Source organism: Pleurodeles waltl, chromosome 9 (genome assembly GCF_031143425.1).
Source record: "Pleurodeles waltl isolate 20211129_DDA chromosome 9, aPleWal1.hap1.20221129, whole genome shotgun sequence".
Taxonomy (NCBI): domain Eukaryota; kingdom Metazoa; phylum Chordata; class Amphibia; order Caudata; family Salamandridae; genus Pleurodeles; species Pleurodeles waltl.
In genome coordinates, this window is record NC_090448.1 from 193,072,223 (window position 1) to 193,144,311 (window position 72,089).

Below are 72,089 nucleotides of genomic sequence, written 5' to 3' on the forward strand. Positions count from 1 at the left end.
TACAATAAGGAAATTGATTAAATTAAACTATACTATACATTTGCGGATGCATCATAGACCTACCAGACACAATACACCATGAGGAAAGAGAGGTCATGGAAAGCAACTATGAGAAAAATGTAGCCACAGGTATCCTCTATGGTTAACGCAAAGACAGGAACCAGTCAGGCTAACTGGATGCAGGCTCTGTCAGGAACAAACATGAACAAGGCAAATACACAGTGAGCAGACGCTGACTGGGAATAGCTGGAACAACACTGTGGGAACTAAAAACTGTATTTGTGCTGTGGTCTGCAATGTTACACAATTCTCCAAGGGCTCTGTTACACAACAGATTTGTACACCAATGCACAACTAGGAGATTCAGAAAATGGCAGCTTCTAAGCAGTTCCAGGCAGCAGCAATGGCAGGGCAGGTTCAAATGGCTAGTCTGTTTGGAAGTGCTCACAGGTGTGTGCAGCTTCAGTCTCTCACAAGTCCTGGAGTCGAGAATCAAGTTCAAAGGGCCAACTGGACCTTGCACATGGGAAGCAATGGACAGCTGATTACAGGTCCTACCGATTACCAGGCAGTGCATTATCGGACATGAAGTCCATGCAGACCAATGAACTATGACTATGGCATGCAATACTGAAGAGGGGAGCATGCAGAAGTCAGAATGGGAGTCTCGGTGTGTGTAGATTAAGATTATCAGGGTACAGATAGTCCATTTACAGGGCCCCCTAGAGAAGGGTGTGCAGAGACTGCAAACATGGCAGTGGCAGGACTTATTACCTGGGATGGACTGCGCAGGGCATGTCATGTGAGCAATGCTTGTCATACCTGGGGCATTCCTGCTACTCATTTTCTGCTTAGATGGATTCCTTGTCACACATGCTCCTTGCAAAAATAGCTGTCAAGGGTCTGGTCATACATTCCTATTTCCAATGCAATAGCACATCCGCTGCCTCATGTATGAAACACTTTTTAACCTTATGATTGATGGTGTCTTAGTTGTGTGTCATGTGCTGCAATGAGCCATGGCGGCAACATGGATGTGTGTCACAGCTGTGGTCCTCTGATACTGCCCTTCAAATGTGAACTAGACGGGACATATGTCATTTACACTGTGTGTGATGTTGACTGTACATTCATACCCATCAAATGTGACGTGGCTTTTTCAGTATCCTAATCTATGATTCTGCAATGCTCCATGAGGTTAAACTCTGATTATGATTCCTAGGGATATGTGATGCATAAAAATTACCCAAAGCATGATTGAGTGATGAAGGTAGGTGTTTATTTACATATGATAACAAAGTGGTGATGATGACTATAGTTAGAAGAAGTTTTGTACAATGTGTTGTCTCCGACGCAATCCTGCTGCAGTGTTTGGATGGTCCATCTCATGTTCACGTACAGCATCGTCCTCTTCCTTCTCTTCAGGAATTTGTGGGTCTGGTTCATGTAGAGGAATGTTCCTCCTTACACAAATGTTGTGAAGGATGGCACAGGTCAGAATGATCTTGCAGACCATTTCAGGTGAATATAGGAGGCTGCCTGGGGTGATGTAGAGGCACCGAAATGTGGACATCAGGATGCCAAATGTCCTCTTTACTATGGTGTGTGTCCTCCGATGTGTCTCATTATAGGCATGCTCTGATGCTGTGCTTGGGTTGGCAAATGGGGTCATGATCCATGGCTAGATCCTGTAACCCTGATCAGCTGAAAGAGAAAATGAGTGTAAATAGTTGGAATTTGGTTGCACCTTGATTATTACTTTGCATGGCAGTTGTTATCTTGTATCGTCTGTGACTCATCTGTGTTTGTGTTATTGTGTGGGATCCTAGGCTTCTTGGATGTTCTTTCTGCATTTGGTTGTTTAATAATCAAAACTGGTGTTTGGCTGATTGACCTGATATCAGCTGTATATTTGTAAACTTGCCTCTCATTGTGTATCTCCCATGCATTATGTAATGTGAAAGAAATGTCCATGTGCCTTCACTGGCGGTGACATGATACTTCCCCACACACAATTGATTCCACTGTGGTGGTAACACGGTTGCACCATATGGCCTGCACATTCCATCCAATTCAACACATGTAATAGCATGTGAAAAACAACAGTGAGGCCCTTTGATTTGGCTAGGTGACAATGTACAACACATCTCCATAAGTTGGCAGCACTGAAGTGTTCACAATTGTCAATCCACAAAAATCCCATGTGTGACAAGTTCTATGCAAACCTATTTTTGTGCCCTCACCGAGTCGGCTCATGTGCAAACATGTACCTACACAACTTAACCTGGTCCAGGTAAGCTGGCTAACTTCGTTGTGGGGGTGAAGGTTTAAGTGTCAGAAGGTCCATGTGCCTGTACATCTGTTGTGAATGTGTGTAATTGTGTCAAGCCGTATGTGTAGCAGTGTGCACTTTGCAATATTGTCACATCAATATGTGCTCTTACCACAGTCCACTTCCTTATTGATAGCAGGCAATGTAACCCCAGGAGTAATGTGAGATATTGGTACACATTCAATGATTCCATGTCACCTTCATTAGATTCAGCATCATCATGCTATGTGTCTCATGGTGTTTGACCTGCAGCAAAACACATTACACACCCCTTACACAGTACGTATTGCTTGGAAGGGCATGTGATTGAGTGATATAGATGTGATATTGGAAGATTCATCTTCCAAGTTGTACTGCTAGTTAAGGCCATGCCATTGTCACTGTCTGGTTTTAAATTGGTCCGTATGGCTCTAGAGTGGCATCTGTTGTGATTTGCATCTGTCATTTGTCCATAGGTGTGTATCCCATTGGGTCAGGATATCAAACATTACTAGCAGTGTCACAGCCTCAGGGGGTTATTACAACTTTGGAGGAGGTGTTAATCCGTCCCAAAAGTGACGGTAAAGTGACGGATATACCACCAGCCGTATTACGAGTCCATTATATCCTATGGAACTCATAATACGGCTGGTGGTATATCCGACACATTTGGGACGGATTAACACCTCCTCCAAAGTTGTAATAACCCCCTCAGTGTCTTCCTGGCCACGTGTCAATGTAGTGGTGTATGTGTTGTGTGTCCTACAGGGTTGCTGTGCAGTGTGTATATAACTAGGTTTCTGTACTTACCAACAAGTAGGCCAATTTCCATATTGTCCATCCTGGAAGTGTTGATCGATGGTGCTGTGGCGGAAGATGAATGAATCATGTACACTCCCAGGATACTTTGCCACGATGTCGGTGATCAATCCCTGGTGATCCACAATGGCCTGCACATTGATGGAGTGTGTGTGCTTCCTGTTGCAGTATAGATGCTTTGTTGCAGCAGATGGCACAATCCGTACATGTGTGCAGTCAATGGCACCAAGCACTTGTGGGAAGCCATTGATTTGATAGATGCCCTGTTTGGTCTCCTGCTGCTTCTGCTGTCTCTTGGGGAAGCTGATGTGGTGGGGTGTGAGGTAGATGCTGGCATCCAGTACCTTGGGAAGGAAGGCAGGGAATGAGGGCTGTGAGATCCCGGCAGCCATGGCATCAGTGGTTTGAAAAGAGCCACTTGCCAACATGTGCAGGACAGCTTGCAGCTTGGTCTCAGGTGGAATGATGTGGGGTGTCTGCAAGCTGGGTGCCAACTGTGGCTCAATGTGGTGCAGCAGCTGCTGTATGGCTTGCCAGTTTAGTCTGTACCTCTGGATGATGTCATGTTCCCTGAGGCCATGAAGGGTTGACCTGGTCTGAAATATCCGCTCCTGCCTTCGGCATTTCCTTTGGGGTCCCTGTTGGTGTGGTGGTAGCTGCTGCTGTTCCTCCTGTGCTCTGCGTCTTCATGCATGGTGGATGAATAGCATTTACATGTCTTCCTTTTGGAGCTCTGATGTTGCTACCATGGGTTTTCCTTAAGTACTGGTGTGTTTGCCCCATTTTAATGCCTGCCCTGAACAAGGCGTTCATTTTGGACGCAAATCTGGATGTGCGCCATTTTCCGCCTCCGCCTCCCAGCCATGCGGCATTTTTGCGGGGTTGGATAAATATGGCGAACGGGTGTTTAAGTCATTTTTTGGATGGGAGCGCCTACCTTGCATGTCATTAACGCAAGGCGGTTTCATGCATCCAGAAAATGACGCACACTGAGATATTTTGACGTTAGCGGGGTCTAGCGTCAAAGCATAAATATGGTCTTAGTTTAGTGCCAAATTTCCATTTAAAAAAATGACGCAAATCCGACGCAACCAGAGTACAAATAAGAGAATTTATAAAGGGCATTTACAAGTAGTATCTTTAGGTCTGTACTCGGGTCTAAGACTGGCGCTGGGAGGGACTAGTGGAAGACAAGTTTGCACTATATGCCAAAGATGTCCTCCTCTTACTAGTCAATCCACCTTTCTCAGGACCTCGATCCTTGTAGATACTAACACTATATGAATCTGTGTCTGGACTCCAAATGAAATGGACCCATCGAGGATGATCAGAAGACTGTAAATTGGCATACATGCATTCCCCTAAAAAACTAACCTTCCAATTTTGGGGTGTCATTTTGGGGTGTCTCCTTAGATCCTTCTTGGAGCCTCAGCCCTTCATCACTCATTACTAAAATGAAACAGGACTGTCAGAAATGGAGAAAGAGCTCCCACTCAACCTACTGGGAGAGTGGCACTACTCGAAATGGTGATCCTTCCTAGATTTCAATACACCCTCCAACATTTTCTATTCAACATCCCTAATCACTAGTTTCAGAAACTCAACCCCTTGATTTGCATCTTCTTATATGCAGGCCAGCCAACATGCATAGCACTGGGCAAATGCAGAGAGTCAACATAGGCAGGCAGACATCAAACTATGGCCCTCATTATGACATTGGCAGTTCATTCCACTTACCGCCTTGCTGAAGGCTGCTAACTTACCGCCACGGTGGCGAATATCCGTTCACTATATTATGACACACACACACCCATATGACAAAATACAGCCAGATACACAAATCTGCCAGCCCAAAGGTCAGTGTAAAATTGGCGGTCCCAAAACCCATACCGTTACACCAACAAAACAGCACCCACCACATTATGACCCACCACAGCAGCCATTCAACAGCAGTAAACCTTTGGCGGTACATATCGCCGCGCTCAGAATGGACACCCACAAACAAAACAATACAACATTGGCCTATACCAAATACACACACCTGGGACCCATACACACACCACACCCACACATCCACACCACTATAAGACACACACCCACATTACCCACAACCCCTTACAAACAGCAATTTCCACCAGGAGACTTAGAAGAAGAGCACAATGACAACTAGACACACACACCACTTACACCCATACACCCCTTACGCACTCCACATCACACACCCCACCACATTACTCAACACAGCCTTACCAATACAAATCAAACAACACCCATGGTACCACAAAGGCACCCCTATTTCACTTAGGATGAGTTAAGGGTCATGGTGGAGGAAATTGTCAGGGTAGAGCCACAGTTCTTTGAAGCACAGGTACAACAGATTTCCATTGCAAGGAAGATGGAGCTATGGCAGACAATAGTGGACAGGGTCAATGATGTGGGACAGCACCCAAGAACAAGAGATGACATCAGGAAGAGGTGGAATGACCTACAGCGGAAGGCACGTTCCATAGCAGCAAGACACCAACTTGCCATACTGGCGGTCGAACCCTACCTCCTCCCCCACAGCTCACATCATGGGAGGAGCAGGTACTGGCAATACTGCTTCCTGAGGGACTCACTGGAGTTTCCAGAGGACTGGACACTGGTAAGTCAACATTTACTACTTATTACCCCCAATACCTGCATGTCATCTCACACCCACAGCCCCACTCCCATCACTCCACTCCATCCCACACACTGCACCCACACATCTCACTAATCCCAATGCCAAGCCCTGCATGCCATACCAATGCATGGACACCCCTCTCATCCCTGCATGGACACCCATCACTAAAGCATGCACAGCATAAGAGAACTAACAATCCCACAAAACATCACCATACACAAGCAAAAGCTGGCAGGGGAAGCTATGAAAGTACAAATGTCACACACGTGAAGCATAATACATCATTTACATTCCCACAGGTACCCCAGCCAATGTCAGTGGAGAGGAGGTGCCACCACTATCCAGTCTCCCAAAAGAAGAGGCCCCCAGTTATGACAGCAACTCTGGACTTCAGGATCTGGAGGACCTACCTGGCCCATTAGGGACCACTGGACAGTCGGTCACCCAAGGCCACTCAAAGACCACCACAGAGCCTCCCCCATCAGGAACTACTGCCACAGCACCCACCCAGTGTACCCACACCTCTGTCCCCAGGACACGTCAATCAGCAGTGTGCCAACATGTACAGAGATCCCAGGTCACATCTCACAGCCGAGACAATCAGGGACCTGGGGTCAGTGGCAGTGGGCACATGGTTCAGGAGACAGAGGCACAGGCCAACAGGGACACTGGGAGGACTGCTGTGTGCCGGGGGAGGACGGGACCAGGGTTCCAACTCTCCAGGAGGCACTCTCGGAGATCCTGGAAGCCTACAAACATTCCCAGGAAACGATGGGCCAGATCCTTGACAACGTGCAGGAGAACAGGTGGCTGCAGGAAGGACAGTATCAGGTGAAAAGGGAGGACTTGCAGGCTACAGCACACCAGTGGGCCCCTACCACTAGCCAGTCCATTGACCAGCCCTCCACTTCCACTGCCACTAATGGGCAGGAGGCCCATCACAGGACCTACAGGCCACCAGCATCCCTCCCCTGCAGAAGTTGAACCCCCCCCCACAAACGTTCCCTGTGACCCAGATAGAAGCCAGAAACAATTGCCAAGACCACCACCAGGAAATGAGACTCTCCTGATTGTCCCCCTTGTGTCCCACTCTGTCACCTTGTCCACCTTGAACTGCCATTGCTCCCCTTCCTATGTCCCCCTTGGACACTCCACCTTTGCTACAAACAGACTGGATCAATGCCTTGGACTTTCCTCCATCATCACCCCATTCCATTACACCTTCCCCTCAATATCTTAGTACTTCAATAAACACCCTTGGACAAACTTCGAGTACTGATATTTCATGTATTGCAAATTTGTATTGATTGAAACAGCTGCAACCATTGCAAATGAACTGTACATAGTGAGAGTATAGAATGAATGACCTGTTGCTGTTTCCAATTTATTGGATTAATTAACCCAAAAGAACTAATTAACCTAGAGCATCATCTACCACTGTCTGACTTCTTAAATTTTTTAATCAGTTTTACTGCCTGGAGTTTCAGTGCCTGATTTTATATAGAGATGTGCCACACAACAGCTTTTACGTTATCATTATTCTACTGTTCAGGGTTATGTACAGGGTAAGATCCAGAGACTATTCCGAGCACCTCTTTCACCCCTCCTATTTATGTAATCTTTCTCAGGCAGCTACTGGACCCCTACTTTTTTTTACTATTGTTCCTTTTATTGTGTACTGGTCTATGGTTTTTATCTTTCTGTACGTATGTATATATTTTTTAAATCTTTTAAATGGCCCAAATTTGGACCGAATAAACTATTGATTGATTGATTGACCTGTTGCTGGCTGTTGTGATCACATCAGGACATTGTTGTTATATCACCAACATCTGTAAAATGACAATCCATAGGTAACAATAAGTAGGGGAAACAAGTGGATAATGTCAGCATGCCAATGCCACACAGAATACAATAGTCATAGAAATGTGAAGTTGCACTGTCTTATCTTTGTGTTATTGGAAGTACTGATGGATCACTAATGTTCTGTTGTCCACATCCTCATCCTCTGCCTCCTCATCCTCACTGTCCTCAGGGCCCACTGCTACCACAGGGCTATATCCAGTTTCCTCCTCCTACAGAAAAGGAACATGGCATCTGGGGGCTTGTTTGTGCAGCATGCAGCATGCCACTACTATCTGGCAGACCTTCTTGTATGAGTAGCAGATGGAGGCACCTGAACGTGGCCTTCAGGAGGCCGAAGGTTCTCTCAATTATCCTTCTGTTTCCCCCATGTTCCTCAGTACAACGTTTTTCTGCCCTTGTCCTGGCATGCCTCAATGGGGTCAGCAGCCACAATAGGTTTGGGTAACCAGAGTCACCTGCAAATATTGAGGGACAACATCTAGCCACACACTATCCTATTTGGCCAACAGCATAGGCATACCCCAACATACACTGGGTGGGGACCAGGGCTCTCCTATAAGCCACAACCTGTGCCTCTGTAGTTGGCCCATCACATTTGGGATACTGCAATTCCTCAGGACAGAGGCATCATGCACCGACCCAGAATACTTAGCATTGACGTGGGAGATGTACTGACCTCCCAGGCACACCAACCGCACATTCATCGAGTAGAAACTCTTATGATTCTTGTACACCTGTTCATTTTGCCAGGGGGAACAAATGCAATATGTGTACCTTCAATTGCCCCAATTATATTGAGGATATGTCCCATTGCATAAAACCCAGCCTTCACAGTGGCAAATCTTCTACCTGGGGGAAAGCAATGTAGCTGCACGTATTTTATCAGGGCAGACAAGACTCTTGCCAGCAATAATGAGAACAATGGTTGCAACATTTCTGCTGCCAAGCCCACTGTCACTTGGAAAGAACCACTTGCCAGGAAATAGAGCAATGATAGAACTTGCACAAGAGGGGGGATCCAGTGGGATAACGGAAAGCTGATATCAGGCCAGGCTCCAACTGGGCACACAGATTTGTGATTGTGGCCCTGTCCAGTCTGAAGGTGAGGATTATGTGCATGTCCTCCAGTGTAGCTGAGTCCACCAGGGGTCTGTACATAGGGGTATTTCTCTGTCTCCTATTCATCCACAGGGGTAGGTATCTAAGGGACACAAGAGTGAGTAGGCTGTCACAACTTGAACAACTATACCACAACAACAGACCACAACGTGCAATCATGTTTTGGGACAGTGGAATTTAAAAGTATGTGCTTTTTATCCTCTGACGCAGCAATTATCATCAGGCCTGTTCACCCCCCTGAAATGGTGACCTCTTGTCCTGTGTGGATGGACAGGTGGAAGTGAGGTAATTCCGCCAACTTTGTGCGCCATGGTGGTAGGTGGTTATGAACCGCCATGCAATTCTTCATTGGATAATATTGGGCCCTATGGGGTACAATGCCCAGTGGGAATGCACACTATACACCGCTGCAAACGTGACCACCATTTTATTCCTCAATCATCACTTGTTTCCTGACCTTCCACAGGAGAAGACCTACTCTACATGTGCTGCTGTGACCTGTGTCTGGAACCAACCACGGCCCGTGTGAGTGGGGAAAGGGCCCCAGCCTTCACTGGAGTTGGAGTGACTGGTGGATGGGGTCCAACCCCAGTACGGACAGCTGTATGGGCCTCCAGACCAACAGGTGAGTACATTGTGGGCACGATGCATGTGGCATGAATGCATGGAGTTCTGTGAGAAGGCATCGTGTAAGGGTGGGTGGGGGTGGGTGGATTTTCTCTTGGCGGTGTACATGTTGTGAGCTGGCCTATGTATTTTGCAATGTTGATAGGATTGGGTATGGTGGGCCATGTGTGTGACAGGCTGGACTGTTCGTTTAATGGAGTTCTCCTGAATGTATTACCTCTGCAGGTCAGCGCCCATCAAAAAAAGGGATTATGGCGTGCCTTCGCCAAGGAAGTGCGAACCCTGGGGGTCTATGGCAGGTGGAGCACCCACAGTCACAAATAGTGGGAGCACCTGAGATGCTGAGCATGGAAGACCGCGGAGGCCCAGCTGGGGATGGCTTCCCAAAGAGGAAGGGGTACCCGTCGGACCCTGACCCCCCTGATGTCCCGCATTGTGGTGGTTGCCCACCCTGAGCTGGATGGGCGCTTGAGGGCATCACAGCAGCCACAAGGGGGTGAGTACAGTAGGTATCATTACAACTTATGGCTGGTGGGGCGGTATCCGGGTGGTGGTTGTGTGTTAGTTGGTGCCCCTAAGACCAGGCCAGACATTGCAGCATGGGTCCTCTGAAGGGCAATGGTTGCATGGCAAATACAGGTAACCTAGCTTGTTAGTATTCACTTCTAGACAGGGCTGTGTGAGTCCCAAGTGTGCTGCAGTTGGCGGTGTGTGCTCCTCCTCATGTCTTGGTGACTAGCCATATCACTGTAGTGTACTGGATAGTGCGGAGATCTGTTCCCTGTATGTGAGGGTGCTGTGTACGCCAACAGTAGTGTTGGTACAGTCATTCATCCAGTGTATCCTTTGTCTCCCACCCCCTTTCCTGTTTTGTCATCCTCTCCTTATGTGCATTAGCACCATCTGGCAGAGGAGCAGAGGCACCGGTGACAAAGGGAGCTGCATCCGACAGGACCCTGGAGGCAGAGTACACTGACCCCGAGGGAACCAGTGGGACGGAGGGCGAGGGTAGCACCACAACAGAGACTGGAGGGGACAACACAGACTCTGATACCTGCTCCGATGGGAGCTTCCTCGTGGTGGCGGACACTTCTGTGACCACCTCAACTGCAGGTACAGCCACCACCACCGTACCAGCAACCCCCTCCCAGTAGCCCCTTAAAGAGTTGCCTGGGCCCGCTCAACCAGGAGGGAGGGCATCTTCTTTGCCCCAGGCACCTCTGGCCCTGCCCCAGCGTGCCCTGCTGCCCTGAGTGAGGAGGCTGTTGACCTCTCTGTAGGGCAGTCAACCATTGTGAATGCCATCCAGGGGCTGGAATCCCAGATGGAGCAATGCAATGCATTCCTGGAGGGCATTCATGGTGGATTGGTGGCCCAACAAAGATCAAGTCAGGCTCTGGCCTCTTCTCTGATGGCAGCCATTGTCCCTGTTTCTACTGTCCCCCCTCCAACTTCCACTTCCCAATCCCATTCTCCTCAACCCCAACCCATCTCAAGTACACAAACAGACGAGCATGCACACAAGACAACACCCAAGAGTGTCACAGTTCATCCCACAGGCACTCAAACAAACACTATACCGTTGCAGACATGACAACATCAACTGCCTCCACTGTGTCCCCCCTCCTCCTCCTTCTCAACATCCCTCCCAGTTACGTCCACACTAACACCTGCATGCACTACATCAATATCCACTGCCAGCATCACCATACCAAGCAGAACACACACCTCACTGTCAGACACCTCCACAACATCTGTGCATGTGTCCCATGTGTCCTCTCCCACCGTGTCTGTCCCCCCTCCCCTAAAGGACACAAACACAAGCACTCAGACTCCCAACAGCCATCCACCTCATATCAGCATACAGCCCATGCACCTGCACCCAAATCCAGCAGACATAACCCTCAAACAACCACTCCCTCATCCTCCACTCCCAGTACTCCTCCCTCCTCCCGCCCCAACATCTTCTCCTTTCCCAAACTGACCTCTTCCCTATCCCTACCCCGCATCCTGCATGTATGGGCTAGGTACCAAGGACAAAGCCCAGTACCTCAGCCAAACAGTCCACGGGACAGTGGTTGCACCACCTACTCATGGTGGTAAGGATACAAGACCTACAACACTGAAAGGAAAGGAGCCAGCACCACCAGGGATGAAAGGGAAAAGTCCTGCACCAGCTGTGAGGAAGGGGAAAGAGCCTGCACGATCTGTGAAGAAGATGAAGGAGCTTGCACCAGCTGTGAGGAAGGGGAAGGAGCCTACACCAGCTGTGAGGAAGGGGAAGGAGCCAGCACCACCAGGCAGAGAGGGGAAGAGCCCATCCGCCCCTGCCAGGAAGTGTAAGGGATCCCCGACCCATGACAAGGAAGACAGGAGGCACTTTATACCAGCAAAAGCTGTCAGGCTAATACTGCCACCACCACCACCAGCTGTCATGGGGCTCCCACCACCAGCTGTGGATGTGCAGCCATCAGTGAGTGCAGCGGCTGCCCAGGAACCTCTCCCAACCACCACCACCATGCAGCCATCAGTGAGTGCAGGGGCTGCCCAGGAGCCTCCCCCAACCACCTCCACCATGCAGCCATCATCGCCAGCAGATGCTATGTAGCCCACCCTCTAGGGGCTACTGTGGGGGTTGCCCCCTTCAGAACAAGTGGGCAAGACACCCACTTGAGAGACTGTGGCCTTGCACTCCCAGCACAAAGCAATGGGCATGTTGCACCCTCCAGAACCAGTGGGCACGACACCCTTTTGACAGACTGTGGCCTTGAACTCCCCCAGACAAAGCAATGGGCATGTTGCCCTCTCCAGAACCAGTGGGCAAGACACCCACTTTAGATACTGTGGCCTTGCACTCCCTGGGACAAAGCAATGGGCATGTTGCACCCTCCAGAACCAGTGGGCAAGACACCCACTTGAGAGACTGTGGTCTTGCATTCCCCAGGACAAAGCAATGGGCATATTGCCGCCTCCAGAACCAGTGGGCTAGTTCCCGCATCCGGATGAGGTGCCCCCCCCTCCCACTGAGGTGCATGCCTATTTGCAAACTGATGCCCCTGGAGTGTTCTATCCGGATGTGCTCAGGATTCGAGTTGAGCCCTGGACTGTGCCCTGTGTGGTACTGGGTTTTTCAGAACCGGTACTGATCTGGTAACCCAGCGGTGCCAGGGTACACCCAAAGACCTCGGGTACTTTCCTGATTCAGACTACAGAAACTCAGAGTCTTCTAGGTGAAGTCAAAGATCGAATTTATTGGCTGCAACCAATTGACAAGTGTCCTAGAAGTACAACAGCACGATTTGTATGTTCTCAGGAGACTGTGTTTCAATGCAAAGTCAGGTTTCCTTATATACAGTTTTTTAAGCTTCAGGCAAACATTCTTGACATTTTGGTTGGTCATTCACATGTTTTTACTACAAAGGAAAAAACAGTGTCATGATGAAACCTTATATTTCATGTCATCCAACCCATAATAAATTACCCGGCAAGGCCTAGTATTTTACATCAGATAAGTGTGGACCCCCAATAAAAACGGGCACCTCCCCCTCGTAAAGTAAGAAGAAGAAAAGAGCAGGTGCAGGTGTGAGCAAGATTAGGCAGGGTGTGTGAGCGATAATAAGGGTTTTATGGCATGGTGTGCCTTGATGCTATCTGATTCGGCCACTGGGAGAGGGACTGACCAAACAGGTTTGGCCTGAGGCAATGGTTCCAGCTTGCCCAGGCCAGAGAGAAGTCAATCAAGGTGTACGTGTCCTTGGAATCAAATCTGACTGTATTATAAGCCTATGTGAGGGCAACTTTTAAAAATGGCTGCTGTGTATAAAATGGGAGCCACGAGTGCAGGACGAAAATGGCGATTTCGAGGTGAAAACGCTGCTGGAATTGAGCGAAAATGCTCATGCTTAGTGTACTAGTCATTATCGGTCTTTTGATACTAAAATCGTACTGCTGTGGCAAAGTAAATTACATGGGTCCAGAATTTTTAGAACCACAAACCCTCCTTTTGCCCTTACATAGGCAATACACCTATTCTCATGCTAATCTGAGTCCAGGTCTATGTTTATAAGGCCATGGAGATGTTGCTGGAGCAAAATTCTAGTACTTGGTAACTCTCTCTGGACAGGTCTCCTCGAATATGAAGTAGCACAAAAAGGCCACATATGGCAGGACAAAATAAGGAATACCTCTATCTGCAGTAGGTGGCATAAGATCACACACCCAACAATTAGTGATGTTCACTACTAACTAGTGTTGATGCAGAAGCTGTACAAAAGAATTGCTTACGAATTCTGATCTTCTAACCTGCTCATGTTCAGGAAAAGGGTGAAAAGATTGCAAAGAAACAATAGTAGGAAAAGACATAGGTTGGGAAGTGGGTGGAGAAGTCAATTGAGTAGAGAAAAACAATACTACCCATAAATGACAACGTCATGTTTAAAAGACACTAGAAAACACGTTATTAAGAACATATAGACAACGGGAAAAAGTAGTGACCACTATGAAATAATAATTTTTCACAACCCTAACCAAAAAGCAAATCCTAAAATTATCTAGTAACATTTTTAGGGCTCCTCTGCATTTCAGTAATTTTTGTATGTTCAGGTGGAACAGTGGTGACTCTCATCAATGCTCTAAGGTGAAAAGGGGGTACTCTTTCCACAGAAAATGGACTTTATTCTGCTTTTACTAAACAGAATAGTACTTTAAAACAATGCCAGCAAAACAATCAGTCTCCTAACACCTAGTCTATACAATCACACGGAAACCTCTTGTGAAACCAACTATGCCCAGAGTCCGTTCAAAAAGCCTCTCTGGCAGGCTTCTATTGTCCATCAAATTTTCTTTTGTTGTTTTCTTTCGCATGGGCCTCTCAATTCAGGCCTCTTCGTGAGAAAATACTGCTTAGTTGGAGTGCCCTCCTGGCAAACACCCACAGCTCACTCGAAAGTCTCAATGTCTTAAAGCAATGCACCAGTGTCTCTCCTCTGTGGCAGATACTACAAACAATGTGCTCTTCATTGATCAAGGGCACAAATCATCTCGTGCAGACCCAAGCACCATTAATTGGGAAATAGCTCAAGCTCAGCAGCACTTTCAGACTCCAACACTCATTATTTAGTGTCAGAGGACGCTCAAGCTGCTCTTTCATGGGCACCAAAATATAGTGCCTTTTTCCAAACTTGAAATCTCCGGTGCACTGCCCTTCTTCCGTTGGAGCAAAGAAAAGGGGGGGTGTGGCCAAAACTCAGGCCAAGGGGCTCAAGGGATTGCACACTGTCAGAGGTTACCAGCACATGACAGGTAGAGAAATGAAACCTCAAAACAGCTCTGCCATCAACAACAGGAATCCTTCTCTTTAGCTCTTTTACACTGAAACTTTGGTTTTGTGATGTCCAACGCCGTCTGATGGAGCAAGTATGATACCATGCGCTGGCGATCGCTGTCCAGCTTTGCTACTTTCTGGGTGCTGAGACTGTAGGGCCAAGACGTCCGTCTTTCATCTGTAGCTGTCACTGATGGGAATTAGGCTTAAATCAATGTCCTGCAGGTTATTATGACTTGATACCTGCAGAATCTAGTGACGTAGGAAGTGTGCCACAGCTGTTAGTTTCCTTCAATTTAGTACAAAAACAGTTCATGGTTTTTAACAAGGGGACTGCAAGCAGGTGGTCTGCAATCTTCAAAGGAGTAGCCATACACCATGGGCATAAAATACAAAGACAAAGGCAGAAGGGCAAAACAGGGTCTCTAGCATCTTTAATTGGGTTCTCTCCATTATTCTCTGCCATCTATAGCTACATGAGAATTCTATCTGAATGGATTTCCTTACACAGTGGCATTGTCTAATGGGGTAAACACATATTTGCCTCAATGATTAAGTCTAGGTGTTCCTCCTTACCTTAGAACATCTCAATAGAGAAATCACATGATACCGATTATCAGGGACATGTAGAAACCTTCCTTTAAAAACTGTGCATCAGGTGCACTATGCAATACACAGGCTAATAGTCAAATGTGCAAACAAAAAGACAAGAACTAGAGGGTCCTGATATTTGCATGATTAGGACACATCTGATCCCACCAAAAATTAAAGTAGCAGGAACAGAAGGGAACCGAAAACCAAATTAAAATAGACATTGAAAATTCGTCATGTTCAAAAAGGTAAACATAAGATATCTCCTATTGAGATGGAAAACTTGTCTTACTATAATATTGAGTCAGTTAACCAGTCTATCGCTACCCTGACAGTCAGGCTGGAAAACATTGAAGCAGGCCTAAGGCAAATTCTTGAAAACCAGTCTGGTCATACCAAAGGGAATTATACATAACATGGGGGTCCCTGGTATATCACTGCAGTCTGGAAATGTGAACCTGAACAATACATCAATAATAATAAAAGGGCTGACTGGTGAAAGGAATTCGAAAAAGAGAAATGGGACTAGGACATAGCTAAAATCTCAATAACTAAGCATGATGCGACATTGGTCAGGGGAAGTAACAAAAGAAAAAATCTATAGGAAGAACAAAAAAAAATTATTTGGGTGATAGTCAGGCATGTGACACAACACCGAGAGTACGGGTGATACACAAAGGCCAAAGTTACACAAACTTTAACTCTACCGTTGGTGACTACAACATATACGGTACTCCTAGCTAATGTTTCAGTTCCTTCTTCAGGAAAAAATGAAAACCTGGTTTTCTTTTAAGGAACAAAAGCCATATGCTACTTAGGGAACACAACATCGTTCACTAATGTAATATAGAAATTAGGCCACCTTGAGTCACAGATCTATAATTTCATCCTTAGGTCCAATCAAGGATACATAAATGTAGGGCTGCCTGTTCCTTTAAGGGAAGGGGCAGTAACGTGACTAACTGCAGGTGACACACTTTGATCCTGTATATCTCTTTTTATTTTCCTTCAATACCATTATAGCCAAATAGACATTCACTGGTGAAGTGTTGTCTTTTATGTTCACAGCATGAAATATCATTATCTGTGGAATTTAGTAACCAGAACAAGTTCAACCAACTGTTGCGTAGCGATGGGCATCGTCATGACCATCCCCTCACAACACAGGGGAGCTTGTAATAGTATCAAAAGCAGCAACAAACATGCAAAAAACAAATAAAAAATCATAAAAACGAACAAAACGTCAAGCCATCAGATATACTTGCTGTGTATCAAGCACAAAAAGCATAGACAAAACAATAGCATGTGTGAATAAGCGGTGGCACACAACACCATGTCATGTACTTTATGCACTGTAAACCTGCAGCCCAAAACCCAATATTTGGGCCTGTTTAATTTGTCAGGTTTAAAATCCTTACCCTCCTTTTGACAGTAGATCACCAGGCAATGGAAATCTGCTGTCAAATATAACTTTACTGTTTCTCGTCTAACATACAGGACCAGCAAGAACCATTCATGATAGGACCAAATACATGAAAATAAATTTCCATTACTTAACTGTTACCCTCTTGTCAGTTACTTCGCAACATCAAGCCACCTTAGTTTTATCTTTCTAAAAGTAAAAATTGTTACACTGACACTCCATATTAATTTGGCACCTACAATTTCCACTGTAAAAAAAAATCATCTCTATTTCCAGATTATTAAACTACATTTACTGTGAATAATTCACACACCTTAATACCACACATACCAGTTGTTAGAATAAATGCTTGTTGCAATCCCATGCAATGGTACATATTTCATCAACCTCGAATGAATGAACGTCTCAGTAGGCCCAGCTGAAGTTAGAACCTTCAACCTTGATATTAAAACAAGCCTTTGTACTGGCACATTGACTCATTGAATCATAAGAAGGCACAACCTGCAAATATATATCAAACCTAAATGTATGCATTTACTGAAGCCTGAGACACTTTAAAAAGTACTCTGAATGAAAGAAAATGCAGTTTAAACAGTGCTTTTGCCCAAAATCGACTTTGATATTTTAGGCATTAAAAAATCAATACCCTACAATTTTCTTGCATAATATGCATTACCAGAATGTCTATTACACAATCCATGAGTCAGCCATTGAAAATATTAACTTGTACTTTATAGAAATGAGCTTGTTTGCTCCTGCGCCAAGGGAAAATTGCACATACAAATGTCATTTTAGAGGTGCAACATAACTTGAATTAAATTTTAATGTTAGGAGGTCATAGTATAGGTATTAAGCTTTATAAATATTAAAAAACGATTTTGAAAGGCACTTATTTTTTTAAATAATTTTTCCATAATTAATAATGTTCTTTAAAAATAAAATAAAAACCCAATTATTTTTTTTTGTGATAATTCCACATATAAAAGCAAGCTGCATCCCTTGCCTATTATTTGGGATACATTAACTCACAAGCCTAAGCGCATAAGCCTAACTTGAAATGCGTCACATTTTTGCGCCACTTTCATTTAAAAGGAAGGTTATGCAAAATTCCACCCATGTTTAACTGGGAAAGTGCTGGCTGAGTTGAAAATAGATAATTTCGTTTTTTTTTTGGGGGGGGGGCCCTATTTATATCTATTGAATGTGTTTTCTAATTTATTAAGCATTTAACGGCAGTTTTGTATATGTGCACAGTTGCTCATTCTATAAATTAAAGAGCAACATATAGCTATGTTAGCACATCACATGGTTCATTTCTGGATTTTTTCTAAGTTTCTACTTAATATTAATTAACCAACATTTTACTTAACAAACTGTAAACATCAAGAAGACCCACAAACACACATTGAGCTCATTTCAGATATAAACAGAAAACACTCAGTACACATAATACAGCGTGCTTTAGCCATTTTTCATAAATAGCGCCGTCGCAATTTACTTACAGAACCGTTTGCAGATCCTAGTTGTAAGTCATATTTACAAGAAAAAAAAAGAAAACTTTTCTCAATTATTTCCAAGAATAGCGGACCCATACTTTATTAAACGTGATGGGGCCCACTCCGTGCTTCACATATAGTTCATAGGTTGGAGTTCCAATCGGAGGAACCGGACATGAGTCCTCCAACCGGGAGTCCCTTTTACAACCAAGACAAAACAAATTTCCAAGTCTGCTAAGACCAGGCATCTTCGCTCACTAGTCTAGCTTCAAACTTCAAAGGATTATCGTTTACGATAGTCTCGTGAATACACGAGTCCTTCGGCTTTGGTACTTGCAAGTTCCAAATCAAAGTGATCCCAAAGGGATACCAAACCAAATGTCCAACTAAGGACCAAACCATGTGTCCAACTAAGGACCAAACCAAGTGTCCAACTAAGGACCAAACCAAGTGTCCAACTAAGGACTGGGAGACGCTCCACTTATACTTAACTGAAAATATCAATGACTTCACCAGAAGACTCGTCTTATCGTTTCGCTCTACCAAAAATCAAGGGTCCAAATCAGGGCGATAGCCAGGGCAGCAGTCCTTCATAGCCGTCGGGAAGCGGGGAACCTCGCAACAAAGACTTTCGGACCACGTCGACATGCAGGGGTCGATGAAGTGGCGGCCTTCCTCCAGAATTTTCACACAAAGCTCCCCACGGACCTCAGGCTTGGACCGGTACCGCTGGTATCGCCCCACGTTTGGGCGCCAACTGTGGTACTGGGTTTTTCAGAACCGGTACTGATCCGGTAACCCAGCGGTGCCAGGGTACACCCAAAGACCTCGGGTACTTTCCTGATTCAGACTACAGAAACTCAGAGTCTTCTAGGTGAAGTCAAAGATCGAATTTATTGGCTGCAACCAATTGACAAGTGTCCTAGAAGTACAACAGCACAATTTGTATGTTCTCAGGAGACTGTGTTTCAATGCAAAGTCAGGTTTCCTTATATACAGTTTTTTAAGCTTCAGGCAAACATTCTTGACATTTTGGTTGGTCATTCACATGTTTTTACTACAAAGGAAAAAACAGTGTCATGATGAAACCTTATATTTCATGTCATCCAACCCATAATAAATTACCCGGCAAGGCCTAGTATTTTACATCAGATAAGTGTGGACCCCCAATAAAAACGGGCACCTCCCCCTCGTAAAGTAAGAAGAAGAAAAGAGCAGGTGCAGGTGTGAGCAAGATTAGGCAGGGTGTGTGAGCGATAATAAGGGTTTTATGGCATGGTGTGCCTTGATGCTATCTGATTCGGCCACTGGGAGAGGGACTGACCAAACAGGTTTGGCCTGAGGCAATGGTTCCAGCTTGCCCAGGCCAGAGAGAAGTCAATCAAGGTGTACGTGTCCTTGGAATCAAATCTGACTGTATTATAAGCCTATGTGAGGGCAACTTTTAAAAATGGCTGCTGTGTATAAAATGGGAGCCACGAGTGCAGGACGAAAATGGCGATTTTGAGGTGAAAACGCTGCTGGAATTGAGCGAAAATGCTCATGCTTAGTGTACTAGTCATTATCGGTCTTTTGATACTAAAATCGTACTGCTGTGGCAAAGTAAATTACATGGGTCCAGAATTTTTAGAACCACACCTGTGGCTATGTGGGCCCTTTGAAATTTGGACTGGGCATTGTCCCTTTTTTGTACATGTGTACATATCTGTTTCATTTGCCAAATCAACATTAATTTTGATGTTGATCTGATTACAAGCACTTTAGTCACTTCCTGTTGTCCTTGCATTATTCTGCCATTTTTCGGGGACAATTTGTTTTTGTATTGCACCTGGTTGGGTGTATGTCGTGTGTATGTCGGGTGTGCGTGGTGTGTATGTGTATCACTTTTGTATTCTTCCAACTATCCCTTATGTGCTAGGCATCTGTACTCACCGTCGTCGTCTTCGTCAGTGTTGGTGTTCCGGATTGATCATAACATAGAAGATCATCAGAAAAACTTGCAGTTCGGGTTCCATGGTGGCGTGGTTCTTCCCGGTGTCTCCAATGGTGAGTCCTTTCACTTCTGAGCTCTGTTTCTGCCAGGCTTCTGTTGGTGTTGGTACCACCCCAAAAAAGGTGGCGGTTTCCTGTGTCAAAATATGGTGGGCGGTACTTTGTCTTCCGCCTGCCTGTTGCCAGCTACCGCCGTGGTGGCTGTTGTTTCCACCCTGGTGGTTGGTGTGGTACATTGGCTGTCTATGGGAGATATCACCACCATGGTCATAATTTGGCGGTAATTACCACCAGCCTGTTGGCTGTATTACTGCCACTTTATCACCCACCGCCAGGGTCATAATGAGGGCCTATTTGACTAGGCAACCCAGTTGATTGTAATCAATGAGTGGTTGACCAGGGGATGGGATGACCCGATTTACCGATTGGAGCTCTCTCCCGTATGACTAGACCCAAAATCTGTTGTTTTTGATCCCATTCCCATCCCTTTCTAGATGAGTATACATTGGGCTTTACGATCTGGTGGGCAACCCTGCACTTTATGAGGTGGGACAATACATTCTCACAGCCTACCCCACCATAGGAGCATTACCAATTCTGAGAGGGCCCCCTGCAAAGTACATGGAAGGGCCACCCTCCAAACTCACTCTGGAGCTCTCGGGCCATGTTACTGTGCTGAGGGGGCTCCCTGGAGCTCAACTCCCCCAACACACCATGGGGTCGGCAGAGGCCTATGTTACACCCATGGGGCTAAATCACAATGCTGAAGTTGAGAGTTGTAAGAAATTGGATAGGATGGGATAAAAATTGAATCACAATATTAGTGGACATCTAGCAAGGAGAACATACATGCTCCTTGGTTGACCTAGGACATCAGTTCTCCCTGTTCAACAAACAATCTTACAAACACTTGCAACTCCTTCATGCCTTGTCGTACCACTTATGTGACTCTTCCTCTCTGTCTCAAAGCCAAACTTTTCATGGGCCACTTGGGAAAGGAGCAATATCCCATAAATACCACACCTTATTAATCAATGCCCCAGAAGTGTTTGTAACTCTTACACAAAAATGGGAGGAATTCACTGCCCCCCTTGAAGTCATAGTTTGGCAAGACACCTGTATGACCCCTAAGAAATAGCCATCTCTCTGAAAATGCAGCTGATCCAACTGATCTACTTACACATTACCTTTTTATGCTCAAGCACCTGCAGCACCTGTAGCAAGCACCAGGTAGGAACCCACCTGCTTCTGCTGTAATCAGGTGAATGTAAATGTCCTTGATATGGTGTGATCCTACCCCCAGATAGGGGGCTTCTGGTGAGGAATTGAACAGATGGTATCCCAGATCCTGTGCAGGTTGGTGGTCTTGACCCCTAGGGTGGGTCTCCTTGGCATACTGGTGGTTCCTGCTGTGACTCATCCAATCAAATAGAACTGTGCCTGTATCTTAGTATGAACTTTCACATAAAATAAAAGATTATTAGTTAGTGATATTTTTGTTTGGGTGAAGAGAGATGGCTGAAAAGATGTTTCCTTGACCGAGCACGAGGATAATTAAAACATGATGGACTGGATGGGAAATGGGCATACATATGACCACCAATTAAAAAAAAAAAAAATACAATTCTTTATTGACCTTTGAGAAAAAAATGAATTACATGCACTGCAAATATGTCACAGTTCACCACAATACAGTTAACACCACCAATAATGGTCAGTCTTAACCAGGAACATCAAAATACAAGCATGCAGAAACAGATGCTCTGACTGGTCCTTCCCACTCTCCCCCTGCTATAAGGTCAATGCCAGCCTAGATGGGCCTTTCAGGTGGCCATGCTTCCCATGACCCAGTAGGCACCTACTGAGGGGCTAATGAGCCTCCCATCCATGAGGTTTGCCCTTCAGGGGTGCAAGGAAGGTAAACACTAGTCCCTCTAATTGCCCGGTCCTGGGGAGAGATATGGGGCCCTCTCACTTCCACCCCACTGGGAACAGTTGTGGAGCATATTCTCATGTGGAGATGGTGGTGTGGAGATGGAAGGAGCGAGGGAGGATCATTACATGCATTTAAATGGAGTTGTAGGGGGTCTCATTAAGAAAGGGCATGTAATGGGCAGTGTAGCAACCCTTGTCTATCCTGAAACAAACATCTGGTGAGCATCCCAGTTTCTTGCAGCTACTCTTTGCTCATTGTTGGGTTTGTAAAGTGTTCCCAGATGGCCTCAAAGAAGGCTGTCAGATAGTTTACTCACTAAATAACCTGTTCACATTGCAGAACCCTAGCAGTCTCAGTCATCCGTTCCGGAAGAGTGGGGCAGATGGTGTCCTCCAGCGGCACAGTATGCACACCTTGGCCATAGCCAGCACTGTCACCGTAGATCATTGAGATTTTGTATTAGGGACCATGCAGCCCTCAGTATTCTGAAAGATAGCAGGATAGATCATGGTCTTAATCTGAAGATTTGGTGCTGTCCATAGTGAAGACTAATAAAAAGTTAGAGCAGTGCAATCCCACATGATTTCTAGTATGTCACTGAGTACTGCAGCACAGTGCCAGCAAGAATCAGAAGCAGAGAGGTCTGCCCCATAGACTCTCTGAGAAGTCCAGTACCCAGTTCTGAAAAGACCTAAAATAGGCAAACTTCAGTTTGACCTCACAGAGCTTGATACCATGAGTGTTCAGGAGGTCAGCCCAAGCCTTCAGGGTGTTCTCATGAAGTAAGCAGGGTTTTCAATTTGCTCTGGAGCATATCTGAATTGCTTTATAATGTGAAAGGAGAATGGCAATGTTAACCAAGGGTCAGTTCCCAGGATAACACTTGTGGCTGCCAGAGTGTCCAGGAGGATAGTTCATAGTCTGTGGCAGAATAAGACACAGTTTGTGAAGAACACAGGGAATTCTGTCACACAGGAAGAACTCCCTTTCAATGACATCCTAGGAAGGAGGATCTTGGGAAATAGGGAGCCAGTAGACTAACTGCGAGAGATGATGCTCTATGTAGTAGGAAGCTAGGTGAATCAATCACACACTCCTGATTCAGTTCACACCTACAGTTTATTTATTTTCAGTCATGGACAATTGGAACACTAGATGAACATTTTAATGAACGTATCTATTTGTGCTAGCAGCGTTTTGGAAACATTGATGGGAAGCATCCCACAGGCATAACTGAATTGCGATAATCATTTTGACAGCCTGAACCAGTTTGCAGAGAGATAGCTGAAGTGTGAACCACCTGCCAAAATTAGCCAGGGTTTTGGTTAGGAGGGGCATTAAGTTATCCTCCACCATATTGGGAAGGCCCTTATTAAGAAGGATCCCTAGGTACTTCATGCCATTTGGCATCCATCAGAAGGAAAGGTTTCTAGGAAGCCACAAGTGGTAGTGCATGATGTAGACATCTCCTTGCACTTGGTTCATATCATGATGTAGCCAGGGAACTGGGAGGAAAAATTCAATAAGGCAATACGAGTAAGTAAAGAGAAAGTCAAGTCAGTGTGAATCATGAGGATTGTTTTCACCATTGAGAAATGGACTGTTATCCACTGTAATGAGGGGAAGAGAGCCTGATGACCAACACCAGGGATTCCAGAACTGAAAGAAAGAGTAGTGGGGAAAGATTATAGCCATGCCTTGTCTCCTCTCCATGCCTAGCATTCATTTTAAAAGGCAGCATCACAATGTGTGTATCCACTCTAGGCTATGTTATAACTGATCAAGTAAACATTTACTGCTTTGACTTTGTGAGCTTTGATGTGATGTTAAAATGATTGACTGGCCCAATGTTTATTCAGAATGATTATACCCCCACCACCAACTGTGCCTCAGACTGTGAATTCCAACATCTCAACAATACCTAAAATAGTTGCCCTGACTCCTTCCTCCAAGCTCGCCACAATTTGTGAGACCAGCTGACAATGTCAAACCAACATCTATGCATCTAAACATCAATTAACATATTGCCCTAGACAAATTCGGAAGCAGTGGGGAGTGTGGTAGTGCTTTCACAGCTCCCTGGTCATTCATACTCCTTAGCCATTTGTAGGACCCAAACCCTCAGCGGTCAACCCCTCAGTCGCAGAGAGCATCAAGCATATCTGTGTCCACCCGCAGGTGCTTCCTCCCAGGGCCAGACACTTAGAGCTATGTCATTGGCTAGGCAGGGCATAAGTTCTGGCCCCCTGGTCTCTCTATCCTGTGAATATAGGACCTGTTTGTACCAGTCTCAGTGTCCGAGCTGTGTTCTAATAACAGGGTGGTGAAGGAATTTCTGCTGTGACTCATACATCGCTCAGCACCTGTGCCCTTCCATTGTCTGCTTGTTCGCTGGTTGGTCGAAATGTGGGTTTGCAGTTGCATTGTTTCCTTGAATTCTGTGTCTCCCATTGCCTTTAGATTGGTCATCGCTGTTGTTGATTGTCCCTCCATTCATGAGTATCCAGGTCCAGGCTCCACCACGTGTTTGAAAGAAGTGCATTGTCTCAAACTCCACCACTTGCAGTCTGGCTGGAAAGAGTGGGACATCTTTGAGGCCCATCTGTCATAACTGCTGCTTGACTGCTGTGTAGGAACTGCACCATTGTTGCATCTCCCCTGTGTAGTCTAGGTAGGCAGTTACTGCGGTTCCCTCTCAGTGCCATGGTCCTTTGGCCTTGGATGCTTGCAAGATTGTGGGCCTGATTTAGATCTTGGCAGACTACCATCGTCCCCCCATGGCAGTGGTTCCATGTACTCCATTAAGCTCACAGAGTTCCAAATGCTGTATTTAGATGTAGAGTGGCTGAGCTTCTAACTGCCAGTGCTGTGGATTCCTATTCTGGCTAACATTACTCCATTTACATCAGGAAGATGGGTTAATGCCAACCACATTTAGATTTCACAGTTGTACTGGAGTTGTTCTGGAGGTGACGGAGGGGATCCTGAACATTTTCCCATGCCTGTGGCTATGGAATGAATGTCAGCAGCACATACCTGAGGTACTGTGGCCACGTGGCCACCTGCATTCCACAAAACATTCCATGCACACCATGAACCTTTGCCATTCCACCACAACACAACACTTACAAGCAGGAAAACAACACAATGCAATACATCCCAATACACAATATACACACACTATTGACACTGCACCCACATACATGACAACCACACCAACCAACACAATGACTCAATCATCTACACCAGCACACTTGCACTGACAAATAAGCACACCTTCAACACAAACCGGAAACAAACAGCTGCACTCACCTGAACATTACACCATTAAAATATCACACAGCCAAACAGACACCAGACCACACACAACTGCCAAGCATGCAGGCACAACATCACCCACTCCAGCTCCCTTTATCTAACCAGCCACTCTACTCACACCCCCACCCTTACTTAACCTCAAGCCTATTTACTGAATTATGAGAGCCATATAGGCGGTCATTCTGACCGCGGTGGGCGGCGGTCGCCGCCCGCCATGCGGTTACTGCCGAATGACCGCCCGCGGTCAAAAGACCGCGGCGGCCATTCCAACTTTCCTGCTGGGCCGGCGGGCGACCGCCAAAAGGCCGCCCGCCGTCCCAGCGGGAAAGCCCCTGCAACGAGGAAGCCGGCTCCGAATGGAGCTGGCGGAGTTGCAGGGGTGCGACGGGTGCAGTGGCACCCGTCGCGATTTTCACTGTCTGCTAAGCAGACAGTGAAAATCTGTATGGGGCCCTGTGAGGGGGCCCACAACACCCGTTCCCGCCATCCTGGTTCTGGCGGTGACAACCGCCAGAAACAGGCTGGCGGGAAGGGGGTCGGAATCCCCGTGGCGAGGATTCCATGGGCCAGGGAAAAACCGGCGGGAAACCGCCGGTTCCCCTTTTCTGACCGCGGCTTTACCGCCGCGGTCAGAATAGCCCAGGAAGCACCGCCAGCCTGTTGGCGGTGCTTCCGCTGCCCTCCGCCCTGGCGGTCATGGACCGCCAGGGTCGGAATGACCCCCATAGTCTTTTTATTTAATTAATACTGCTTCTTTGACATGCAAAATCTTCTACATAAAATTTAAAGCCGTTTCATGAACACACTTGGCATATCCAATTTTCCCTTTTACTGCATAGCATATAGCAAAGAGAAGATATAACTGTACAGCAAAAATTACTTGTAGCTGATGGTCTCAACATTCCATTACTTCTTAGAGCGGGACAAATTCTATATTCTGGAACACAGCCCCATGACAACATCCTCACCACAAATGTCTTGATTATAATATGGTTCCTAATTTTACCAAGCTATTTTGACTTTATTACACATGGTACCAATTTCATAAAGATGAGAAAAAAGTGGATACATAATGAAAAGTTTCCACAAGCTGCTGACAGCAGCCTTTGGTTTAGTTGTATTGCCAAAACCTCTAAATTGCTAAACTCAGGCCCTATTTACGTATTATAGAGTGACATAATTCATATCAAATGTGGTGGATATCCTGTCCTCCATATTACTAGTATCTATTATCTAATTGAACTTGTAATATGGCAGCCATAATAATTGTCACAATTTGCTGCAGTATTCCATCCGCCAGACTCTAAATAAGTCCCTTAATTGTTTCTTAAATCTGGAAGTAGAAAGTAATGAGTACTGTATTTGTGAGATGTGCTTCTTTCTTCCAAACCTATACCTATACCTATCATTGAGGAAATTGAGTATATGTAATTAAAGGCATCTGAAATCTTACAGCCTGGCTCTCCCTTTAACCAAGTACATGTTGATCTCTCCTATGCACCTACTCGAAGGGAACACTTTAATTCATTTCACATTCTTCATTATTACCTAACATATACCAATTCATTAACACTATTTTTCACTTAAGCTTCTTGAAATTTCACTAAGCATTTCAATCTTTCTGGAAAAAAGATATTTTACAGCACAAAATTAAAGTGATTTTATTCATATTCGCTAGCAAATCATCCTTTATTCTCTAACTAGTATTATGTGATCTACTCTTATATTGTCCTTCCCTAAATCAGTCATGCTTTGTAACATTATATAGTGATATTGGGCCAGATTTTATGATCTATGAAAGGAATTTGCAGTGCAATTTTAAGGAATCACACAAATAGCGATTCCGTAAATTTGTGACTCCAATTAGGGAATCGCAAATAGGGAATATAGCCCTCACCCCCATCACTCCAACTCCTCACATATGTCCCACTATCACAAAAAACACATCCCAACACCAAGCCCTGCATGCAACAACAAAGCATGGACACCCATCTCCAATGCATGTCCACTACACATACCCACACAGACCCCTAAACAGTTATCACACAAGGTCCTACACAGGTATGGAAGCACTGGGGTACAGGGTCACCCACCCATTGCTCACCATGGCACACACAGATGCAATAATCATGCCTTTACACCCCTGCAGGGCCCCTACCCAACGTCACTGGACAGGAGGATCCAGACATGTCCACTCCACCCACAGAAGAGGCCCACAGTGATGACAGCAGCTCTGTCCAACTGGATCTAGATGACCAGCCCGGCCCATCTGGGACCTCGGGACAGTCGGTTCCCCTGACACAGGTCACCACAGAGCCTCCCCCCTCAGGAAACACCAGCACAGCACCCAGCGTGCCCATCCTTCTGTCCCCAGGACACGTCAAGCAGCAGTGTGTCCACCACTACAGGGAACCCAGGCTAACCCACCACCCCAAGAACAGCAGGGACCTGGGGGCAGTGGTAGTGGGCACACGGTTCAGGGGACAGAGGCCCAGGAAAACCAGGGAACAGGGAGGTCTGCTGTGCGACAGGGGGAGGTCAGGCCCAGGGAATCCACTCTCCACAAGGCCCTCTCCAACATTATGGGAGCCTACCATCATTCCCAGGAGACGATGGCAACGTTATTGGCCAAGTTTCAGGAGACCCAGCGGCTGCAGGAGGAACAGTATTTGGGGTTCAGGGAGGAACTCAAATCCATCAATATCACCCTGGGCAACATTGTAGCGGTGCTGTAGGACCTTGTGAACACCAGGAGGGACACTGTGGCACAACAAGGGGCCCCTGACACTAGCCTGGACAATGAACTGCCCACCACCTCCGCTGGCGCTAGTGGACAGGAGGCAACACCACAGGACCACAACACCAGCACCCCACCCCCTGCAGATGGAGAACCACCCCGTAAGCGGTGCCTGAGATCCAGGACAAAGACAACGAACAATGCCAAGACCCCCGCCAAAAAATGAGACCACCCTGAATGTCATCCTTCTGTCCCTCTTTGTCACCCTGTCCATCCTTAAACTGCCCTAGCTCCACTTCCTATGCCCCTTTGGACAATGCACCTGTGAGACAAATAGACTAGACTCTGCCATGGACATTCCTCCACCATCACCTCTGACCATATTACAACCCCCTCCAATATTGAGCACTTAAATAAACACCCTTAAATCACAAAACAATCTAGAGTCAGTCTGTGCTTTCACAATTGTGTATTTGCAATAACTGAGGGAAATAGCAATGTCCATTGTATTGTCAACATACCTATGTCACACAGCTCTAGTCCATGAGGTAACATAGCAGAGGTCACACAGTGGGACCCACATCTGTGAAATCAAAAGGCAAAGTGACAAACAAGGGTCCATACACTGGGTGAAAGTGACAGACAGATGAGAGGTCGAACAATTTTATCAGATGTAGGAGGCAGTGATGTCTTCTCACCTGTGTCTCACTGGAAGTATTGATGGATCACAGTGTTTCTGTTGTCTATGTCCTCTTCTTCTGCCTCCTCTTCTTCACTGTCCACAGGCTCCACAGCTGCCACAACACCTCCTTCAGGACCATCCTCCTGCAGAAATGGCACCTGTCATCACAAAGCCAAGTTGTGCAGCATACAGCAGGCCACAATGATCTGGCACACCTTCTTTGGTGAGTAGTATAGGGAACCACCAGTCATATGGAGGCACCTGAACATGGCCTTCAGGAGGCCGAAGGTCCTCTCTATAACCCTCCTAGTTCCCCATGTGCCTCATTGTAGCGTTCCTCTGCCCTTTACCTGGGATTCCTCACTGGGGTCAGTAGCCATGATAGGTTGGGGTAGCCAGAGTCACCTGCAAATGTCGAGGGACAACTGTTAAACACAAACTAACCCTTAGGGACAACCCCAGACCCAGACAACTATTCACACTGTTTAGGGTCCATTTCCTCACCTAATAGCCACACACAGTGCCTCTGGAGTTGCCCCATCACATAAGGGAAGCTGCTATTCCTCAGAAGCGTCATGCACTGAGCCAGGAAACTTGGCGTTCACATGGGAGATGTACTGGTTGGCCAAACACACCATCTGCACATTGAGTAAATGGTAGCTTTTCCGGTTTCTGTACACCTTTTCACTCCTGCGGGGGGGACCAATGCCACATGTGTCCCATCAATGGCACCTATGATGTTGGGGATATGTCCCAGGGCATAGAAGTCACCTTTCACTGTAGGCAAATCCTGCACCTGAGGGAAAAGGATGTAGCTGCGCATATGTTTTAGCAGGGCAGACAACACTCTGGACAATATGTTAGAGAACATTGGCTGGGACATGCCTGATGCAATGGCCACTGTTGTTTGAAAGGACCCACTTGCCAGGAAATGGAGTACTGACAGGACCTGAACTAGAGGGGGGATTCCTGTGGGATGGCGGATAGCTGACATCAGGTCTGGCTCCAACTGGGCACACAGTTCCTGGATTGTGGCACGATCAAGTCTGTAGGTGACTATTTGTGAGAAAGTAGCCTCTTTCTAGCCTTGTTACCCCCACTTTTGGCCTGTTTGTGAGTGTATGTCAGGGTGTTTTCACTGTCTCACTGGGATCCTGCTAGCCAGGGCCCAGTGCTCTTAGTGAAAACCCTATGTTTTCAGTATGTTTGTTATGTGTCACTGGGACCCTGCTAGTCAGGACCCCAGTGCTCATAAGTTTGTGACCTATATGTATGTGTTCCCTGTGTGATGCCTAACTGTCTCACTGAGGCTCTGCTAACCAGAACCTCAGTGGTTATGCTCTCTCAGTACAAATTGTCACTAACAGGCTAGTGACCAATTTTACCAATTTACATTGGCATACTGGAACACCCTTATAATTCCCTAGTATATGGTACTGAGGTACCCAGGGTATTGGGGTTCCAGGAGATCCCTATGGGATGCAGCATTTCTTTTGCCACCCATAGAGAGCTCTGACAATTCTTACACAGGCCTGCCACTGCATCCTGAGTGAAATAACGTCCATGTTATTTCACAGCCATTTACCACTGCACTTAAGTAACTTATAAGTCACCTATATGTCTAACCTTTACCTGGTAAAGGTTGGGTGCTAAGTTACTTAGTGTGTGGGCACCCTGGCACTAGCAAAGGTGCTCCCACATTGTTCAGGGCAAATTCCCCAGACTTTGTGAGTGCGGGACACCATTACACTCGTGCACTACACATAGGTCACTACCTATGTGTGGCTTCGACATGGTAACTCCGAACATGGCCATGTAACATGTCTAAGATCATGGAATTGCCCCCCCAATGCCATCCTGGTATTGGGGAGACAATCCCATGATTCCTCGGGTCTCTAGCACAGACCCGGGTACTGCCAAACTGCCTTTCCTGGGGTTTCACTTCAGCTGCTGGTGCTGCCAAATCCTCAGACAGGTTTCTGCCCTCCTGGGGTCCAGCCAGGCTTGGCCCAGGAAGGCAGAACAAAGGACTTCCTCAGAGAGAGGGTGTTACACCCTCTCCCTTTGGAAAAAGGTGTTAAGGCAGGGGAGGAGTAGCCTCCCCCAGCCTCTGGAAATGCTTTCATGGGCACAGATGGTGCCCATTTCTGCATAAGCCAGTCTACACCGGTTCAGGGATCCCTCAGCCCTGCTCTGGGGCGAAACTGGACAAAGGAAAGGGGAGTGACCACTCCCCTGACCTTCACCTCCCCTAGGAGGTGCCCAGAGCTCCTCCAGTGTGCTCCAGACCTCTGCCATCTTGGCAACAGATGTGCTGCTGGCACACTGGACTACTCTGAGTGGCCAGGGCCAGCCGGTGAGGTCAGAGACTCCTTCTGATAGGCTCCTCCAGGTGTTGCTAGCCAATCCTCTCTCCTAAGTAGCCAATCCTCCTTTTCTGGCTATTTATGGTCTCTGCTTTGGGGAATTCTATAGATAACGAATGCAAGAGCTCATCAGAGTTCCTCTGCATCTCTCTCTTCACCTTCTGCCAAGGAATCGACTGCTGACCGCGCTGGAAGCCTGCAAAACTACAACAAAGTAGCAAAGACGACTACTGCGACCTTGTAACGCTGATCCTGCCGCCTTCTCGACTGTTTTCCTGGTGGTGCATGCTGTGGGGGTAGTCTGCCTCCTCTCTGCACTAGAAGCTCCGAAGAAATCTCCTGTGGGTCGACGGAATCTTCCCCCTGCAAACGCAGGCACCAAAGAACTGCATCACCGGTCCTCTGGGTCTCCTCTCAGCACGACGAGCGAGGTCCCTTGAACTCAGCAACTCTGTCCAAGTGACTCCCACAGTCCAGTGACTCTTCAGTCTTTGGTGGAGGTAAGTCCTTGCCTCCCCACGCTAGACTGCATTGCTGGGAGCTGCGTGTTTTGCAACTACTCCGGCTCCTGTGCACTCTTCCAGGATTTCCTTTGTGCACAGCTAAGTCCCGGTGCCCGGCACTCTAACCTGCAGTGCACGACCGCCTGAGTTGTCCTCCGGCGTCATGGGACCCTCTTTTGTGAGCTCCGGTTCACTCCACTTCGTAGTGCCTGTTCCAGCACTTCTGCGGGTGCTGCTTGCTTCTGAGAGGGTTCCTTGTCTTGCTGGGTGCCCCCTCTGTTCCCTCACGCAATTGGCGACATCCTGGTCCCTCCTGGGCCACAGCAGCATCCAAAAACCCTAACCGTGACCCTTGCAGCTAGCAAGGCTTGTTTGCGGTCTTTCTGCACGGAAACACTTCTGCACGACTCTTCACGACGTGGGACATCCATCCTCCAAAGGGGAAGTTTCTAGCCCTTGTCGTTCTTGCAGAATCCACAGCTTCTACCATCCAGTGGCAGCTTCTTTGCACCCACAGCTGGCATTTCCTGGGCATCTGCCCACTCCCGACTTGATCGTGACTCTTGGACTTGGTCCCCTTGTTCTACAGGTACTCTCGTCAGGAAATCCATCGTTGTTGCATTGCTGGTGTTGTTGTTTCTGGCAGAATTCCCCTATCACGACTTCTGTGCTCTCTGGGGAACTTAGGTGCACTTTGCACCCACTTTTCAGGGTCTTGGGGTGGGCTATTTTTCTAACCCTCACGGTTTTCTCACAGTCCCAGCGACCCTCTACGAGCTCACATAGGTTTGGGGTCCATTCGTGGTTCGCATTCCACTTCTAGAGTATATGGTTTGTGTTGCCCTCTATCCCTATATTGCATTCTATTGTGACTATACATTGTTTGCACTGTTTTCTATTGCTATTACTGCATATTTTGGTATTGTGTACATATATCTTGTGTATATTTGCTATCCTCATACTGAGGGTACTCACTGAGATACTTTGGCATATTGTCATAAAAATAAAGTACCTTTATTTTTAGTATATCTGTGTATTGTGTTTTCTTATGATATTGTGCATATGACACTAGTGGTACTGTAGGAGCTTCACTCGTCTCCTAGTTCAGCCTAAGCTGCTCTGCTAAGCTACCTTTTCTATCAGCCTAAGCTGCTAGACACCTCTTCTACACTAATAAGGGATAACTGGACCTGGTACAAAGTGTAAGTACCCCTTGGTACCCACTACAAGCCAGGCCAGCCTCCTACACTATTACATGTCGCTCTTCCATTGTCGACAGGTCCACCAGCGGTCTGTACACCGGAGGATGCTGCCATCTCCTTACCTGCCCCAGCAGACATGCTCTATGGATGAGAACAGTGATCAGAGGGTCAGTTAACACTGAGGTACGAAATAAACAACTTTATTGCACACATTTGTCAATCCGCTATGTGCCTGTCTTAGTGTGTATGCAAGGCCTATATATGTGTGACGCATTTAAAATTAATGCCATGTGGCCCCTGAAATGGCGGCTGCCTGACCTGTAATGTGGGACAAGGGGTATGAGGTAACTGCGCTGGCATTGTACACCTTCGCGGTCGGTGGTCAAAGACTGCGGCGCAATTCTGCATTGGTTAACAATGAACCCTATGGGTCCCAGGAGCCAATGACAACGTACGCTGGCGGTGACGGTACGCACCGCCGTGAATATGACCGCCATTTTCTCTCTGTTCACTCACTTGATAACTGATCTTCGACAGGAGAGGACCTACACTGCAAGTGCTGCTGTGACCTCAGTCTGGAAGCGACAATGGCTCAAGTGTCTGGGGAAAGGGCCCCTGCCTTCACATCGGAGGAGTTGGAGAAACTAGTGGATGGGGTCCTCCCCCAGTACATGCTACTCTACGGTCCTCCAGACAAACAGGTGAGTACACTGTGAGCATGCTGTATGGGCAATGCCTGTTTGGAGTGGTGTGGATGGGAGATGGGGGGGAATGAGGCGTACATGAAACAATGGTGAGTTGATGTGCATCAGGGCAAGGGTGGGAACATGGGCCAATGACTGTGACGGTCCGGACTTTTTCCTTTTCCCCTGCACTATTCCTGTAGGTCAGCGCCCACCACAAGAAGGATATTTGGCGCGCCATCGCCAAGGACGTCCCGGCCCTGTGGGTCCACCACAGACGGAGCACCCACTGCCGGAAAAGATGGGAGGACATTTGCCGCTGGAGTAAGAAGATGGCGGAGTCCCAGCTGGGGATGGCGTGGGAGGGGTGCCCGTCACACCATGACCCCCCTGATGTTCCGGATCCTGGCGGTGGTGTATCCGGAGTTGGATGGGCGCTTCAGGGCATCACAGCAGCCACAAGGGGGTGAGTACACTCACATCCATCTGATTCAGCGTGCATTGGAGGTGTCTTGGTGGGGGAGGTGGGCTGTGGGTTCCCCTAGGCTAGAGCGAGTCTTGTAGGCAAGGACCCTTTGTGAGGCAGACTCAGTGGCACCCCATCCCCACCAGTGGTAAGAGCCATCTACACCTAGTCAGGCTCCTGTGACTTGCATGTGTGCAGCAATCGGGCATAGGCCTTGTACCCCATGTCTCTGTGATCAATTAGGGAACTCAAAGTGCATGGCGTAGTGCAGAGGGCTGCTGTGTCTCTAGTGTCCGCCAACGGTAGCAGTATTGCATGCACTGAACATGTCTTTCTACTTTCTTTCCCCCCCTCTTTGTGGTCTCCCTGTTCTTGTGTGCATTAGCATCATCAGGCGGAGGAGCTGTGCCACCGGAGCAGGAGGGAGCTACAACCCACATGGCCCTGGAGGGCAAGACTACGGACTCAGAATTCACCAGTGGGAAGGAGGGTGAGGGGAGCTCCACAGCAGGGACAGGAGCTGAGACCAGCGACACCGACTCCTCCTCCGATGGGAGCTCCCTTGCGGTGGCAGGCCCCTCTGTGCCCCCCGCATCTACAGGTACAGCCGCCACCCCCCCTACCAGCACCGCCATCCCAGCAGCCCCTCAGCGTGTGCCCCGTGGCCGCTAACCCAGGAGGGTGGGCATCTCCTTTGCCCCAGGCACCTCAGTCCCTGCCCCAGTCAGCGCTGCTGCCCTCAGTGAGGAGGCCATTGACCTCCTCAGATCCCTCACTGTTGGGCAGTCTACCATTCTGATTGCCATTCAGGGTGTAAAGAGGCAGTTGCAACAGACAAATGCATACCTGGAGGGCATTCATTCTGGCCAGGCAGCCCAACAGCGAGCATTTCAGACTCTGGCCACAGCACTGATGGCAGCCATTGTCCCTGTGTCCAACCTCCCCACTCCAACTTCCTCCACCCAGACCCAATTCCCAGTACCTGACCCAATCCCAAGCACACCAGGGTAGCTCTGGCAAACATAAGCACCACACATCCCACAGGCACTCACACAAGCATCATACCCATGCACACATACCAACATCCACTGCCTCCACTGTGTCCCCCTCCTCCACGTCTCCCTCCTCCCTCCCTGTCACGTCTCCACTCACACCTGCATGCACTACATCTTCAGCCACTACCTCCATCACCAGCACGCCCATCACCACACACCGCTCACTTGCACTCACCACCCCCACTACCATTCACACATCCCCTGTGTCCTCTCCCAGTGTATCTGTGAGCCCTCCTCCCAAACTACACAAACGCAGTCAGACACCCACCCAACAGCCATCCACCTCACGACAGCCTCCAGCCCATGCACCTTCACCCAAAGTCAGCAAACAAACACCTCCTACAACCACTACCTCTTCCTCCACTACAAAACCCCTACCATCTACACGTACCAGTGTGTCTAAAAAAACTTTTCCTGTCAAACCTTGACCTCTTCCCTTCACCTCCCCCACGCCTTCCATTCCCTAGGGCCCGCCTTTCCAGGTCCCAACACAGCACCTCAGCCACAACATCACTGGGAACAGGGGTGCCAGCAGTAACCGGCTTTTGGAGTGCACCTAGCAGCAGGGCAGCCAGTGTCACAAGGAGCGAGGCCAAGTGTCAGAGTCACCAGATCCTCGGTGTCTGTGCAAGTTCCCAACACTTCCACCACTGAACAGCTCCAAGACTCTGATAGATAAATCACAGAGACCGAGAGAGTTCAAGAGGGGAAGAGGGGATTAGGAAGGGAACAGCTGGGAAGGAGACCTGTAGTAAGAAAAAGGTTAGAACACACAATATGAAAATTATATCTCCTGAAATCAATACTAGACTGTGATTCTAAGCCTAGTCACTCTGAAAACATGAACAATCTAAGAGTTAAGTTTAAAATGACTAAGTTTCAAGATGGCCGGATACCTGTAAGGGAATCAAGATGAATTAAATGAAAACTTTCTTATTCAAGTATGTTCCTTTACATGAGAATCAGAAAAAAACATTCTGACTAAATTTTAAACCAGTCATATAAATCCTGTTTTGAGAATGTATACTAGGACCATACAATATTGCATCTAGAAACTCTGGCCTTCTGTGTACTCTTAAAATGTTTCAACACAAATGGCGCATATTGCATATATATATATATATATATATATATATATATATATATATATATATATATATAGTAAACACCATAAAAGGATTGTGCACCATGAATAACACAATATGGATTCAGGAAACAAATCACATAACTTGTTAACTCGAATATTACATAGTAAATATCTTAGAATAGTGTCATACAATAAACAACATGAAATAAACTTGAGAAGAGAATCATGCATCTTGCCGATTCGAGTGTCACCATGGAAAATACCAAGAAATGGTGGCATGCAATGAATATCAAAGTCAAATCATCATTAATCAAATCAGGTGTCTTGCCGATTCGTAAAACACGATGTAAATGTCTAGAAATAACAGCTCACAATAAATAACAACATCAAAGTACAATGAAACGAATGGCGCTTCTTTTGCCGATTCTTAAGCCACCATGTAAATGTCAAGAAATGGTAGTGCGCAATGAACAACAAAGTTAAATCCTCATGAAACGAGTTGCGCGTCTTGCCAATTCGTAAAACATCATGAAAATGTCAAGAAATAGTAGCGCGCAATGGACAACAATGTTTAAACACCATAAAACGAATCACACGTCTTGCCGATTCTTAAGCCACCATGCCAATGTCAAGAAATGGTAGCACGCAATGAATAACAAAGTCAAACCTTTATGAAACAAATTGCGCGTCTTGCCTATTTGTAAACTACCATATAAATGTCAAGAAATGGTAGCGCGCAAGCAATCTGTTACTCATTTAAGAATTAAACCAAGAAACTGAAAATTCTCAATAACGGTGTCGGAACAGTCCAACCACTGTCTTACCGCCTGGAACAATGATCACCAATGAAGGATGAAGGGCAGAAGATTGGAAGATCCAAATAGGGCGCTGGGACAGGAGCTCAGGAAGAAGCTGCTGCTCTGCACCGGGACCTCTGAATAGTGAGCACTGGAAGTTGGGCTGTCTCTCTTTTATAGAGTCTTGGCCCAGCCCAGAACCACGCCCAGGCATGTCGCAGGGAAAGTCTCTAGAAGGCCCTGGAAAGGGGCCACACCCTAACACACTCTGAAAACCTGCAGCAATACATTGCAAAGGAACAGTATTTGTAAGCATATTAAAAATAAGTTTTCAGGATTGAACTCTGCAATGCAAAAGGTTAAACCACAACATATCAGCACAATGCATAAATTACGTTGTTTTGAGAGTGCTGGGTTTTTCATTTTTGTCGCCAATAGAGCGCATACTGGTCTGGTGTTGACACCGAGGACATTCCCCCACCTCTAAAACAAAAGAAGTTGCCCACAGCCCGGAGGGAGAAGGCCAAAACACCTGCCACCAAGGGCTCAGCCAGGACAACAGTTGGGAGTGGCAAGACAGCTGCTCCACCATCCAAGGTGGGGAAGGGCCAGAGAAAGAAAGGGAAGTCGCTGCCAACTTGCACAGCGGACAAGACCGCCACCGGCACCGCCACATGCACCGCCGCTCAGGACACCGCCGCCATCAGCAAGCTCAGTGAGGCCGCCACCAGCACCGCCGCTCAGGACACTATTGCCAGCAGCACGCTCAGTGAGTCCCCCACCAGCACTGCTGCCCAATGAGCGCTGCAAGCACCGCCGCTACTGAGCCGCCCGCCAGCACCGCCAGCGGCCACGCCACATCCTGTGCCAGTGGCACCACCGCAAACATGGCTGCCATCCCCAGTGGTTATTCGTGCGAAGCTCGTGGTCAGTTCCAGGGGCCTGGACAGCTTCCATGTTGCCCCACCGTCAGTGGAGTGTCAGATCCACTACCTCTGTCCTTGGCAGGATGAAGCACTCTGGGAACAAAGCCCCCTCCAGAACCAGTGGAGTGTCAGATCCACTACCTCTGTCCTTGGCAGGATAAAGCACTCTGGGCACAAAGCCCCCTCCAGAACCAGTGGAGTATCACATCCACTACCTCAGTCCTTGGCAGGATGAAGCACTCTGGGCACAAAGCCCCCTCCAGAACCAGTGGAGAAAGGCATCCACTACCTCTGTCCTTGGCAGGATGAAGCACTCTGGGCACAAAGACCCCTCCAGAACCAGTGGAGAATGTCATCCACTTTAGAGACTGTGGCTTTGCACTCCCCAGGATAAAGCAGTGGGCAAACCACCCACTGGAGAGACTTGAAAGACTGTGGCTTTGCACTCCCCAGGATAAAGCAGTGGGCAACCACCCACTGGAGAAACTTGTGAGACTTTGGCTTTGCAATCCCCAAGATAAAGCACTGGGCGAACCACCCACTGGAGAGACTTGTGAGACTGTGGCTTTGCACTCCCCAGGATAAAGCAGTGGGCAAACCACCCACTGGAGAGACTTGGGAGACTGTGGCTTTGCACTCCCCAGGATACCTCAATGGGCATGGAGCCCCCTTGTGCAGCTGGCGTCGTGCACTCATCCGGCTGATGTGCCTCCCCTTTCCTTGCCCTCTCATAATGGTGTGGGCGTTACATTGTCTTCCGCCTGTCTGTTGGTGGTGACCGCCATGCTGTTTGTTTGTACCGCTGTGGCGGTCGGAGTGTTAAAGTGGCTGTCTATGTTGGCGGTTTCCGCCGCGGTCATAATTCCATATTTTTTACCGCTGGCCTGTTGGCAGTCTTACCGCCGCTTTAACACCGACCGCCAGGGTTGTAATGAGGGCCATAGAGTCCTAAAGCCAACAAAATCAGCCAGGAGAAATTGTGGAGAATGATGCTTAAAATCTGACATTTCTCATAATGCTTCTCACTATGCTTTTCCTTCTGTTTTAACCCATTTACAACTTTCCTTGTCCTGCATTTTTTGATGTGTTAATAACAATTCTTGGCTAAATTTATTTATTAAAAATTGATCCTTCATTTAATGTAGGAAAATGTCCCTGTTTGCGTTGTCACCTCCTCGGTTTGCTAGCTTATATTGCTGTTTTTTTGTGGATTCTGTTCACAGGGACACTACTGTCAAGTTCCTGGTGTATGTGCTCAGACCACTAGAAAAATGATGAAGGTGGAGCTATGCCACCCTTGCAGATGGTGGCTCCCTTGCAAAGCTCCTGAGGCTGCAGCTCTGAATGGCATTTCTCCTAAGGCTGCAGAGGCTTTTCAGGCTGAATATCTCCCTGCATGAATTGTGACTGTCCTCCTTCCCCAGCGGCAGTGAGAGTCACCAAGGAATGTCCCCACTCAGTCATCTAGCCTCAATACCTGGCTGCATTGTGTATCCCAGTGCTTGTGGACCTCCCAACATCACCTGGCCCTCTTCCTTTTTACTGTCCCTGGTAGTGCTTGTGCTGCTGGCAGTTTTCCTCTAGAGAGCCGCCACCTGGGTGACCCAGTAGCAACTCGCTGAGGGGCTACTGGGAGGGCGGTGCTGGTACATGGGGTGATGGTTGTACCTGCAGCTGGGGTGGTCACAGAGAAGTCTGCCACCACCACAGAGCTTCAATCTGAGGAGGAATCAGAGTCTGTGTTGTCACTTCCTGTCTCCACCGTGGTGCTCCCCTTGCCCTCTGTCCCACTGGTTCCCTTGGCGTCAGTGGACTCTGCCTCCTGGGTCCTGTGGGATGCAGCTCCCTCTGTTGCCGGTGCCCCTGCTCCTCTGCCAGATGATGACAATGCACACATGGACAGGATGACAGAAGGAGAAAGGTGGGGAGGAAGAGAAAGGGACCACTGGGTCAATTACATTACCAACACCACAGTTGGCGTACACAGCACCGTCACACACAGGGATCAGGACTGAGCACCATGCATTGCACAGGCATTAAATTGGCTAGATGCCACAGCAAGATGACGGCCAAACACCACCAACTGCACACCTCCTGAAACCCACTATTCCCTGACTGACATGGAATGCAAACGGGCTAGGTTACCTGCATTTGCCATACACCCATTACCCTTGAGCTGGATCAATCTGCAATGTCTGTCCTGGCATTGAGGGGCAAACACTAACTCACACCCACCGCCTGGATCCGATGCCACCTACCAATTATTGTAGTAATGCCCACTCTACTCACCCCCTTGTGGCTACTGTGTTGCCCTCGAGTGCCCTTCCAGCTCTGGGTAGGCCACCTCCAGTATTGCTGCGATCAGGGTGGTCATGTTTCGATGGGCACCTCTTCCTCATTGGGAGGCCATCCCCAGCAGGGCCTCCGTGGTCTACCGTACCCAGCGTCTCAGGTCCTCCCACCGTTTCCTGCAGTGGGTACTCCGCCTGCTGTAGACCCCCATGGTCCGCAAGTCCTTGGTGATGGCACGCCACAATCCCTTCTTTTGATGAGCGCTGACCTGCAGAGGTAATACAGACAGGAGGACAGCATTACACATACGATCCAGCCTGTCACATATATGGCCACAAACCCTGTTTTCAAATCCATTGGCACACTCATCACCCGGCGTACACCATGTACACTACCACTAGACATCCCCCCCACATATGAAACGATGCCTGCACACACATCTCCATGCAACCCTCCCACATGCATCGTGACCAAGGTGTACTCTCCTGTTGGTCTGCAGGCCCATACAGCTGTCCATAATGGGGCGGGACCCCATCCACCAAGCACTCCAACTCCATCGAAGTGAAGGCCGGGGCCCTTTCCCCGGTACACAGGCCATGGTAGGTCCCAGATACAGGTCACAGCAGCATACGCAGTGTAGGTGTTGTCCTGTGGAAAGTCAGGAATCAAGTGAGTTTATAGGCAGAAAATAGCAGTGACGTCCACAGCGGTGTACGCCATCACCACTGCTGCTGATCCCCATTGGCCATTGTACTCCATAGAACCCCATATTAGTCAATGAGTAATTGCACGGTGGTGCAAGACCGCCTTCCGCAACAATGCCCAATGTCGGCAGAGTTACTTCACTTCCACCAGTCCCTAGATACAGGACAGGCAGTCGCCATTTCATGGTGGTAGACTACATACAGATCTTCCATAACTACGTCATTGCCAAAAATTGCTCATACATTGCCATTCCCATTGTCCCATCACATTAATGCTGTATGCGCACTGAGGTGGTGGTTCCATTATTCAAATTGTGACACTCTTGTGTCCCTTAGATACCTACCCCTGCGGATGAATAGGAGGAGGAGACAAATCACCGTGCACAGACCCCTTGTGGACTTGGCTACACTGGAAGACAGGCACAGAACACTAACCTATAGACTGGACAGAGCCACAATCACAAAGTTGTGTGCCCAAATGGAGCCTGATCCTGGGTTGGTGCATAACGCCTTCGTTCTGAGGAATAGCAGCATCCCAAATGTGATGGTCCAACTACAGAGGCACAGGGTATGGTTAATAGGTGAGCCAGAGTCCCTACCCACTGTATGTCAGTGTATGCCTTCAAGTGTTATCCCCATAGCATTGTGTAAGGCAAAATGTTGTCCCTCAATACTTGCAGGTGACTCTGGCTACCCAAACCTATTGTGGTTCCTGACCTCTGTGAGGAAGCCAGTTCTCATGAGAAGCTTCAGTTATGAGCACATTTAAACAATACAATAGAAATTCACAGGTTAACTCTACGACAGCCATTATATTACACGCTAATGAGGGATGCCAGGACAGGGACTGAGAACCGTTATAATGATGCATATGGGCAAACTAGGAGAATAATTGAAAGGACCTAGGGCCTCCTGAAGGCCAGGTTCAGATGCCTACCTTCATGCTGCATGTTGCACAACCTGGCCCTCAGATGACATGTGCCTTTTCTGTAGGAGGAGGGGACTGGAGATGACCCTGTGGCAGCAGTGGACCCTGAGGACAGTGAGAATGAGGTGGCAGAGGATGAGGATGAGGACAACAGTACTTCAGTTATACGTCAATACTTCCAATGCACACAGGTGAGACAGTGAAACTGACCAATACTCTGACTATTGATGTTTTCTGTGTGACTGTAGCATGAAGGCCTTCACTTCCTTTGCATCTCAACTTACTGTCACCTATGGCTTGTCCTTTTACATATGTTGGTGATATGACAACAGTGTCCTGATGTGCTTACTACAGACAGCTACAGGTCATTATTTGTATGCTATCACAGTGTTTAGATCATTTGAACTAGATGTGAGTGTTCTCATAAATGCATATTTTCAACACATAAAATGGTGTCACTCAAGTTGTGATCAAGGGTGTTTATTGTGGTCCAAATAATTGACTGAAAAGTGCAATGGAATAGGGTGATGGTAGAGGAAAGTCCAGGGTATTGTTCCAGTCTGTTTGTAGCACAGGTCCAGTGTCCAAGGGGGCCATAGGCAGGGGAGCAAAGGTAGTTCAAAGTGGACAAGGTGACAATCAGGAGAGTCTCATTTCCTGGCGGTGGTCTTGGCAGGTGTCTCTGGCTTCTGTCTAGGTCACAGGGAACATTTGCGGGGTGGTTCACATTCTGCAGGGGGAGGGGTGCTGGTGGCCTCCTGCCCACTAGCTGCAGCGGAAGTGGAGGGCTGGTCAATAGATTGGCTAGTGGTAGGGGCCTGCTGGTGTGCTGTTGATTCCCTCATGATGTTGGCTATGTCAGCCAGCACCCCTGGTATGGAGATCATGGTGGTGTTGAGAGCCTGCAAGTCCTCCCTGATCTCCTGATGGTGTTTCTCCTGCAGCCGCTTGTTCTCCTGTATGTTGTGAAGGATCTGGCCCTTCTTGTCCTGGGATTGTTGGTAAGCCCCCAGGACATTAGTGAGTGCATCCCAGAGAGTTGGATCCATGTGCCGGTCCTCCCCCTGGCTCACAGCAGTCCTCCCAGTGTCCCTGTTGCCCTGTGCCTGTGTCCCCTGATTGTATGCCCACTGCCATTGGGCCCAGGTCCCTGATTGTCTTGAGGGCAAGGTGTGGACTGGGGTCACTGTACAGGTGGGCACACTGCTGATACACTTCTGTCCCGGGGACAAAAGTGTGGGGACGCTGGGTGGGTGCTGTGGTGTTGGATACTGATGGGGGAGGCTCTGTGGTTGACTGGTAGTGGTATGGGGTGATCAACTGACCAGTGGTCCCTGATGGGCCAGGTATTCATCCAGATCCAGAAGTCCAGAGTTAGTGTCATCACTTGGGGCACCTTCTGTTGGGAGACTGATTTGTTGTGGCACCTCCTTTCCGCTGAGATTGGCTGGAGCACCTGTGGGGATGTAAGTGATGTATTATGCTTCATGTCTGTGACATATTGTACATCCCTGGCTTCCCCTCTATTGTTGCTGTTGCCCTGCCACCTTTGTTCGTGTATGGTGATTTATTGTGGGATTGTTAGTTCCCCTATGCTGTCCATGCTTATGTGATGGGTGTCCATGCAAGGCTGGGAGGGCGGTCCATGCATTGGTATAGCATGGAGGGCTTGGCATTTGGGTTAATCGTATGTGTAGGTGTGGTGTGTGGGATGGAGTGGAGTGATGGGAGTAAGGGGGGAGGGAGTGAGATGGCATGCAGGTATGGGGGGAAGTAGTTAATGTTGACTCACCAGTGTCCAGTCTTCCTTCAACTTCAGTGAGTCCCTTAGTATGCAGTATTGCCAAGACTTGCTCCTCACATGCTTTGATCTGTTGCGGAGGAGGTGGGGGTCCACCACCAGTCCTCTGAATGGCGAGCTGGTGCCTTGCTGCCACAGAATGTACCTTCCCTCGTAGGTCGTACCACCTCTTCCTGATGTCGTCCCTTGTTCTTGGATGCGGTCCCATGGCGTTCACCCTGTCCACGATTCTTCACCATAGCTCCATCTTCCTGGCAATGGATATTTGCTGTACCTGTGCTCCAAACAGCTGTGGCTCTTACCTGACTATTTCCTCCACCGTGACCCCAACTCCTTGTCTGTGAAATGGGGGTGCCTTTGTGGGGACATGAGTGTTGTGTGGTGTGTGTAAGTGTGTGGTTATTGAGTACTGTGGTTGGGTGTGTGAAGTGGGGTGTGTGAGGGATGTATGGGTGTATGTTGTGTGTGTTTCTAGTTGTCGCAGTGGTCTTGGTGTCTGATGGCAATAATTTGTATTCAGAAAGGGTTGTGGGTAATGTGGGTGTATGTTTTATAGTGCTGTGGGTGTGTGGGTGTGGTGTGTGTATCAGTGTCAGGTGTGTGTTTTTGCTATTGGCCACATTCTGTAGTTTAGTATTTAGGTGTCCATTTTGAGCACGCCTGTGTGTACCGCCAATGGTTTACTGCCATTGAATATCCGCTGTGGTGATTCATGGGTCATGATGTCTTGGCCGTTGTTTTGTAGTTAACGGTATGGGCGTTCGGACTGCCTTTTTAGTACTGACCTTTGAGATGGCAGATTTGTGTATGTGGCAGTATTATGTCGGATTGGTGTGTGTGTGTCATAATTTGGCGAACGGATGTTCGCCTCTGTGGCAGTATGTTGGCGGCCATCACCGCGGCAGTGAGCGGGATTTACCTACAATGGCATAACGAGGGCCTCAGTATCCAATCAAAGTTTTACGGCCCAATTAAAGTTGCGAACCATAAATAAAATTAAGTGTGACTCAATATTAATCACACTGTATTCATTGCAAGTAGTAACCAGATCTACAACTGGCATTCACTGATTTGCCAACCCCAAATTCCTTTGTGCATGTGATTCATAGAGAATTAGCCCATGGTCCTTTGGTTTAAGCATCTACAGGCCAAGAAATGTTATCTGCGATCTTCATTTAGGGATCATGCAGTCTGTTCTGTTTCATCATCCTTTGAATTCTGATTTTCTATGGACGTTTTCTATGTGATATCTCTTGAATGCTTTTTAAAGCAAGAAATGGTTGGTTGATAAAGCGGCCTTATGTGTGTGTATATTTTGATTTTATGGTTTATTTGTATATGGACACAAAACATTTCGACAGGTCAAACCTGCTGAAATTTAACATCAGAAAGGCATACGATATTTATCCTACCATGTGGATTTTAGTGAGCTAAACACCAAAATCTACGTTTTATTCCCACAAACTCGTAATAGGTGTTATTTGTTATACAGAATAAATTAGTACCCCATCGTATTGTTATTTAAAATATGCAATAAATTTAACCCAAACTCGTAATAAGGTCACTAGTGTTTTGTTTGTGTAATGTATTTTTGCCTCTAGGTTTTACAGGTCCTTTCACAGAAGATGTGTGAACTTATCAGGATCCTGCAGCAGTAAAATCTGTACAATTCCAAAGTTAATAGATATACAGAAATGCAACTATAATTTTACAGTGCTACTGCACTTATAATTCTCTCACGTAGAAGGACTCTGATGGGAAGCATCATGATGTGCAGTTCTCTTTATGAATTTCCTTCAATCATATGTGTAAGCATTATCCAAATGCCACTGAAAATAGGTTGCAAAGAATCACAAACACATAGCTGTCAGATTCTCTTGTTTGTTTTTTTCATTTTGATTCAAACATAAGTTTTGAGTAGGAAAATAGTTGTGAGTAAAGACACTAATGCGATCCTCCTTATTTAGGAGCTAGTGAAAGTTCACACTAGATGTAAAGAAGTTCCTTTTCGGGAAAGGAAAGTAAGCTTTTTCCAAAGTTTTACCTGTTGTAGGTGTTCCACAGCAGACACAGTGATCAGAGTCGGCTGATGTTTCACAGAGGAAGAATTGGAATCATTGAAGGTTATTGAAGACTGTCTGTTGAAAATAAGTTTGAAAGACAGACAATAGGATCCACATGGTGGAGTACTGGCTGAATTCACTGAAAATGTGGTTATACAGACGGCTAATATCCTGCTGAGACCCGCATTTTGAGTGTACAGGATCAACACATCAAAAAGACTCTAGGGGTATCTGTGGAAATACCTTTGACAAAAGATCTAGGACTTGGAATTGGACTTTGATGTGGAACATTTGTAATGAAACGCATAGGTTTATAATTGCAACTGCTAGCACAGGTGTTTTAATAAAAATTATTAATGAGTGTTTATGTATTTTGATGAGTTTGTTTAAGTAGAAAATAAAATAACGTAGAAAAATAATGCACACATTTGAAAATGTGATCACGAAGAAGGACAGCCAATGTTAATGAAATGTACTAATCAATGATTTAATATTATGAAATGTTGAACCTATGTTAGACTAATGAAGTAATATGTCATATTAAGGGCTATGCCGTAAGCTTTAGCTTTATTAATTGTAGGCCTTAACTTAGGGAGTATCTTGGCCTACTTTCCAGGCCTCATGTAAAAGCTGTATTTCTTAGCGTTTAATATAATGGCTGTCGTAGAGTTAACCTGTGAATTTCCATTGTATTGTTTAAATGTGCATATAACTGAAGCTTCTCATGAGAACGGGCTGCTAGAAGATGATGTTTCCTCTAATGCAACATTTTATATGTAATGTGCGTGAAACTGACTTTGCCAGGACAAGAACAATGAGGATACTGACTAGAGTAGAAGCTGCAACAATATTGTTACTGAGACACCTGATGATTAGGAGATTGCAAGACAAACCAATCAACAACATGTGAATGGCGTAATATTAGAATTCATAGATTTGGGATTTTAGTTTTATTGGACAAAGTGTGAACATACGATTAACTGACCACTAGGGATTTGGGGGATAGTTTAAACTGTTTTGACTTAACAGGATCACACTGAGAGAAGACAGACCATTGTCCATTTTCTTGCTAGCCAAAAGGCTTATTTTTGCCCATATTGCGTCTTGACATGAGACCTGCTCAACTTTAATGCTTAGAGACTTTACGTTTTCTGAACTTTGATGCTGAATCCTGATGCCCTGATGATTGATTGCTGTACTGAGGGCAAAGACTGACTCTGCTTGCTAATCCACATTGAGGATAGGTATAATATAACAGACTGTTGATATTGATATGCACATTTGCTTTTTCTTTCTAGGTACCAACTGTGCTCTTTTGATAGAGCCATAGTTAGATACTTTTCCAAATTTATGCTACCAAATTGTTCTGCATGAAGCCCAACATGCTGATGCTAATCTGATGATAGTTAAGGATACTAACTAATGAATTCTAATAACAGAGACTAACATTTGATGAATTTCTCTGCTAAACTTCATGTATATAATTACAATGACACATTAGACTTTGCTATTGATTTGCACCATAACCTTAGAATGTGTTGTTTTTCAAGCTTTGATTAGATTACGTTTCTTCCACCGCTTTGGACAGCCAGTATTGTTTCTGTATGCATTTCATTTGATTTTGATATACATCTACATGACTTTAGCATTGTTAATATAGGGAAATACATATTCTAACTTTCACTAAAAGGTGTGGTCATTTATGACTGAAAGGCCATGGTGTGTGACAATTACTGACTCCATTGATTATTGATGTTATTGATTAGTAATGATTATTCATTATTGTGTATTGATTATTGATTATATACTGGAGCTATGGTAAGAACATCTTAATTGCGAGTCAAAAGGTTCATCGACCTACTCGCGTCCCCTTGCAAGTTTACTTTTTAAGGTCAGACGCGCTAACATATCTGAGTATAAAATATTCACATTTGTCACTTTTGGGCAATGTTCAACTTGCACAAATATTGATCTACTATAGTATTATGATAATGCAATAATACAATATATTGCATTTTATATTCCATTTCCTTGTGTGCATCTTTTGCTTTTAGTCAAATTGCTAGATGAATCTAGACTGGATGTATATATGTGATATACCACTGCTGAACCAACGTCTCCCCTTAGATGTGCATCCGACGTACTTGCGGATTGCGGTCAGAATAAGAATAAAAGGATACGTTTTAGCGCTCCGGGCATCCAGATACAACTTTACTGAGTGAGAAATATAATTAGTCAGATTATACATGGCAGCATGCCGAACTTATTCCAAGGATTATTATAAACTGGTGTTCTGGGGTTGACATTCTTGTAAGGAAGTCCCGATGAAGTCAAGGGGTATTCCCCACACGGAACACGTGTTGACTGGGACAGGAATGTGAGTAATCTGAGGATACAAGATCTTTCAAGAGGAATAAACATTATTTTGATTGACCTCATGGAAGGAGGACTCATAATAATTTATTTATGACCTTTAGAGGGTTACTAACTTGTGATGTGTGCTGTTGCAACTTATAAGATTGGATAACAGGATTTGTTATTATTGGGGCTTTGGGATGAAGTCCTAGCAAGAGGCACCGTCTGGATAAGCTCGACAGATAATTGAGGGGGAGCGCCAATTACTCCTTATATAATCACCCCAAGATAGTTGTTAGCCTTCTGTCAGTGTCCTGGGTCACGTGACTGTGAAAGAGCTTTGTGTATTCCTAACAGCCTGTGAAACAAAGGGAACTAGGTGTAGGCAGGATGGGCTATTTCCAGGATAGTCTGGGCAGGGCTGTATCCATCCTACTTCCATTTCAAAGGACGTTGCCTTGAGCACACACAAAGGAAACTGACACTAGTCATTTGTCACACCATACTTGTCAGAGCCTTGACAGGGGAAAGGAAGAGCTTTCAAGAATTAGGTGTCAAGGTAGAATAGGGAATCCCCCTACTTCACAGGCTGTCACCAGGAATAAATAGTAGACTTCCAGAGACACTCGTCATTACACACCTGGACCTGTGGACATTATAGAAGAATGACTGACTTGTTCCCCAGAGGACTGTCCTTCTGCTTGAGGCCTGCCTTTTTCCTCAAAGGACTGCCCTGCTGCTTGAATCCTGCCTTGTTCCCCAGAGGACTTACCTGTTGCTTGAGGCCAGCCCTGCTCTGTGAGACACTAACTAGACCTGCTGCATTAATCCTAAGATCATCTGGGTGACCCCAAATTCAGCTGGGTAGCATCCTGTTCTGAGCAACAGGAAGCAACAAGGTCCAGAGGCCTTCCTGCCACTGACCTGCTACATTGGGCTTGCCTGGACCTGCAACTGAGTCTGCCTGGGCCATCTGGCCTTTTCTAGAGTGAATCCCTGAACCCTAAGAGGTGCCACACCATGTCATGGATTCTTGGCGACCATCGGAGAGCACTCCTCCTTGCTTAATCGAATGTGCCATTAAATCTGCCTTGAAGTGATTTGGAGCCCTGTGAAGCCTTACTGCACAGTTGAAGCTTCATCATAACTGATGCAGAGAGAAACAAAGCCTTGCAAAGGCTGACTGCACAGCTGAAAGCTTTAAAAGCTTTGTCAGAATGGATGCTGAGTGACGGAGACCCATGCAAAGCAAGCAGTGCAATGCAAAAGCCAGGCAAAGTCTTGCCACAGAGCTGCAAGCTTCATCCAAACTGATGCTGAGTGATACAAAGCTCCGCACAACCTTGCCACACAGCTTTATCAGAACCAATGCTGGACGATACAAAGCAACACTGCACAAAGGAAATCAAGTACAGATTTCAGTGAGCCAAACTTGATCCTGTTCCTGATCTGTGCTACATCACCATCAGCCTGAACCTGTGACTTTGTGAACACAACCGGATAACCCCAGTTTGTGCTTCCTCCTTTTTCAAGATGTTTTTAATTAAATCTTCAAAATTCAGAGTCTCCACTTCTACCAATTGGATTTTAATTGTTTTGGTGTTCTTTTATTTCTTAAAGGCTACTCTAATGTTCAAAATTGGTTTGGGATTTTTCATGTTTTTTTCTTTTCACCTCATTGCTGTTTGTGTGCTGCATAAATGCTTTGCACCTTACCATTGTGCTAAGTTACCAGAGGGTTAAGGGCAGGTTAATTTAGTGACTTTTGTGTTTCACCATAACAAGTAGTGTGGTTGTTGCCTGAGTAGGGTTTTCATCCCCCTCAACCAATACCACCATTTTGTATTGTGGGGAACTGGTCATGCTAGACTGGGACAATGGTAAGCTATAAGGCTGATCATGGTGCAGCATGGCTCAGACACAAGGACCAGGTTATTCCTCATCAAAGAGTTACATTCGGACTTAAAATCATTTATGGGGAAAATGTTGCTGTTGATAAGTCAGCAGGGCAAGCTAGATCTGAAGCAGGGCTTGATGATGATGGGTTGCAGAAGTGTGGGTCACCAGGGTGGTCATCCAAAAGGGGGTGAAATCTCCAAGTGGGTGAAGTCCAAAGTCTGTGCCCAGAAAGCTCTGACATCAATCGAATGCTGCCTTGAGTTGGTCCTCACAAAGCCCTCTATGTTCAGACATTGAATCGTTTCGGGATTTTGGATTTACTTCAGCTGGGCAAGCCAGCAGGCTGAGACCAACCGCTGATTCAATGCTGAAGGCTGTGGTCTTGTCTTTGTCAGTTCTCCAGGTAGAAAGATGGCAAACTTTTCTATCTTGTGCAGTTTGAGCAGGAAGAACTCAAGTGTTCCACGACCTCAGTAACAACATGTGGAGGTCTAGACAAGTGACTAGAAGGGTCCAGGGAAGGTCCAGTTGAAACTGGTCAGCTGGGCTCTTTCAGGAAACTAGGCTTGTTGCAGATGTTGTGTCCCTGTTGAATAACCTAAGATCAGCACACTGAATAGGCCTGGGCGCAGAAATCTGTTTCACCGGTGGAGTTTACAGAATCCAGGCACTTCACACTACACAGAGCAGAGCGGAGTTTGGGAATTCTGCAATCCAGCGTGGAGCAGAGTTCAGTCACACACTCAGAATTGGGTTTTGACATTAATTTGTAAACCCACAATACTCCCCAACCGCTAGCCTGCATGTGCGAGACTTGATGCTCTATCGCACGGTTTCTGACTGCGGGCACAAGACTTTGCATTCACTCGTGTTGCTTCCGGCCAAGACGGCAGCAGAAACAGTCCACCTGCAAGTGCAAATGCACCTGGAATAGCAACTGGAATAGATTTTCTACTCTAGATACATATAAAAGTAGTTTATAAGTGGCTTTTAAGTGGATTTTCCTCTTCAAAATACATTTCAAGTTGTTTTTCTTGATTGAGAAGCCTTTTTTTCAAACAGTAAGTGCTCCAGGAATTCCAACTTCCTGTTCTTGCCCAGCAGACTCCTCCCAGTGCCTTGTCCATCTCCTTGTCACTTTTCATTTGGATTTGAAGGTGGAAGCATCACTCTCATTGTTTCCTGGATCTACCAGAACTTAAGGAATTCGTTTTTGTGAAATCACACAAGTAAGTTAAAAAACTATTAAATAAGGGTGTTGATGGTTTGTTTGGGCATGCACCAGTATTTCCTTGTACTTTAATTTGGTTTTACAATTGTTATTGTAGTGGGTGGGCTGGAGTTTAAGTATGGGCCTGGTTATTTATTTTGCATTTCAATGATGTTTCATCTTTTGTAAAGGAAAATTGTTGCACAGTTCAGTACCTTTTCTACGTTTGTAACATTTGGGCTATTATTTTGCTATGTGGCCTAGATATTCAAAGGGCCATCATGCCAGTAGGCCCAGTACTAGTAGTCATGGGAGCATGAAATAACTGTTTCACTGATATGTTTTTAAAACTTAATTTAGGGCAGGGATGGCATTGGATTACATTACAAATATTGGCTGTTTTTTGCATTTCATTTTTTTTTGCAAAAAGTGTACATGTTATGTGATAATATTTGATATCATAGGAGGATGTGTGTACTGTTGGTCATACAATTTTATGTCTGAGATAATTTTTGTCTGTTGGTCTGAATTTTTTATGTCTGAGTTACATTTTGTCTTTTGCATTGCCAAATACATTTAGCAGTTTTCTTCAGTGTTGCCACAATGCCTCTTTATGACCAGTGTGTGTGTGTTTGTGTGTGTGTATATGTCATAGTCCAACATTTGTCACTGTTTTCCATGCTATGGTACCATGAGCCATTTTGTGTAGACTATGGCCCGTATTTATACTTTTTGACGCTAAACTGCGCTAACGCAGTTTAGCGTCAAAAAGTTTAGCGCCGGCTAACGCCATTCTGAAGCGCAATGCGGGCGCCGTATTTATTGAATGGCGTTAGCCGGCGCTAGCAGACCGGCGCTGCCTGGTGTGCGTGGAAAAAAACCACGTACACCAGGCAGCGCCGGCGTTGGGGAAAATGGCGTTAGGGCGTCTTAAAAATGGTGCAAGTCAGGTTGACGCTAAAAAATCGCCTCCACCCGATTTGCGCCATTTTTAACGACGCCCAGACGCCATTTACATGACTCCTGTCTTAGTAAAGCCAGGAGTCATGCCCCCTTGCCCAATGGCCATGCCCAGGGGACTTATGTCCCCTGGGCATGGTCATTGGGCATTGAGGCATGTAGGGGGGCACAAATCAGGCCCCCCTATGCCAAAAAAAAATATAAAAAAAATAAAAATTTATACTTACCTGAACTTACCTGAATGTCCCTGGAATGGGTCCCTCCATCCTTGGGTGTCCTCCTGGGGTGGGCAAGGGTGGCAGGGGTGGTCCCTGGGGGCATGGGAGGGCAGCTGTGGGCTCATTTTGAGCCCACAGGTCCCTTAACGCCTGCCCTGTCCCAGGCGTTAAAAAGAGGCGCAAATGCGGGGTTTTTTGCCCCGCCTACTCCCGGGCGTGATTTTTGCCCGGGAGTATAAATACGACGCATTTGTGTCGCAGTAATTTTTTGGGACGGGAACGCCTACCTTGCATCTCATTAACGCAAGGAAGGCGTTCACGCAAAAAAATGACGCTCTTTCCTGATACTTTGGCGCTAGACGCGTCTAACGCCAAAGTATAAATATGGCGTTAGTTTTGCGCCGAATTTGCGTCGAAAAAAACGACGCTAATTCGGCGCAAACGGAGTATAAATATGCCCCTATGTCCATAAGCTTGCATGTGTTCTTTGTTTTTCATGCTCTCTTGTTCTCAGTTGCTTTTTGACCATGTGGCTGGCATCCTGCCAGTGTGCCTTTGCTATTTGGCTGGCAGCCATTTTTTGTATGCAGCCAGTGTTCCTTTGCCAGAGGCTTGCATGTGTTCTTTCTTTGTTCCCCATGCCTCCTTCCTCATTATTGTTTGACCATGTGGCTGGCAGCCATTTTGTGCATGCAGCCAGTGTTCCTTTACCATAGGCTTGCATGTATTCTTTCTTTGTTTCCCATACCTCCTTATTCCTTGTTGTTGTTGTTTGGCCTTGTGGCCGGTGGTCAATTTACCCATCCAGCCAGTGTCCCTTTGCCATAGACCTGCATGTGTTCATTCTTTGCCATTCCTCCTTTCTCCTTCTTGTTGTTTGAACATGTGGCTGGCAGACATTTTGTGCATGTAGCCAGTGTTTCTTTGCCATAGACTTTCATGTGTGCTTTCTTTGTTCTATTCTGAAAAACCCAACAAAGGGGGGACCAGGAGCACTTCAAGGTCCAGCATACATGCTCCTATGAACAATATATCTACAACCAAGGCATGCAGTTTCTTCCAGGCCAATATTAGTCGATGGCGATGAAAGAAATGTGAAAAAAGGGACAAAGAAAACAGGTCAGAACAGGATCCCAATAGTAAAAGAGGAAACTGTTCCTTTAGGAAGAAAAGCCCTCACACACCCAGATAGGTGTGATGCTTCATCATAGGGCCTGCTCCTCATCGAGCCGACACTGTAATGCTTGACGGCCACCCACAAGGAGGTCCTTTGGCGGAGATATTTTTACCAAAGCTGTATGTGAAGGGTAGGTGTGAGTACGGAGTATAGTGTAGATTGGTGTGTCTTTATGATGTGCAGCTAGGTGAATGTCTAAAATGGTTAAGTAGTCGTATAAATGTAATTTCATTCAATGAGTCTACTTGTCAGGTTACAAACATACTGGCTATCATAATATGCAATGGTCATAGATAAATATGTGGGAAAACAAGGTCAACATGTTCCTTGCCTCAATTTAGTCGGTATTGATCAAGTGGAAATTCGTCAGTACCAATATAGCCCTAATCTACACAATGGTTGGAAACTTAAAGGTATCCTGTTAACCTATTTATAGTATGATGGTACCTATACAAAGGTCTTTGTGAAGGACCAGCCGACCTCTAACAGTCAAAACAAAGATCACTTAGGCCACCTACTTATCATTGAAGCAATCGTATGGGTACAACAGGTGTCTCAAACATACAGCATGGTGCTACCAATTATAAGTGTCTCTAGTACCATGAATGCAAAAGAACACTCAGCACGTATGAAAAGTGACACACACAGGAGCGACAACATAAAGATTTCAAACACTATGGGGCATATTTGCAAGGAGTTTGTGCCACCATTGTTCCATATTTTGTGGTTTTTCCAAAGTGGTGCTAGACCTATCTAGCTCCATTTTCCCTAAGTGTGCATAATTGTTTAGGAGCACCGCTTCACCCTGCACCATCTATGTATAATGATATACAGGGTAGGTGTTCCCTCCTAAAGAATAACATTAGCCCACTAGTGTGGTATTTATAGGTCTCAGGCAAAAAGATGCACACTAAAGAAAAATAATGCTAGCTCTGACTAGCATCAAAATGTAAATGCTTGGTCAGACCAGGCATTAAAATGATGCGTAGGCACAGGCACATATAAGGAAAACACACACAAAGCACTCTGGCAACCCACAGGACAACATGGACCTGCAATTGCTCTAGCTAGGTACACAGAGATGACGTCAATGCCACGCACCAGCAGCACCACCACATCACCCACCATCACCAAAATGGCAACCACATAGGCAGCGCAGGAGAAGAGAGTGAATACATCGCCAATGGACATCCATCCTTGGCCTCAAAGAAGAGATCATCAAATATTACCGTTTGAAGTGGTAGTCCATTGTCCAGCTGCCTGCCATCTGTACTGGATGACATCATCTGCCTCACTCCCCACCACATTGTCTTCTCCAACACCCAGCAACTATAGCAGAAGACAAAAGAAGGATTTCATGCAATTGCTGGGTTTCCACATGTGATGGGTGTCATGGATAGCACGCATGAGCAACTTGTACCTCCAGGTGCAATAGAACATCTTTATCCGAACAGAAAGCACACACCATAAATGTGCAGGCCATTGTGGTGCATCTGGAGCCCTTTAAAAATGTCCCGGCAAAATATCCTGGCAGCGTGCATGATGCTCATATCTTCCGGCACTCCATTATCAACCAAGGCTTACAAGATGGACAATATGGCAATGACCTACACCTAGGTAAGCCAGCCAACACTATCTAACACATACAACAAATAAGAAATGGAGCAAACAATAAACACACCATACTCCGCACCCATGGATAGTGACTCATGGATGACTGATGATCAACACATATACAACATGCATCAGACCAAAAATCCAATGCACATCACACTCATATAGGGTCCTATGTACAAGACCCTAGCACCACTAGAGTGTCACTTTTACTGATGTTCTGGTGAAGCAATGCCTGCGCTGCATTTACATTTCCAAAGTGGTGTTAAGCGACTTTTTGTGTCAAAGCGCTGCCTTGCAAATTGGTCTCATTCACACACATTACTTGGTGTGGAATGGGCATGCAATGGTTGTTGCTGTGGGTGTGGCACCACAACATGCATTGGATTTTGGCACAGCCCCACATTTACAGAAAACTGTAAACCTGAGGCAGCACAAAAAACAATGCTACCCTAGGGATGGCGTTACAATGGTGCAATGATGAGAAATACTTGAATTTTTAATTGTTTTTGCTTTTCCTTTGTGTGATGCATTCTGCAGCACACATAGAAACAGCAAATAACCATCATTGATTGGTTATGTATAGGAAGGGACACCTTCCTGCACATAATCAATCACCTCCACAACACAGGCATATGTGCACCACAGTGCGTTGGAGCTTAGTAGCTGACTCAGTGGCAGCCCAGGGGGTAAGGATAGAAATTCACAGTATTTATTAGATATGGCACATTGCTGGCCTTTCTCAGTGGTGCAGAGAGGAACAGCAAGACAATTCCTGCCACAGAAGCTTGTAAATTAGGCATTTTCATTGTAATATATCTTAAGCTTCTATGCCACACTTTGCATGATGTCTACGCATACACATGTGTGCCAGTCAGGAAATGTAGATAACAGCTCTGTGTGCAAGGGAGGTGTACCAAATCTATGTCCATAGGAAGGGGTGTTCACATGCAACACACAGGGCACAACACAACCCGTCTCATGGCACACACAACACAAACTAGGTAAAAACTCACATGACAAGGCTTATCAGCAGGTCACATGCTACTGGACACATGTACAATAATCTGCAACATCACACACATTCTGCATCAGTGAACTGTCATGCCACACAAATCACACAATCACCATGCCCTTGACTGGCAAATGCACCACCACACACAACTACAATAATGCATGCAAACAGGAAACCAGATGCAACTCTGTTTCTATACTTCATAGACAAATACTGCACCAGATGGAAAGAAACACAAGGTCAAGTCTGACACTGTCTCTACTTTTCCATTGCAGCTGACTAGGGGTATAGCATCCAGACATGGGTGATGACACATATGTAAACCCACAGAGCAACGCAGAGATGACATAGAATCTGACACAAATCTGTACCTGGAATGGTGTTGGGAAGCCACTCGGCATCCTGAAGTCCTGTTTTAGATGCCTCGATTTATCAGAGGAGGCTCCTATATTTACCAACCTTTCTTTGCAAAATTATCTTAGTGTGTGACATATTGCACAAGGAGGAGAATGATGCCACACTTCAGGACGGGGAAACACAAAATAATGTTGCTAGAGCACAAGACGTGCACGTATTGTGCAGAACATCTTTGCATGAATATTTTAAATAATATTTCACATTGCAACAATTTGTAAATAGATAACTTAATCACACAAGTGTCTTGAAGTATCTGTCACATTCAAATGCAACAGCAACTCATACACATCTAGAAAAACAAGACTAGGCAACAACAGTGTGAAAAACAAGTAGGAATACACTCAGGAAGACAAACCAACTACACACAAAGCACTGATCAAGGAATGTGCGAGTGTACTGTATGCATTGCCATTTTAACACACATTTTACACAGCAACACACATATCACACAGATCTGTCTGTTTGAAATTTTACAGCATCCAAATTGAAACTCCATGTGATGAATGTTATCCATATGTCAGGCATTGGTAGGACCAGAGTAGTCAGTACTTACAACAGTAGGTCAGTGTCAGCTATGTGACAAGTGAATGTCTTCATACCACAGTCACAGGTGACAACTCATAACATAACCCTCAATGGCACTCACATGTATGAAAAATAGTGTGTGACATGCAGACGACACTGCACCGGTATATCTAGGCCTGTCTTACTCAAATCAGTTGTCATCTTGCCTTGCATGTCAAACAATGTCATAGCATGTCTCATACCTTTGGAAACTCCATTTGTCAATCAGGACACAGACATATTTCTACAAGCATGTTGTATGCATAGCTGTCAGGACTATTCATACAATCTACCTACACTCATTGTGCAAAGAATGTTGGCAACAGCTGTGTGTGAGTGCCCACGTAAAACACACACATATTGAAGTACACATGAGACACTTGTGTACTAAACTGGTACAGCCACTTTGTGAAGGTGGCTCACAGACTACATAAGTGCTGTGGCTGGAATCCGGAGATGTGTGGGAGTCAATCACTCATCCTGCATGCAATGGCTATGCTACAACAAATATTGCTCGCCCTGTAGAAACTTCAAAATTCATTGGCAAATATCACATAGACAAAATATAGTGACATGCATGGACTGGACAGTGAGAGTGAGGAAGATGTGGAGCAAGTACCAATTGTCAAAACAGTGCCAACACTGTGGGACTTGATACCTACAATACACAATCTGGCCTCAACATGTGGGAATATCTACAAATTCTTTAAAAAAATCACTCCACAAAACAACATTGCAGATATGTAAGACAACACACATAAGCATACATTGTGTAGGCTACCTAACATTCCAGTCACACTGTCAGCAAGTCCCCCTATGCTCTTGCCCAGCACAAACAAGTATGAGTGATCCCATGTGAACTGACACTATCTCTAACCTGGGTCTGCAGGCATGTCCCTGTCCCACTATTTACCAATGGAGTGCCAATGCAATAATGGCATATCTACCATCCCACTTCATAGACGCATGTAAATCCGTAGTAGGTAACACGGCAAGGCTGACATCAACAACCCATAAGTCCCTAGTAGATAATAGGACAAGGCTGACATCAACAACCTGTAAGTCCCTAGTAGATTACAGGGAAAGGCTGATATTCATCAACCTGGAAGGCCCTGGTAGATAATAGGGGAAGGCAGGCATAAATCACCTATAAGTCCCTATTACATAATAGGGCAAGGCTGAATTCAACAACCTGCAAGTCCCTAGTAGATTATAGGGCAGGGATTTGGACATTTGGATGCCTGCTCTTGAATGTGCACTGTGTGCACTGATGTGTATCATGCCATCCTTAGCTAACAACAGCCCTGCCATGCACTGTCTGCTAAAATAGAAATCTGTGCAAAACTGTGGTGAGGATTTGGTCGGTCAAAGTGTATGTTGAAATAACATTGCCACAGAATGCAACATTAATGTCCTCCCTAGGTGCCCCAGGCTCTGTGTGGCCCACAATTGTGAGCATGGACAAATGCTAAGATGCATCATAGCGCCTGGTGTTTGGGGAAACCACATCCTAGCACTTACAAACAATAGTAATGTATCCTCATTGGGTAACATGTTAGTCACTGATATGACAAATATATTGTTCTGAAAGAGCACTATGACTCATGAATGGATCATGAAGATTGTTAAACTGATATCCGAGACATTCCATTGCAGTAGGCAGAAGAAATCCCACATGGAGAACACAAATCAACCAAATGCATGGCATGACAAACACATCCATGGCAAAGTCTGTTCAGCATATCCCAGCACTTGCCTGCACAGGTAACTGTAAGTTATCCATGTTGCATGACAGCCTGATGTCCGCTCTTTTGGACACACATTAGAATGTTGCACAAATGCACTGTCATAGGGGTGGGTAAGCTGGTCACAATCCAGGGAAAGTCAACAGCATCCCAGGATATACACCTAGCAAGGGTTTCATGTGCGTGAACATGTCGAGCACATGGGTCATATCCTAAGCTGGGTGGCTACACACAGTATGGAAATGTTGCATCTGTGTAGTCTGATCCCAATAATGCATGTACCCTCACATAAGTACACTCACAGTAAACATATTGTACACATGGGAAGACAGGAAGGTGGTTAAAAGTGAAGCTCCTGTCGAGCTAGCGGCTTGGAAATGAGATCACAACACTTGCCAGCACCAAACATTGAAACAACCACCCCCCATGCATGACAGCCTGCTCTCTGTACTTTGGGACGCAGCACATATTGTTTGACATGTGCTCAGTCATACATGTGGGTGTACGGGCCACATTCCATAGCTAGCCCATGGCATCCCTGGGATAAACTAAACAATGGATTTAAGGTGCCAACACATGGGGACATATTAACAAGGAACTGGTGCATTGGCTATGATATGCCAGTTTTCTTGCACTGTCCTACACCCCCTAACAACACCATGGCAGCTCTGTATTTACAATATAATGAAACATGGCAGTCCTTAGCACAAATGTACAAAAATATTGAGTGCAGATGTGGTGCTTTGCTTGACTAGCACCAAAAATAGTTCTGCTAGTCCAGTGAAGCTCAGGTAGGCCCATAGGGAATTGCAATAATGCCAGTCTAACACTTGCCTTGGGCAGCTGTAAAAAAAATTGACACTAGAATGGTGCAATGAAATCTTGTAACTTTCCATGTTGTCATTATTTTTGGGACTCTCTGCCGGGGAATGCCCACATGCATACATAATACCAGGGCAAGTGTTTACAAAGTGGTGCAATGCTAGCATTGCAACACTTTATAAATATGGCAAAAGTTGATGGCCTGTTTAGTGCAGCCATAGTGTAAAAAGAAATGATGCTACAGTAGAGCTAAGGGGGGCAAAGGGCTTGTAAATGTGCTCGATAGTTGGAACTTGAGGCACTTCTATGAATTTGTCATGTCCGTGACTCATAGGAAATGTGGCCTATGCATTGTCTGGTTCCTAGGCATGTACAATCACCACGTAGATTTACAAGAAATAACTTGGACACATAGAAAAAGAGGAGTCTGTTGAACTGAACTATTCACAGGCAATACAACTATCCACATGACTGAAAACACGTAAAAATTATTTCCAAAGGGCACCATAAATCTTTCCACATATTACAGTCCTTGTGTCAAAAAAATTATCGCATTGTCCCAATGCATGTTTTATGAAGCTATTGCATCTGCCAAGAATGACGCATCCCATGTGACACATCGGAACGGGTTCATGTTGCGTTGTCATGCGACATAAAATATCATGTACTGTTGTGTAGTGTAAAAAAACAATGCATTGTCAAAAACATGAAGCATCACCACAGGAAGTGAGGTAATGGATCTGCCATGCTGCACACCAGAAACTGCAAAATTACGTTCTCTTTTTGTATTACAGTCACAGTCGTTTTGTCTGTGTTCAAGAGAGGTGGTATATTTTGTGAGCTGTGTTAGAGAGTGATATCTTTTGGGCTGTCTTTTGTCTCCATAGTGTCTCTGACATCTATTTTGCCCTGTATATTTGTTATTTATATTGTGTTGAGATTGTATTGTCTGGTGTTTGTCTTTGGGGTACTTTTGTTAGTTGGGGTTAGTTTGGGGTCAAATTTGCTTTGTTAAGGGTACCGTGGGTTTCTGTTTGGACATGTCAGCTAAGGGGAGGGCCCACCATCTCAGTGCAGATTAATTGAGTGGCTTCCTATCACTGGTCACACATTACCCCCCTATTATGGTGGCCATGGAGGTAAGAGTGATACTGGGCTACCAGACAGAGGCACGCAAGCTGAGGTGGGAAAGGTCCTGTCCCACTTGATCCACATATTTTTTACGTTTAATCTTGAAACAATAAAAACATCTCACCTACAACCACTGGCCGGTGAGTTAGGATAGATGAAAAAAATAGAAAGACTAGACAATCATGAGAGAGGAATAAATACCTCTACCACTAAGTAGGTAGCTAAAGAATTGGAAAAGAGGTGCAATGTGTGGTGTGGCTCAAGCTGAATTGCCCCCGTGGCACAAGACAGAATTAGGCTGAAGCAGGGTCTCTGGGCTTGAGACAAAGAACGCTTAAGAAGGAGGGGCAAGTACGTTCCAGGAATTCCTGTGAGATATATTTTAGGCATGGTCCCCATGTTTTATCAAATTGTGGTCATTTTTGTTTGATGGTGGCTGTCAGTTTCTCCATACTAAATAGATTCCAAAGCTTATACAGCCAATCACATTGTGTGGGTTTGGTGTCAGAGCCCCATTGATTTACCTGTTTGGCGGTGCATAGAGCCAGTGAAATTGTCCACCCTCATAGGGATTTTTAGTGATTGTTTAAAACATCCAGAAGGCCCAAAAGAATGTACTTGGGAACCAAGGAATCACAGTGTTATACATTTGGTCAAAGGAATCCAAGACTTCAGACCAATAACATTGAAGCTTCAGACAGCGTCAGAGGAGGTGCGTTAATGTCCCCTCCTGACCACATCTCTGCCAGCAGTGAGCACTTCCATCCCTCTTCCATCAGTTGAACACCATGGAATTGGTCGACAGGTGCCCTCCACAAGCCCCATGAACACCCCCACCCACACCAGAGGGACACTGTAGGATGGGGGACCCCATCCCAGGTAAGTAGGGTAAGTATAAGTAAGTATTGTTTATTTTTAAATGAAAGTGTTGCATGGCAGAGGGTGCAATGGCCATGCCCAGGGGACACTGGGCCTCTGTGCTGGCTATTGGGGTGGTGGGCATGACTCTTGTCTTTTCTAAGACAGGAGTCATGTGGTATGGATGTTTTTGCGACCGAAAAGGACGCTAGGCTGGTTAGAGGCATTTTTTGTTGCCTCTAACTAGCCTAACATCAATTTTTTTTTACACTAGCCCACCCTTTGCACCAGCTTGCCGCATTTCACAAATTTGGAACCCGGCTGGCTCCCTGAAATGATGCTAGCCGGTTCTATATGTTTTGACGCAAAACTGCATTTGCGCAGTTTTGCATCAAAATTGTATAAAAAGAAACCCAAAGCAGACCCCGGAGACCTCAAAAACTACCAGCCCATCTTCCTCCTTCCCGGCAAAGGTCATTGAGAAGAACGTCAACGGCCAACTGACCCGCATCCTGGAGGATAACAACATGCTGGATATCTCCCAATCTGGATTCCGTAGGAACCACTGCACCAAGACTGCCCTCATCGCCGCAACCAACGACATCAGGACCATGCTCGACAAAGGCGAAACCGCTGTCCTCATCCTCCTGGACCTCTCGGCTGCCTTTGACACAGTCTGTCACCACACCATCCGCCCTCGCCTCCATGACGCAGGGATCCACCACAAGGCCCTGGACTGGATCACATCTTTCCTCTCCGGCAGAATTCAGAGAGCCCGCCTCCCTCCCTTCCTGTCTGAAGCCACCAAGACCATCTGCGGCGTTCCCCAAGGATCCTCTCTCAGCCCAACCATTTTTAACATCTACATGACACCACTCGCCAACATCGTCCGATCCCACAGCCTCAACATCGTCTCCTACACCTACGACACCTAGCTGATCCTCTCACTCACCAAGGACCACGCCACCGCCAAAACCAACCTCCACAACGGACTGCATGCTATACCCAACTGGATGGAGAAGACCCACTTCAAACTGAACTCAGACAAGACAGAGATCCTCATCCTCGGCTCCAACTGCTCCGCATGGGACGACTCCTGATGACCAGCCATTCTAGGAACCGCACCAACACCCACCACCCACACGCGCAATCTAGGTGTCATCCTAGACTCATCGCTCACCATGACCCAGCAAGTCAACGCTGTCTCATCTTCCTGCTTCAACACCCTCCACATGCTTCACAAGATCTTCAGATGGATCCCTATCGAAATCAGAAGGACTGTCACCCATGCCCTCATCAACAGCAGACTGGAATACGGCAACGACCCTACGCAGGAACCACGGCCAAGCTCCAGAAGAAACTGCAACGTATACAGAACGCATCCGCACACCTCATCCTCAACATCCTATGCCGCAACCACATCTCAGCCCACCTCAGAGACCTACACTGGCTTCCCATCAACAAGAGGATCACCTTGAAACTCCTCATCCACACCCACAAAGCTCTTCACAACACGGGCCCTGCCTACCTCAACGAGTGACTCACCTTCCACACTCCCATCCGCCACTCCGCTCCGCCAACTTCACCCTTGCCACCATCCCTCGCTTCCATTGAACTACAGCCGGTGGCAGATCCTTTTCCCACCTCACCACCAAGACCTGGAACTCCCTCCCCGTCCACCTACGACAGACCAAGGAGCTCCTGACCTTCAGGAAACACCTCAAGACCTGGTTATTCAAGCAGTAGCAATCACCCCCAATCAGCGGCTTGAGACACTACCGGGTGAGTAGCGCGCTTTACAAATGATTGATTGATTGCCGGACAGCTTGAATCACAGACGTTGCGACAGAAGTCTCCCAGCTTTATTGCACCCCATATAGTATTTTTATTTGGTGCACACAAGAGTGAATGCTGCTCTGTCCATGTCCAGCGCCTGAAGTTATTTGTGTGCTGCGGTCAGCTGGTGTCAGGTCTTTTGAGATCCTGTCCATTTATGATCTGTTTCTAGTTCTTTCACCTGCTTCTCAAGCAGGGTCCTTTTATTCTTCCATTATCAATTAAGACATGCTGCCAAGGCAATCGATAGTCTGCAACTGACCAATTTCACAGTATCCCAGAGCGTAGTCGAAGTGGTCATTATATTGTGTCAGAGATCTTTCCTGTTAACTCTTTGACATGTCCTTCGCAGTCAGGAGTCTATGATTCAGATTCCAGGTGTGGTGTCGTGGGACAAGGCCTGGGAGGTGCATGGGGGTGTAAAGAGGGCATGATCTGAGAGTGCTGCTGTCCCTATATCTATGTGAGTGATAGATGTCAGAAGCTGGGGAGTAGCTAAATATTCAACCATATGTCTCATGGGGAGCCGAAAAAAAAGCTACAAGCCCTCTGTTTGGGATGGCGGCTACGCCAGACACCACTAGGTCCATATTTATTCAACTGCTTCAGACCTTGCGTAGAGAATGCCCCCGTCAGTCCCACTCATTGCACAAATCTGTCTAATCCCGTATTGGGCACTAAATGATGTCCCCTCCAATCAGAACATTGTTATTGGCGGTGGCCATCACCCGATCCAGGGCTTCTAGGATCAAGGCTTCTTGGTGCTCCTTAGGTGAGTATAGGGTAGCGAGTATAAAGGTATATTGTTGTACTGTGATGTGAAGTGACAAAAGTCTGCCAGGAATATCAGCCTGTGTCTGGACCACTTTTCCAGGAAAGTGTGAGGCCAAAAGAATTGCCAACCCCTCTTCTTCCCTGTGCCTGAGGAAAAATAGTGTCAGTCAAATCACTTGGATTGTAGACACTTCTAGTCCTCTTGGAGGAGATGTGCCTCCTGCACCAGGCAGATATCACATTTGGACTCAAGTAGCACTGCTAAGAATGCCAACCATTTTGCAAGTGCACTAAGCTCCAATGCATTATAGCAAATTATGTGTAACGTCCTAACTATGAAGTGGGTGTGTAGCCAAGTGGAGCAGACCACTGGCCATTCATGGCCAACCAACCACCATCCCATAGACAAGTAATATATACACCATATGTTTCCCGTATTGAAAGTTAGGTAAGATAGTAGAAAGAAAGAAGAAGCACAAAGTGCCAGATAGGAATGGAAAGAATATAACCAAAGCAGTCTCTCCAGGCACCGCTTCAAATAACTAGATTGGGCTGAGAGTCGTCATCTTCAAGGATGAAGAGACTCTGCCATCAGTACATATTGTTTCCAAGCGATGGAGATAGGACCAGATTTGGAGTCGCAGTGTCACTATTACCATAATCTCAGTTGGTGTTCATTGTCACGGTCTCAGGCCTGGTTGCGGGGCTGTAGCTGACAAAGAAGGACTGCTCTTTCATTCTGGCTTTCCATTTCAGTTGGTCTGGCTGATTTTGTCTTCCTTTTACTCACAGAGCTCTGGTAGCCGGAAGACAGGCGTGGAGGGTTCTGCACGGGAGCAGTGGGTATATCTTCGTTCTGTTGATCTATGATAGGCAATATCACCTGCATCTCTTCCAAAGTGTGTACAATGTGTATCTCATTGTTCCAGATGAAGGTCAGGCAGAAGGGGTGACCCATTGTGATTGTACACCTTTCTTTTGACAAAATTCTGTAGCAGGTCCCAACTGGTGACGACTTTGTGAGGTGTTGGGTGAAAGATCTTGATACAGCCAGCTCTTATCGTCTTCAAAGTCTATGTGTGTGCAGTCCCGCACCACTGACATAATTATTTCTTTTTGATTATAAAAGTGGTGGCAGGTTAAGACTCCTTGGGTTGTCCAGGAGATGTGGCAGGTCACGTTGCTTTTGGGATCTCTCCAGCTATTAAGCACACTATCTTGAGGTACGAGCTCTGGTACAATGTGGTGGAAAAGTCTGCAGACATAGTCCTCCAGGTTCCCTCCAGCAGCCTGCAGCAGGACCCCTTAATTCATATATTGGGCCTGCTGGACCTATTTTCAAAGTCTTCCACCTAATAATGTAGCCCCTCATTTTTGTCGCACAGATCCAGTATTTCACAGCGATGGGCATCCAATTCATCCATGGGCATTGCTAGTTTGCTAAAGGCCAGACACCTGATTACCTAATTCATTCATTTATTTTGTGAGTCCCTTGATGTCTGCTGTAATGTCCTTCTTAGGCATTGTGATATCTGTGCGCAGGGCTCCAAAGAGTGTTTCCAGAAAGGCATTTGTGACAGGGTCAGCATCTGCAACTACTCCAGTGACATCACCATCTGCTGTTAGAGGCACGTGGGATGTGGTTTCCTCATATTGGTCCACCTTTTTCCCCACTGGCTTGGTAAGTACTTCTCTTATGGATGCATCCTTTGTGTGGGTGCGTGGGCCTGCCATGTTCCTCCCAGGGTTTAGCACATACTGATGCCTGCATCTTCCACCTCAAAACTATGACCAGAGTTACTCTGTCAGCTACTTATCTTTATCCCCAGCGAGGGAGTCCCAGCCCCCTCGCCAGTGATTCTGCTGTTTCCGCTCTAGCTAGGCCAGGGGGTCCGATCTGTCTAGTTCTGCACACGCCCAAGGCTCTGGTCATAATGGTACTGAGTGGCACATCCCACAACCAGGCAAACCCTCTTCAAGACTTCAGCATTATTTTTACCCCCTCATGGTGCCATTCTCCTTGCCTATATCAGGGTAGATCCTCTATGCAATGTGCTGGGGTCGGGACCACAACATTACTTCCACTGCTGAAGTCCACCTCCCAATGAGGAGTAGATTGTGTCTCAGATCACCAGGCTGCTGTGAGGCATTAGGGCCACTTCCACCCTTAATTGTCTTCAGGTGACCCACAACCAGGTGGGTCAGGCTGCTCTTTGCCACAAAGTCCCCACTGCACACCACTAGGAGTGCCAGAATGATCTGCTTTTGTGCTACAGGTTGTGCACCGTTCCAGGGGCCCCACACGGTTTCATCAGGCAACAAGGCCCCATTGTTGCACAGAAATTGTGTTCCTCATGGAGGGTCAGGGCTCTAAGAAAGGGTTCCTCTCCTCGTGGGTGCGAGGGCTATGGTGCCTGGGGTCCCCGTGCACAGCACCCTTCTTGGCCACTAGGCCTCTCTTCAGTTCAGCTCCAGGTGACCACCATTTTGGAGTCAGGTAGGCCATGGAGCGCAACATCGCAGCCTTAGGCAGACTCTGGAAGGCTTATTCCCCAGGTTGAAAATGGGCCCCCACCTTCCTGCATTGATACAGGAGCTGCACCATCAGTCATCAGCATGTATGCAGCCCGATCTCTGCCGGGTATTAAAAAGCCAATTATGGAGCTCCGAGGGACCACTCCCACCAAGTTGCCATCTTCAACACGCCCCTGATGACCCGCATATTTAAGATAGAGCACACATCTCGCCAAATGAAACAATGCTGGGCAGACATCATCAGCAGGGAACGGGACATTCTGGACAACATTGGATTCGAGTTTGATGGAACTGTGCGTGAGTACACAATCTATGTGGCTGACTCTTGTTTTGAAATTGCAAGTACATGCCTGTTGACCATAGGACCTCCTTTACAAAGGCAGGGCAGTAGTGTGTTTGTGCAAAACAGCATCCATGACCAGGGCAACAATGCACCAGTAAGAAGACAAATGGCATATTTCTGCCCTTGTCCTTTGGGTTTTTCCACGAAGTTCAGAGGTGCACCAATTCCGACACACCTCTGTCATGGTGAAAGGGTACATGGTTACCAGGAACATATGTCCATGTCCACTAAGTGCCTGGCTAATGTTGTATGTTGCATAGTCATGTAAATGTGATTTTCGAAATGACGCAGATGTAAAGGTAGTCATGTCTGAGTGTGTCCTGTGAGTCATGTATGTGCAGAGTGACATTACAATTAGCTATGCTTGAATAAATGTTGCAGTAGGAAGTCATCTGTAAAATGTGAACAATGTAGCAGAGACATGTATGATAGGTCCCAGAACATGTGTGTGCATGTCAGTATGGCACTGAGACTTGTTTAATGGGCTAATTGAGTATTCACTAACCTAAGTCTTCTTTGTCCATTAGCAAATCATGTTTGATGTGCAATAGTTGTCTATAATGTTCATTGTGCAACATTCACAGTGCTATGTTCCATGTTTCCTGTTGCAGGTGGCCCCAGCTGTACACCATTGGAGAGGTGGCAAGCTTCACAGACCCCAATGCAACCAGTTAGTCACAATCTGTATGTGTAATATGTAGTGCAAGTATTGTGTGTGCTATTGTATGTTGAGTGCAATGCCATGTACAAAGTGCATGTATGCTGATACAAACATTGTATGCTAAAATAGATATGGACTGTATGTTTTCAGGTGTGTGGAGGATATGCATCCCAAGAACAGATTCACTGCTGGCAACATGTGTAGCAAGGGCCATTGAAATGTTGGACATGGTACGAGTCTGATGACAGTGATAACAGTATGGACATGTGGGAGAAGTTAAGGTTCCTACACAATTATGCAGAGTGGCAAGATGTTGTTCACTAACCATGTCACTGATCTGTGTGCCACATGTAGCACAAAGTAATTCAGGTCGTGATGTGATTCATGACCGTGCAAATAGTTCCCTAAGATTAGCAGGACAATAGCCACATACCACATTTGAAAATGCCAAAGTTTTGACCACCATTGCGGTATAATGCCCCATAATCTGTGTCGTAGGTTGCAACATTGCCAACCCATGTCAACCTCACAGATTTTGTCATATGTGTTTGGACAGTGGAATGTTCATACAACATTGTCACATGACATGCCATCACTCACAACATCATCAGATTGTGGTGGTTCAGGTAGTGTCCATGAAGTGATGCAAACATTTTCACACAATGTACAGCATTAGCCAGTACTGTTTCAAGATACCTGTGCAGATAAGGTGTAGGGCATGCATGCACCCACATATGAGATAGCAGTGCTGAGTGCTGTTGTGCAACACACTGACGAGAGTTGTGGACACATATACAGCCAATGGGCAGCATAAAAAATCAAGTTACTCTGGGACTATGCATCAAGTCATGGCACAGCTCACCAGGTCCTGAGGTGTGTGAATAGGAGAGTACTGTCATGCTCCTTTGTGTGCAAAGAGTGTCTGCTCCACCCTCTATTTTCACATATGATACCTGCCATATCCATTTTGCATGTAGCAATGTGTTCAGACATCTGTCCTTGCCAGACGAGGCTCAAATTGTTGTGGGGCCACATTTAACTTGCAGTCCTTGCTTAGATGAGTTAGGTACATGCCAACGGATCTGAGATTACTTGTGCAAGCATGAGGGACATCGATGAGCAATCCAACATGATAAGTGTGACCTACCATAGTCACATGACTGATGTGTATTACAATCATAGTCAATGGTGACATGGTCCATTTAAGATTTTCCAAGACGGTTAAATTTTATTGTGCAACAATAGCTAGCCTTGGTACCTTGGACTCGAGCAATGTGGAGATGATGATTGGTGTGCAGATGTGTACTACCCCTGCCCTTCAGAATGGCATTGTGATTTGTGCTGGCCAACACGTGGGAACTTCAGGGTCAGTGTCATTATTCATTGCATGCCTGTTGTTCATTTGCCTAATATACATTAGGCTGACATGTCCCATTCATGATTCGGCTGCAAACATGACCCCCTCCAAGATGCAACTTTTCAAGAAGTATGCGGAATGCTACTGCCACATACACCAGGTCTCAAAGGGCTACAGGAGGATGGGGTGCCTCTATGAGAGGGACCATGCATCAGGGGCATGGAAAGCATTCCCTCAATGGGGCCTCCCAGGGATCCATCCCACTCCAGGACCCACACAACTGGCAAGTCTGTGCAACAGACAGGGCAAGCTCTACTGGGGCAGGACTATCAACATCAGCTGCAACAACAAGTTCCTCAATAGGTTTATAGGCTGCACTGACATATGTGGAACCACACTATGTGGAAGAATTTCGTACAGAGCTTGTGGACCATAAGTATCGTATAGCCAGACTGGAGCACTAGCACAATCAAATCATGAAAATGCTTCGGAAGATCAGGGCTGCAGTGCTGAGGCACTGAGGTGGACAATGGCCCCTTAGACTGGACTTCCCTTCCCATTGTATCTATTGTTGTACATAGGTGGGGTATTTAGATAGTTAGGGCTTGATAAGTTAGCATATTGTAGATTATTTGTGGGATATAGTAGTTTTAGCCAAGGGGGTGGGTTTTTGGGTAACCTTTTTTTTTGTATGTTTGGCAGAGGGTGATGTCTTGGGTATGTGTGTTGAAAAAATTATAAAATACAAACAAAAATATATTTTTTAAATGTATATGATTGTTTAGGCTATATGACTAGTTAGTCAATTTTAGCTGTAGGCACTTTTGTCCTTGTCTATAGATGTATATTAAGGGGGTGGGAGTTGATGTGTATCCTGTGGTGTTAGATGTAAAGTATAGGTTAAGATAAGTTAGTTGTAGGGATAAGGTAGGATAAGATAGTGTAGTTTAGGTTAGTATAGGTAGGTTAGTTAGTTTAGGGTTTTTTAGGCTTAGATTTGTAGTTTGATTAAATCTGGCGTATTCCTTCTGTATGGTCTTCATAATGATTTACTCTCTAGGTGGTAGCATGTCTACACAGGCCATGTTAGGCACAGGCATTTGCAAGCAGTAGTTAGTTACATGTATGACTATGTGTATCCCCTATGGTCAAGTACCTGTCAGGTTGACAATGGTGTCACATCAGCAACTCTAGACATCCATCAGCAATGTATGTGACACTCTGGATGTGCATGGAAATGCATCCCAAAACAGGTATTAGTACAGCATTTCTCTGTGTTGTGAAGTAATGTGGCTTGCATTGTCATTATGTTGTTGTCATTGCACTCCCCATAAATCTAGATTTTGTAACTGAAACAATCGTGCCTACCCTTCACAGTCTTACAAATGCATCATTTATTTGTTGCATCAATGTTTTACTTCTGCTACCATACTAGCTTGTCCCAGCCACTCGTATAGTGATTTTTTCAGCTATCACAATACATGCATGCTAACTGTCACGTGCCACATTTGGGATCCTCAGGTAAAACTTGCTAGTTCACATAGCTATCAGTCACCTCAATCATTTTGCAGTCAGTGTGTGTGGCTTTGTGTATGTTACAAATCCACACGTATCCCTTAGGCAGGTATTCAGGGGCTTATTGACAAGCCCCTAGCACCACTTGAGTGTCTCTTTTTGTGATGCTCCAGTGGCACTGTGCCCTTTCACTTATTTACAAGGTAGTATGGAGCCACTTTGCGTTGCTCAATGCCGCATTGTATAAATGAGTCCCCTCAACTTAGATTTCAGTGGCATAGGGGTGTGCAATGGGTGCTACTCTGGGCATACCTACATAACATCCATTGCTTTTGGCACTGCCTCAGATTTACAATGGAATGTAAACCTAAGAAGTGCCAAAGCAATGACGTTACCTAGGGGTGGGATTGGCATGGCACAACAGGAAGAAAGACTATTAGTTCTCCTCATGTTTGCTCATTGCTTGTGTGCTGTATTGTGCAGCACAAATAGTAGGAGCAAGGAGCCATTACAGATTGTTTATGTGTAGGAAGGGACAACTTCCTCCACATAAACAACCATTCTCTGCAATGCAGGCACCTTTGTATTAAGGTGCAAGTGTGCCTGCATGAGCAGTAGGCAGCTGAATCAGCACCGGTGCTAGGGATAGCACATGGATGCACAGTTTCCTATTTCATACTGCACAAATCTCCGTTTTGGAAATGCTTGTGACACCACACTGCACCATTTATTTTAAAAAATAGCCCCTTCAGTGTGTTGGCTTCACACAATGCATAAAGTTCACACAGTACCTGCCTCAGACACAGATTCAACACAAATGATGTATTGAATGAATTTATTTACATATGCAATCACAATATATGTGGTACAGCACAGTACAGAGAATGATCACATTGCCATTGGATATCCAGTCAGAGTCCATGTGGGAGAGGGACATGTCATGAGACGTGTGGGTCAGAAGTGCATCAGTGAAAGGGTGATTAGATTGCAATTAGGTAGGATTGGCCACAATGACAGCCCACAAGTGTGATTGGTCAACAGTGGTAGAGTGAAGCGGGAACATTGATAGATGTTGCAACACTGGCATGATCTTAAGCACAGAGCAAAAGAGAAACTGTCCATGTGCCACAGACCTGCGCTAACGGGTGTTTTTGTAGGTGAATGATGTTCATTCCACATCTTCATCCTCTGATATGTGTGGTGATTCTCGTGCCAGGGTTGGTGCTGGTTTTGAAGTGGAGGCAGGCACACACACATTAGGGGCAGGAGATGGTGATTCAAAGGTCCGACAGCTGTCATCTGTGG